The 60,948-nt window shown below is 23.7% G+C and overlaps 9 protein-coding genes across 13 annotated transcripts in view; 4 read left to right on the plus strand and 5 right to left on the minus strand.

The window, feature by feature from the left end:
* The window catches only part of LOC129615792 (succinate dehydrogenase assembly factor 4, mitochondrial-like), a 2,595-nt gene extending 487 nt beyond the window's left edge, over positions 1-2,108 (plus strand). Inside the window, exon 2 of the mRNA XM_055531163.1 lies at positions 1,396-2,108. Coding sequence (XP_055387138.1) covers positions 1,396-1,679 — 284 coding nt within the window. The 3' untranslated portion in view covers positions 1,680-2,108. The remainder of the gene's footprint in view (positions 1-1,395) is intronic.
* Positions 2,109-6,177: 4,069 nt separating this feature from the next.
* Positions 6,178-7,440, plus strand: LOC129614920 (succinate dehydrogenase assembly factor 4, mitochondrial-like). The gene is made up of 3 exons (XM_055529883.1): positions 6,178-6,378; positions 6,886-7,104; positions 7,170-7,440. Exons 1-3 carry the CDS (start codon positions 6,315-6,317, stop codon positions 7,247-7,249), a joined length of 363 nt encoding a protein of 120 aa, XP_055385858.1. The 5' UTR covers positions 6,178-6,314; the 3' UTR covers positions 7,250-7,440.
* LOC129614909 (WW domain-containing oxidoreductase) lies at positions 7,261-21,671 on the minus strand. The gene is made up of 8 exons (XM_055529879.1): positions 21,531-21,671; positions 21,407-21,467; positions 21,040-21,341; positions 20,716-20,923; positions 20,413-20,592; positions 8,647-8,776; positions 7,701-7,829; positions 7,261-7,606 (listed from the first exon to the last, which is right to left on the minus strand). The coding sequence occupies exons 1-8, from the start codon at positions 21,562-21,564 to the stop codon at positions 7,406-7,408; spliced, it is 1,245 nt and encodes a 414-aa protein (XP_055385854.1). The 5' UTR covers positions 21,565-21,671; the 3' UTR covers positions 7,261-7,405.
* A 418-nt stretch (positions 21,672-22,089) lies between these two features.
* Positions 22,090-24,839, minus strand: LOC129616017 (2-oxoglutarate and iron-dependent oxygenase JMJD4 homolog). Its single transcript, XM_055531443.1, has 4 exons — positions 24,705-24,839; positions 23,575-23,712; positions 23,097-23,514; positions 22,090-22,958 (listed from the first exon to the last, which is right to left on the minus strand). The coding sequence occupies exons 2-4, from the start codon at positions 23,699-23,701 to the stop codon at positions 22,277-22,279; spliced, it is 1,227 nt and encodes a 408-aa protein (XP_055387418.1). The 5' UTR covers positions 23,702-23,712; positions 24,705-24,839; the 3' UTR covers positions 22,090-22,276.
* A 1,026-nt stretch (positions 24,840-25,865) lies between these two features.
* LOC129615035 (ribosomal protein S6 kinase 2 beta) lies at positions 25,866-29,410 on the plus strand. The gene is made up of 3 exons (XM_055530086.1): positions 25,866-26,848; positions 27,434-28,386; positions 28,457-29,410. Exons 1-3 carry the CDS (start codon positions 26,075-26,077, stop codon positions 29,076-29,078), a joined length of 2,349 nt encoding a protein of 782 aa, XP_055386061.1. The 5' UTR covers positions 25,866-26,074; the 3' UTR covers positions 29,079-29,410.
* A 1,079-nt stretch (positions 29,411-30,489) lies between these two features.
* LOC129615702 (uncharacterized) lies at positions 30,490-37,074 on the minus strand. 4 transcript variants are annotated; one of them, XM_055531063.1, is made up of 12 exons: positions 36,960-37,074; positions 36,205-36,714; positions 34,639-35,309; positions 33,723-34,483; positions 32,708-33,023; positions 32,379-32,614; positions 32,166-32,320; positions 31,880-32,098; positions 31,580-31,814; positions 31,352-31,493; positions 31,082-31,278; positions 30,490-31,006 (listed from the first exon to the last, which is right to left on the minus strand). In XM_055531063.1, the coding sequence occupies exons 2-12, from the start codon at positions 36,670-36,672 to the stop codon at positions 30,813-30,815; spliced, it is 3,594 nt and encodes a 1,197-aa protein (XP_055387038.1). In that variant the 5' UTR covers positions 36,673-36,714; positions 36,960-37,074; the 3' UTR covers positions 30,490-30,812. The 4 variants fall into 4 exon arrangements, with proteins under 4 accessions (XP_055387038.1, XP_055387062.1, XP_055387055.1 ...); XM_055531087.1 differs by having other exon boundaries at positions 36,970-36,987; XM_055531080.1 differs by lacking the exon at positions 36,960-37,074 and adding an exon at positions 36,787-36,873.
* Positions 37,075-37,735: 661 nt separating this feature from the next.
* On the minus strand, positions 37,736-39,110 carry LOC129615728 (mitochondrial import inner membrane translocase subunit Tim23). The gene is made up of 4 exons (XM_055531098.1): positions 38,908-39,110; positions 38,555-38,834; positions 38,084-38,253; positions 37,736-38,017 (listed from the first exon to the last, which is right to left on the minus strand). Exons 1-4 carry the CDS (start codon positions 38,966-38,968, stop codon positions 37,899-37,901), a joined length of 630 nt encoding a protein of 209 aa, XP_055387073.1. The 5' UTR covers positions 38,969-39,110; the 3' UTR covers positions 37,736-37,898.
* Positions 39,111-39,842: 732 nt separating this feature from the next.
* Positions 39,843-41,967, plus strand: LOC129615874 (alpha-(1,3)-fucosyltransferase B). Of its 2 annotated transcripts, none has more exons than XM_055531277.1 (6): positions 39,843-39,992; positions 40,072-40,142; positions 40,203-40,275; positions 40,484-40,887; positions 40,947-41,124; positions 41,193-41,967. In XM_055531277.1, exons 1-6 carry the CDS (start codon positions 39,903-39,905, stop codon positions 41,664-41,666), a joined length of 1,290 nt encoding a protein of 429 aa, XP_055387252.1. In that variant the 5' UTR covers positions 39,843-39,902; the 3' UTR covers positions 41,667-41,967. The 2 variants fall into 2 exon arrangements, with proteins under 2 accessions (XP_055387252.1, XP_055387261.1); XM_055531286.1 differs by having other exon boundaries at positions 39,861-39,992; positions 40,089-40,142; positions 41,193-41,965.
* Positions 41,968-42,579: 612 nt separating this feature from the next.
* On the minus strand, positions 42,580-60,464 carry LOC129614808 (uncharacterized). Its single transcript, XM_055529702.1, has 8 exons — positions 60,355-60,464; positions 51,836-51,980; positions 45,702-45,868; positions 45,219-45,574; positions 44,779-45,105; positions 44,563-44,705; positions 43,165-44,495; positions 42,580-43,070 (listed from the first exon to the last, which is right to left on the minus strand). Exons 2-8 carry the CDS (start codon positions 51,909-51,911, stop codon positions 42,678-42,680), a joined length of 2,793 nt encoding a protein of 930 aa, XP_055385677.1. The 5' UTR covers positions 51,912-51,980; positions 60,355-60,464; the 3' UTR covers positions 42,580-42,677.
* Between the last annotated feature and the right edge of the window lie 484 nt (positions 60,465-60,948).

Below are 60,948 nucleotides of genomic sequence, written 5' to 3' on the forward strand. Positions count from 1 at the left end.
TTTAAAATTAATTTCTTAAATATTAAAATATTTAATTGATTTCTAATTGAAAACAAATTTATTATTTTAAAATATTAAATAAATTTATTAAAATATTAGAAAAAAATTTAAAAATGAAATTCATAAAAATATGAATTTTGCAAAAAATTCATAAAATATTTTATTTAAATTTTTAAAGGCCTCTATTTTTCTTAAATTTAATTATTTTAAATTCATAAAATACTTTTAAATGTGAATTTCCCAAAACACACCTTCTATAATATTATAAAAAAATTTTTGATTAATTAATTAATAAATAATAATAATAAATTAAAATATATACAAAAAAAAATTTCCTTTTCAAATTTTCTCAAAAATTTTTCTTTCAAAATAGAGGAGGAAATCAAAAATTTTAATTAAATTAAATATAATAAACATATACATAGTTATTTTATTCCAAACAGGATTGAATTAAAATTCAAGTACCGTTATTTCAGTATTGATAAATTTGATAGCTTTACATACATATGTACATTCAGATACCTGTTCATTTTGGAAATTTTCTCTTTTTAAAATTAAAATATTAAAATTAATAATTCAATTTTACAACTAGTTTACATTTTTTTTACAAAATTTTATTTACAAATCAATATTACAATTTTATACGACAAATTTATAGTTATTTAAAAAAACTATTTTCTATACCTAGTTTTAATTATTTTTCAATATCGTGTAAATGCATACATACATACATAATTATATTTAGAAATTCATATGTATGTAAGAAGCGTAATAAAATTTTAATTACAAAATCAATTCAAATCAAAAACTCAATTTAAATTGAAATCAACGCAGATAATAAGTATAACAAATTTCATATAAAAATGACAAATGAAATGGGTACAAGTATGTGTGTATGTATGTTTCATACATGTAAATATATACATATGTATGTACATATGAACGTACTTAATACAAAAAATTCTTATTATTATTAATTATATTTTTTTTTGTTTTTGTTTTTTCGTAATCATATTATTGACCTCTTTTACCACGATCAACTGTTATACACCGCATATTTTGTATTTAGTTTGATATTGCATACTTTTTTAATTTTATCAATTTCAATTTGTTATACATAATATATAAGTATGTTGAATGTATGTATGTTATATGCGAGTGTTTATATTAGGAAAGAAAGAAAAAAATTCTTGATTTAAAAAAATTTATTTTTTTAAATTAAATTTGTAATAAATTTTTGATGTCAAATATAGGAGTTATAGTAGTATACAAGTTTTAAATTTTAATTCAATTTGCTTTACATACATATATACAAAAGTATATTGTATATATACACATATATAATTTCTCTTTTTTCATATATTTTTATTATTTTATTTTTCTTATTTTTTACAGCATCTACTTGTTATGCTACAACAGCTAATTTTGATGTTACAGCTAAAAATAAATATGATCCAGCTGCATTTACATCATTACATTTAAATTATTCTGTAAATGAAAAGAGTCTATTAACTAGATTTAAAAATTATATGTCATCACAACGTAATAAAGATAATGATCCATTTAAACCATGGCCAAAAAGTTTAAATCCATATACTGGTGAATGTGGTGGACCAACTGGACCAGAACCAACTAGATATGGTGATTGGGAAAGAAAGGGTAGATGTTCCGATTTTTAAAAATTAATATATATATATATGTATGTAGTTATATATAATATGTATATACTATAATATATAAATAGTATTATATAATATTATTATAAATTTATTTAATAATTTAAAAAAAAAAATTATTTAAAAAAAAATTTTTTTTTTTTTTGATTTTATTAATATTTTGCACTTTTATTATCCAGTTTTTATTTTTGATTGATTTATAATTTAAAATTATAATCAAAAATGTATAATAAAATTATATAAGGATAGTGTTATTATTACAAATTTTTTGAATTCTAGATATTATTTTATAAGATTGTGCACTATGTGCACACCTAACCTTTGAAAAAATGTAGAAAAGAAAAAAAGAGAAAATTTCGTAGTCTTACAAATTTAGTACATATGTAGTTTGTAGTTTATATAACGAAAAATAAAAATTATTTACTGTTAAAATGTTCTTTTATGTTAGTATTAATCAAAAACAAAAATTAAAAAAAAAAATAAAAAAAAAATAAAAATACATTTAAAAATTAAAAAAAAAAACTTGTTTTTCTTTTCCTATACCATAAAAAATTTTAAGAGCTTAGAAGAAAATTTTAATAAGAAAATATTATCAACTAATCGTGAATAGTGAAACCTAGCAAATTTGCAGATTAAGACTCAATCAAAGAGAATTTGGCAATCAGAGACACTTATTCTTAATATAACATGCTTACTAACTCTAGAAAACTTCCATTTTTGGTAGCATAAATACCGTAACTAGTAGTATGTTACAGCAACTCATAAGAATTTTTCAACCAAAGACATGTTATACAAACGTGAATAGACTGCAAAACACTACTTTGAACAAATTCAACTGTAAATTCTAGAATTTCAATTTGAGAAAAGTAAAATTATTTTGGTAACTAATTGTTTAACCATTCTGTACTAATTTCTAAACTAACTTGATATCTCAATGAAAAAAGTTTTTGTTGAACCCTTCAAATTTTAAATGAGTAATTGCAAATTTTGCAATATTTTATGTAGACTTTGAAACTAACTTATGAGTTATTGAGTTTCATGAGTTATGAAACTAACTTATGAGTCCATGTACTTGCGGAAATTTTTATTATGTACAAATGGATATAACATTTATTTTTACATTTATTTATACCGTTATTTTTAAAAAATTTTAATTTTCTAAAATAAAAAATTTTTTATTAAAGAATATTATTGAATTGCAAAAATAAGTATAACCCCTTGCTTCTTTTTAATTACATGTACTCGTATACGTGAAAAGGCACGTGATCGTATTTATTTTAATTATTTTAATTGTTTTTCTTCTCGTTTTTCTGTACATACATACATATTATATTTAGTGATTTTAAATAAAGAGTGGGTGAGATGCATATGATTTCATTATAAGCTTTCATTTAAATAAAGTAAAATATTTACTTTGGTTTAGTTGGAAAAATTAAATAAATTTATAATTCTCGCTCATATTCAAATCCATCCACTTAACGTAAATTTATTTGTCAGAGTTTTGTTATTTTAAATGCATATAAAATTATTGAAATAAATTGTGATTTATTCGTAAGAAAATACGTTGTCCCGTGTTTATAATAAAATGTAGTCAAAACAGTGTTTCTATATGTTAATAAGTTAAATTGCATTAATCACTGTTTAACGTCGGCAATATTCATTTTAGAAAAAGTTAATTACACAAAATTTGATAAAATATACTGCAGTATATTAGTAAAAATTATTGTGACGATGCCTATAAATTTATAGCATTTTCAAATATTCGAAGCTTTCTTTGGCAAATTAATTGCAGTTGATCAAGTTTTGGATTCCACTGTATGTGCGTTTAAATTCGATACGTATAAGTAGGAAAAATAATTTCTTGTTTTCCTATTGCAATTTTTAAAAATTCAAGAAATACGTATGTACCTGTTATGATATACATATGTATGTAAGTATGTATAAATTTTATAGACAAAATAATTTTATATAACAATGTATGTAAGTAAATATAAATATAATATAGGGAAAGCGAAAATTTGTGTAAATAAAATATGGGCTTATTGCAATATTTGAATATATATGTATATACACTATATAATAATATTTTATTGAATAAAATATTGTGTTACAATAATAATGGTGTAAAAAGTTGAATTCTACAAAGGTAGAAAAATATGCCTATACACACACTCATATACATATGTACATATTTATTAAACAAGAATCACGTGCAAAAAGTATGATATTATTTTTTACATATTGAAATTTTTTGCTCTTTGTACAGTCTTCTTCATGCATAACAAATAAAACAACAAAACTATAATAAACCTACATAAAAAACTTCATAATACGGGGTCTAAAATATATCTGAACATTTATACATACTTACATATATGTATGAAAGCAAATGATATTGTAAATAAGAAAAATGTTGACCGGAAAAATGCAACACACATACTTATGTAAATAATATAGAAAAAAAAAACCTATTTGAAAAAATGTTATTTTTAGATTTTTAACATTTTTTGATTTCTTTTTGCTTTTTTTTATGTTCCCTCTTATAGGAATTATATAAAAAAAATTATAGCGAAAAATATTATTAATATAAATTTATTCCATTACAATTTTTAGGTAACAGTGTTTTTATTTAGTATTTTTTAACCTTTTTTACTGCTACATAATCTACGACTTAATCTAAATCTAATGAAAGTCGTATACTTACATATACATATAAACCTTGTTTGACATCCAATTTTGTCTGACAGAAAATAATAGAAATTACTCGATTCTTAATTCTAATCAGATTTTTTTAAAAAGTACAATTGCGACAATTAATTTCGGGTACATATAAATTACATACATACATAAGTACAGTTTGGAGCAGCGAGCAGCTGACTTTTGTGATGTAAGAAGTGATTGTGAAAATTTTACCGCATTGATCGGTATAAATTTGGAGAGTTGTTAGAAAAATTAAATTTTTTTGTGAGAATTATTAATATTTTAATAGTTCCATTAAGTTTTTAAATTATTTAGTCGGCGATTTTTAATTTTATCTTACAAACGCCACAAGAATTTTATAATGTTCAACGTGTAAACTATCAACAAAAATATAATACGATAAAATACTATAAAAATGCATATTATTAACATAAATATTATGTTATTTTGTAAATTTAAAAGAGAATTTATACATGTATAAAAACTATGTATATGCAAAAATTTAACTATTTATAAATGAGTTTACATACATACTCACATATAATACAAAAAAATATAACCCCGGCATTATTTTAATAATATTTTATTAGGTTATTGAACTTATGATTTAAAAATATAAACAAAACAAAAAGCGGCAAATTAATACTTACATACATGCATACATACAATATGTATTTGCAAAATACAAAATTTTTCTATACAAGTTTTGATAATTTGTTAACCAGCATTTTATTAGTGTACATACATACATACATACATACATTCTATACTTATAAGAAAAAATATCACAATTATCGCAATTATTGTAAACAACACTGCTTACTAGCATTCAATAATTAAAGCTTTTTTTTTGTTTTGAGTAGCACTAGCAGGTTTACTACAATTTTTGTAAACAAAATTTTTTTGTAGCAATTTAAATTCAAAACATAATAAAAAACAAATCACTTTTAAGCGCCTATGTGTTTATAAATGCAATGTTATAATTTGCAAATTATACCTGTTTAAAAATAATACAAAGAATATTCTTAATACATATGTACATACACATTTTTGTTTTTAATTTTTTTTTGCAACATATAATTCTAACCATAAGATTATGTTACACGCAACTTAGAACCACTACAACACAATGCGGTTGGTTGCATAATACTGCAATTTAGACATCATTTAACTTAAAATGCAGGTATTATGTCAGTCCCTATATACTTATGTAGATGAGCTTGCGAAATTATAATATTGTAATTATGTAATTTATTTTTTGACCTTGACCTTCTAAAAATTGTTGATAATCATATGTATAATATATTATATGTAAATGCTAAAGTATCTTTAATATAAAAAATTAAGAAAGTTTTGTAATTTAATCCAATTTTAAGTGTATATATGTACATATAATATATGTTTGTATGTACATAATGTTGCTTAAAAATGTATAATATACCCAAGTAATTTATTGAAACGTGTTTACGTATGTGCAACGCAATAAACACGTCTCTGTACAGTACATGTACATACTGCTTTGTTTTTTTTTATTAGAAATTTTATATAAACTTATCATAAAATAATATTAGCCGTTAAAATGTATAACGGTTACAAACAAACTACGTACATATATATTTATATACATAATATTAAATAGCATACCTACATAATTTTCATAAACAGTAATTGTAGCTTAGTAGTATTGTTGCTCTATTATGTTATTAAATTTTTTAAGCTACATAACAGCGTAGTTATAACCTCAAAAATGTCAGCTGATTTTTGTTTTCATTTTAAATGAAATGTCATATACTAATTTCATATCATAATAAAAATAAATATTTTGTTATAAAATTAAAAACTTAAGAGTTTGCAACTTCAAGTCGAATTTGCTTAATTTACAATTATTTAAATTCAAAAAAAGTTATTTGAGAGAATAAAAAGTTTGAATATTTTAAAATGAATAACTTACGATTAATTTTGTATCAACAAATAAAATTGTTACCTTCCATTAAAATACAGGGTAAATATTTACTTACATTACTTATAATAATATGTACTTAGAAATTATTTGGGACTTAGAAATTAATTAAAATTCTATAACGATAAGTTAATAGGTAATTAAAATGGAATAATTAGCTAAAAGGCTGAGAATAATGTGTTTTTTTTTCTGCATACACTTATAGTGAATAGCGGGGGAAAATAAGAAAATAACATAATATCCTACCCTTGCATTCTACTTATGCATATAATATACGTATAAATGAATATGAAAATAATTGTACATGTACATATGCATTCGTAAATGAATGTCAAGGTAAATTACTTCCAAATGACTATTGCAAATCGGAAAAATACAAAATTATCCCAAAAATTTTAATGTAAATAGTAAATAGCTTCTTACCGGCAATTTTTAAGCATTTGTATGTAGTAACTATTAGGCTAATAAACTACCATGTAAATTCAATAACATGTTCAGATTATTCATGTATACCAAAACTTAAAAAAATATTTATTAATTTCATGACAGCGACTTATTGTACAAAAAAAGGAAGCAATGAAAAATCATCAACAGAAAAGGAACCAAAGGCCAAGGCTGATAAACCATTAAGTCCCAGAATGATTGAATTTCAAAAGAAAATTAGAGAAAAAACTCCTATAGGAAAATTAGATGAATTAGAAGGCAAGCATCCATATCAAGAAAAAGAACCTTTAAAGCCTTGGCCAAATAATACAAATCCAAACACTGGTAAATTATTCTATATCTATTATTAAAAAAAATCATTTTGTACAAAATTTTTTGTCTTCCAATAGGCGAAAAAGGAGGACCTGCAGGACCTGAACCTACAAGATATGGCGATTGGGAAAGAAAAGGTAGAGTGTCTGATTTTTAATAAAACGCTAAATTGTTGGAAAAACTTAGAAATTATTAATTCAATATTAAAGTACACGACACCAGAATTTAAATAACAAAAGTTATTTTAAAATATATTGAAAGCAAATAAAAGTACATACATATATGTATAAATAATTATTAGAAGTATCAAAAATTAAAAAGTGCCTTCATTAACTTTTTCATTTATAATTCTATTACAAATTGTTTCACTTAATGTCCACAATTGTTCTGCTAAATTATCGTTTTGTGCTAATTTACTTGGTTCACAGAAAAAGCAATTATTAAAATATAATCCAGTTAAACCAAATAATTCAGTAGCTGTTGCGCAATATACAGTTGTACTTGAGGCTTGTTCCTGTTAAGAATAATAATAAAATTGAAATTTTGGTTAATATTAAAAAAATGAATACTGCATTAAAGAATCAATATTTTTTTCAAATTCTACTTACTAAAGATTTTGTGAACGGGCGAACAATAGCAAATAAAATTCGCATTAACCACCAATTTCTTGCTAAATCACTTGAAACCATATTACCAGGATGTAAGACAAAAACTGAAATAAATCGATTTTGTAATCTCTGAAATTAAAAGAAAGGAAAAACATTATTTAGTGCTATAAATAACGAAGATGGATACATTTCCGGAAAAGAACATCTTCGATTGTATGATAACTATTCTTATCATATAATCGAAGAGCTATGAAAATAAGTAACTGACCAGGGGTCTGCATAATCAGTGAGTGTGTACTCTTTCAATTTTGTGGAATTTTGAATCACAAATGAAGATATTGAATCATAAAGGAAATTAAATTGATCGATTTTTTTATAACATCGATTTTACTCAATTTTGAACATTTTTGCTATTTTTGAAGTCAGAGGAAAATGCAAAAATAGAAAAATTATTAATTTTTTTTAATATAGTTTATAGAGTTGCATTCCGTTTCTAGGTTTTTATAGTGATTGTTATACGTATGAATTTATAAATATTTATTAAATGATAGGAGAATTATTATTTATCATTTGTCTTTCTCATTTTTTAATAAATTTTCAGAAGTGGTAGTGGCAGTTTTAAACGCAATGAATAATAGGCATAATAATATAAAGATAAATATCTGTAATATGTATACATGTATATATATAGGAATACATAATGTATATTACACTGGTGCGCATTTAATTTAACAAATTTCTTAAACGTGTTCTGGTTGTAAAATAAATATTTTTACTTCAAAGAATATAATTTTTATATTCTATTTTGCATTTAATGAATATGTACCAATGCACAACATATAGCCATGTAGATAAATAACCATTTATTTTATAAATGAAAATATAATTTGCTGCTACAAATTAAATCTGAAAAAAAAGTAATGTACATACATATATTAAATCTCACCTTTGCTAATTCTCGAGCAAAAAGTACATTGCATAATTTCACATTATTATATGCCATCATCCAATTATATTTGTTTTGTGGTGGTGATAAAATTTGTTCAGTTAGATTATCGGTAGGCAAATTGGCGAATCTAAATAGAAAATTATTATTTTTTTTTCCATATAAGAAAATAATTTATATATTACACACATATATTTATATGTGTGTATTATATGTATATTTCCTAATCTAATTAGTTCATATTAAATACAAAATTCAAGGTATTTTTGTAGTCCATCATAAAAAAACATTATTAAAATTTTGTACTTGAGTTTTATTTAGGACTAAAGACTAAACTATTGAACAATTTTTATTTGCTATTTCAATTAATTAGTTAAATTATCAGAGAGTTCTATTTTATTTTTAAGACCTTTTTCAAATTGATAACGCATAAAAATTTCTTTTTCTTTTTTCATACATCACTTTATAAATTTTGAATTTCCTGAGACGCAATTACCCCAAGTATCTTTAAATAAATCATGTTGATTAAATAAGGAATATATGTACATATATATTTTAATTTTAATACATAAAAGAGAGTGCAAGAAAATAATTACATAAATATATGTACATAGAGAATGTTCAATAAATTACTCTACTTGTTTCAACTTTAAAGCGATTTTAATTACGTTGGTTAATTTCAAGTCTGCTTTATTCGATATATTACTAGAATAGATTAAAACAGTACTGGAATAGACATACATCTGATATAGGAAATATTATAAAATATCATAATTAAATTGGTCAAGAAAGGATTATTTAAGATTAAGTGATTTGGAATAAAATAAAACTTAATGAGCCTAGCCGATCAGTAAATTTCATAAGTATTTCCATATTATTCATAAATTTTATGTGAACTTCATATACGTATTGTTCAAATTTTTTATAACACTAGAATTAGATGCATACTTAAAACTTGTTGGTTAAGGCGAGAACAGGTTCCTTACAAAGACGTGATTTATATGAACGCACAATGACATCATATCTGCATTTATTAAGGCCGTCTAGTTTGAGTCACATTATCCATACCTAAACTAATCAACTCGCTCCGTATTTTAAAAAAAATTAATTATTACAAAATTAGCTCTATATAATTAATAAATTATTTTCATATCACATAATCTTGATTCTTATGAATGCACTATGAATGCAAAATATTTCAATTGAATTTTATTTTTCATTTTCTATTTTCGTTATTATTTATTTGCCACCCCTTCCCGCATGTTGTGTTATTATCAATTTTCTTGTCTTTAATATTAAACACATTGAATTTGTATTAAAATCTTATTAGTTTTATAGGTTCATTGTAATTTTCTGATCAAAGTTCAATTTCATTCTTGAAAAATATATGTATGTATGTGTGTATGTACTCATGAAAATAATGTGATAAGTAAATAAACAAGCGCGTTTATTTACAAAAACAAAAAAATAAATGTATAAAATTGTAAATATGTGTGTAGATATTTTGTATATTTTCACTTTTAGAAATCGGTTGAATTTCATATCACAAATTGTTATAACCATACATTTTTTTTTATTATAAAAAGTACGTAAGCGTAACAGGAAAAAAAAGTTTTTTCAATTAAGTACATAATGAATTTAAAAGCAGACCAGTCATAATAAATGATAAAAGAAATTATAATAAAGAATTTAATCTCAAGTATGTCAGAGAATTTTATGTATTGTATGTGGGGTGAAGAAGAATACGCGCAGTTAGCATATGTATATGAGAACAAAGTAGTATCTGGAATACCAAAAAAAGAAATACAATATTGCAAATGCAAAATTATGATTCATGTATGAGGTTCTTATTGTTTTATGAACTTAAATTGATTAAATACAGATTAATAACCTTGAAAATGAATATTTATTTGTAGTATTACTGTGATTACATTATTCTTGTATCTAGAGGCTTATATTGCAATAAGGAATTCAATGTAGCGCAAGAAGCACATTCAATCAAAATTATTAAGATTTTCCCCTATATTCTGCTAGTCGAATCACTTGAGGTGAGTATAATGAAAATTCAAAATAATTTTATTCCAAAAATTAGAAGATTTTTTAATAACAACCCATAACGTCAAGTGATGCAACAAAGAAAATAAATATATGCGTTAACATCCAGTTTTTGATCATCATGCTTTTCATTACTGAAATAAATTCATAATTATGTACAAAAAAATTTTCAAAATGAAATTTAATCTTTTTTATAATTCTGAATATTCTAAATTGTAACAAATTTTAAAAACAGTTCATTTGTATAACAGTTAATAAAATTTTTAAATATTCTTTAATATTTTATTACAAAGACACGAAAATTTAATTGATAGATTGACAGAAATGAACAGAGAATACTGATAAGAATGTCTAAAATTAAATATAATAAACGTTAAATTAAATATAGAAAATATATTTTAATTATAGTAAGCAAATTTAAAAATAGAAATAAATAATTGAAGATAATTTTTATATTTGTCGCAAAAGCAATCTTAATTCTCTTAGTTTATTTTCTTTGTAAAAACCAATACCGGGTTTTTATCAATGTTAAAAATCAATCAATGATAATTATTTATAATATTTTAATTAAAATACAATTACACAACATTTTGTTATACTATTTTAGAACATTAAAATCAAGTATAATAAGTAATCAAGTGTGTTGTGTTTAAGTATAAAAATATTAACAAAAGGGCACTTATATAATTTTTGAACTTTATTAATTTAAATATTATTAATTTATTGTGAAGACAATTTAAAATAAAAATAAAGCTGAAAATTAACATAAAGCAAAAAAACGCAATTCGTATAAAGGAGTTTTGCTTATGTGCGTGTTACAAACTCTTATATTGAATAAGTCTAGGAGATCTTTCTTCAAAATTCCGAAGAACAATGTACAAATTTAGAAAGCAGAATGTTACCCTAAAAATACATAATTTTGTCTACATGACTGACAGACGTCAAATTTTAATTAAAATATAATTTTTAATCGTAGCAATTTTTCAAATAACATGAATGAAAATACTGAATAACTCTGATTTTATAAAATACTTTAAAATATACAAGAAGATTTTAATTTGAAACCACTTTTAAAAAATTAAAATATATTTTTGTTTTTATTGTGAAATCAAGTTAGGAAAAATAAACAAATTCTAATTGAAAATCATTATTTTTGACGTATGAATGTACGTAATCTCACAATGATTGATTAGCAATTAGCAATATTTTCATTTTCTTACAATACATAGTATTGACATGGTTGATAAGGTCAAAACGGTTTATTGTTTGACGACTGTTTTTAGAAATTATTTGTTACACTTACATTTTATAAAAATTGAAAATAATGTACATACGTACATAATTATGTATATTTAATATATAATTACAAAATTAAAATTGAAAATTTAATTAGAAAATAATTTTTATAATACTCTGAATATTTTATTAATGAATTAAAATTTTGAATATTTATTACATTTAATTGACTAAATGTAAAGAATATTTTAGTAATTTAAATGAACTCGTAATCTATCAAAAAAAAATTTTTTTGACAACATATATTTTAATTTTTGAAGTTTGTGTTGTCGTTTTGGACTTTTTATATGTGTATTTCCATTAAGCGTATTGCACAGTACTTCTTTTATGCTTCTTACATCCTACCTTCCTAGAAAATGAAACGGTGTAAGAATCATAAAAGAATTGTTGGACATACGCTTAATGCATGTAAGTGTAAACAGGCTCATTAAATTGATTTCATTATTTTGTAATTTACAAGATTTGAGAATAATTACTCTCATAGTAAACGATCTATAATTAAAGAACTGAAAAGTACAAAGCTATCTTAATGTTAGCAGAGTTTAAATATTTTTTTAAATGACAATTTTTTTGCAACAATTTTAAGTTTATTATAAAATTAATCATTTTTGTTTTGAAGTGAAAGTTTCTATTTTGAATATTATTTATTTTTTTTTTAATAGTTTTACTTACTTTACATTCTTTTATTCTAAAAAATATTATTAAAAACAAAAATATTGTTTTGCATAATATTTACGTTGTAAAACATGTGCTTAGGTATTTAATAATCGCATTTAAAGAGACGAGACCTTATAACGCGCATTTAAGATCTTTGTTTTTAAATATCTACATAGAACCTACACGTAGTATATTATTAATAATATTTATTAGTTTAATTAATTGTTTATTATTATATCGTGACAAATAAATTCTAGTATGTATATAATTTTGATTAAGAATAATTTTAATAATTTTGAACAGAGCTATAATTATTATAGTTATGAAATGAATTTTATTATAAATTATTTAAATTATTTAAAACCTGTACAATTTGAATATGATATAGAAAAATTTTATATGTATGTATGTATGTATGTATAAATGTAGTAATGTAGTATTTTAACTCTGTGATGAAGGTAATCTTTATTTTGATGACTCAGCCAAATCTTCTCAAATTTGAATTTCGAACAAAAACTATCAAATAATTATTGAATAAAAAATGTATTCAAAATATCTTAAGTGTCTCACAATTTGGAATACTGACAGAAATACGGACAGATTTTTTGTAATGTCAAGATGTAAATACATGATATAGGATTAAGTACAAATTTAATCATGAAATTATGCCAACCAATTGGACTAACAAAAAATTTCCATTCAGCCTATTTTATTTTTATTTGTCTATTGTGTTAACCACGCATAACAATAAGTATGTGTGTCGCCGATATTGCGGTGTGTGCAATTGTAATTAATATGGCGTTAAAGAAAATTACAAATTTTGTTGTAAGTATGTAGCATTAATCAATTTTATAAAATAAAAAATATAAAAATAAAAAATTTAAAGATACGAAAAATCGGATCAAAACAAAAAGAATAAAAAATTTTTTTTTGCATGCTACCAGCACGTGATTTTAAATTTAAAATCAAAATCTATAAAAAGAAAAAAAAATAAATAAATAACTCGCCATAAAAGACAGAAAAATAAAGGCGCAAGAGGGTGAAATTTATAAAATATAAGATGCACACATGTATTGGAAATTTAAAAATCTAATACAATTAATGAAAACAAGAAGAAGAACAACAAAATTGAATTGGTAAACAAAAAGAATATTTTTTATTTTAATTTTTATATAGGCATGAAAAGTAGGAGGCACTCTGCATACACCTATATTCAACCAGTTCATCACTTATATTACAAATATGTGTGTAACGTAAAAATATATCGTAAGAAAGTAAGTATGACAACAATGCATTTTATGAATTAAGACTGCGGAAAAAAAAAATTAAAATTTTATGAATTTTTTTGTTATTTATTTGGGAAGAAATGTTTTGACTTAAGCATACCATAGGTACGTTTTGTGAGTTACCAGTAAAAAAATTTAACAGGTCTGTTATATACTATTTTTATTACGACCTTTATTACAAATAAATTCCGAAATTAATAAAAAGAGAAAATAAAATCAAAAATCAAATAATTTCGACGACTTTATCCATTTAACCGTAAAATTTTTACAAATTTCCTTTGTTTTGAATGAAAAAAACTCAACAACATTTTGTTTTACAAACTCAAAACGACATCTTAAATGAGATTAAAAACAAGAATTCAATTAATAATCATATAAGATGCATCATTTTGTTTTATTTTTTTACGGACCTGACCTTTAGCATTTACCCTTTGTTTGTATTCTATACTTACTTGCATGAATGCAAATATAAAATAAAAAAAAACTAAAAAAAACATATGGAAAAAATTTTAATACTTTCAACAAAATAATAAATATATGAGGAAAACAACAGGTTTACTATAACTACCATCTTCGACATCTAAAAATGGAAATTCTTTAATAACATATGTGCAATTTATTGATTCATCTTCATAAAATTTATTAAAAAATGTTTACAAAAATAGTTGGAATTGCGATCAAAAATAAGGCATTTTTTATTTAGATATTAAAGAATTTTTATGAACACGACTCAAATTGCTGTGTAAGCAATATTCAAATTTTTCAGATTGAAGAAAACGTAAATCTTCAGAATTATTAATTAGTTAAATTAAAAATTTCATTCCAACAATGGTTGACATCATAGTTACTACAATAAACTTTGCGTAATTGAGCCGGATTAAGTGGAGTTTTTTTTTAATTGATCATGAATATTGGTAAATTTCAAATTTGTATATAATTATATTAGTTTTATGCCATGTACATTTATTATCACTTAATTAATTCACCTGTTTAATATGATTAAAACGTCATATTAAGAAAATGCATTATATGTTCACGAATTAATGAAATTTTAGTTTTATTACCGTATTTAATTTTAATTATTATATTATAATTGTACTCTCTTTATGCACATACAGTCAAAATTTTAAATTTTTTGTCGTAATTCCTCTTGAAAACAAATTACATAATTCAAATTGCTAAGATACTATAATATGAATTATATGAAAAGAAATATTTATATAATCCGAGTTGTTTAACAGTACATTATATACTATTAAATTAATTAGATATTGTTAAATTAACAAATAAATTTATGAATAATGCAGTTTATTTTTATAAGGTGCTTTAATTTTAAACCTTACGTATTTCTTTACTTAATAAATTTTAATTAACTTTTGTATACATTTACATAAGATTTCCAAAATAAATATAGAATTATTAATTCGGACCGTAATCAGAACATATTATAACCGTTATCTTATCTTTTGATCCTTCGAATGTTTTCTTTTGTAGTTTATGTAACAGTATAGAAAACTGTGTATCAAATCAAAAACGTTAAAATAATCAATGGACCATACCAAGGAACACGATTTTCTACAATAAATTTTGGAATTCACTGTATTTTAAAACACCGTATTAAATTTAAAAATCCTAATCTATTGAGAAGCATAACATTTTTATAATACTAAACAACAAATCTTACAAACTAGAAACATAATTATAATTCCATTTCATTCATGTGCGTAAGCTCAACACAAAAGCTTTAATTTCACGTGATAAATTCAAATAAATTGAAGAATAATGATTTTCTTTCTTATTTTGACTAAAAACACGTTCTTCTTGACAATTTTGTTTTTCTATTTTTAATTTTGAATGATCAATTGTTATTATTCAGAGTAGAGAAGTATTTTGAGGAAAAATGTACAATTTTCAAATTATCAATGGAGCTTTTTAAATTATCAATTTAGTAATATTCTTGAATTTAATTCAGAAATAATCTTAAAAACATAAAAAATATTATACAAAAGTTCAAAATTTATGAATTGATTCTATTGTAATAAATTTCTATTATAATTAAAATTTAATTCAATAAAATTTTACAAAATTTCCATATACAATGTAAAATATGCTCTTCGCCCGAAAATTAATTAAAAAATAATGAAGCTAAAGCGAAAAAATATACTCTAATTTTTTTATTTTTGCAAATAAATTGAACAAAAAAATAAAATAATTTAAATAAAAATTATTATATTTGTAAGATGATTCATTATTCCAACAAAAAAAATTTATTTAATTTGAAATAATTTAAATTTTTAAATTCTTGATTTATTTTTGAAGCTTTTACTATGGCGCCATCATATTTTTAATATGAATTTAGCATCAATTTTAAAAACTTTTCATATTTAATTAAAAAAGCACAAAAATCTCATGAAGGAATACATACATAATAATAAAATAAGCTCGTAACATGATTTTATTAATTAATAATTCAAATAAATAAATAAAATTCTCAAACTCTTATTATTCAAAACAATAAATATTCGATTAAACAATAAAAAATTTTAATTTGAACGGATTTAAACAAAAATTTAAGTAGAAGATTATTGTAAATTAATTTTATTCTAATAGAGCCTTAAAACTTTTTCGTATAATTTAATTAATTCTAATTGAAAAGTTCTTCTTTGAATATTATAATATTCAATGTTCCCGAACGATTCGGCATTACAATATTTGCATTGTTTATAGTTAATAAAGCCGATATTTGCATTTGCATGAGTTGTAGTTAATAAAAGTTCCCGAACGATTCCGCATAACGATATTTGCATTGCCAGGATTTTTTCGAATACATAGTTGCAAGTGTTTTAAGTCTGTAATTCTTTCCGGTACTAAAATTGCTGTGTCAACAACAGACGCACGAGCAGAAGAACAAACGAAGCGAACATATAGCTAAATTAAGAGTTTATAGGTGTACAACATACTTTATGGATTTGGAAATGATTTCTTATTGCTATTATTCTTCCTCTCTTATCAAACTTGTTTCTCCTCCGTACCGTGTTTATCAAAATTGTATCTTCTTCTCCGTAAATGAGATTTTTCTTCTATTATTCTATTCTTTATTTAAATAAAAGTTCGATAACAATATTCCATTTTTACTAAAAATTAAAAAAAAAATAAGCTTGTTTTGAAAATAAATGCTATTTTTTTTTTATTTATTATCCTATAATTTAAAATTATAATAAAATACGCATAAATATTTCTTCTAACTATTAATTAATTAATAAAATTAATAAATTCTAAAACAAAAAATATTTTTCATATTACAAATATTGTTGTATAAATTTTTTATAGCCAATTGAAAGTCACTTTATTTGCACTCTAGAACGCTTGTTTTTCTTAAACGATTTGGAGTTTATGCAAATTGTATGCAAATAAGTTAGGTACATGCAAATTAAAAGCAAAAGCTTTACGACTTGTTTTTTTTTTTTTGAAATTCTTTCTGATCATTTTAATTTTTTTTTATTCTTATATGTATTTAATGAAATATAACGAAAAAACAGAAATAATTGCGTCGCAATTAAGAAACAACGCGCGGTTTTCAACAAAAAATGTGTGTTCTACTTTTCTAAATCAATCCATTGTATGTGGTTATATTTTGAAATCTGTTATACAATTTGTACTATTCTATTCTATAGTTATGATTTTTGATATTGATTTAAGTGGTTTGATTTTATAATACGGCTTTTTGGTTAACAGGAATTTGTTATAGAGTCAAGTATTTTATTACATTTTCGAATAGATAGGCACACAAAATACTGTAAGCCTTAACTGGTATTGTTAAATATTTAAATTAAATGAGAATAGTCAAATCTCATCTTGTTAACTCTGCAGTACCTGTACGAATTAATGATCTAAAATTTTGATAATAATTGTAATTACTTAATTGCTTCATACAACTTTATCTTTTAAAAACACATTGGCTTTATTATTACTGTAGTCCAGGCTCAACTTTAGATCTGTAACTTAAATATTATATTCTTAATACAATCTACAAACTTTTGAAATTGCATGACAGCTAACAAAAAGGACTCATGAAATCATCAACAACTTCATTATGTTTTACTACTTTATCCTGTTATTATCATATTTAATTGTATGATTATTAAGAATAAGTTGTCAAGTAGATAATACAAACGATTTACATTTGATAATATATTGCAGATTTTCATAATCAATAACCCAAATATCTAAAAATAGGTACTTATTAAATTTTAATTGTAATAAAAATTAATTGTTTATTACTTTACAAAATTTTACAATAGAGTAATAATTCTAAAGTTTCAAGTATTTTGTATTTCTGAATTGGAAATTAATTAAGAACTCAATGTAGATATAAATAGCTCTTAACCCCAATAATTATTGTAAAATAAGAATAGTTTTATTTGTTTGAATAAAAACAGATAAACTTAATTTAAAAAAAATCTAATCAATATAATAAGAGCTCTTTACATTTTATCCCCCAGACTATCTAAAACTATAAAAAGAAACATAAATTATTAATTATTGTAATAAGTACAATTTTTATCAATATTTTTTGTAACACCAAAATATTCTTAGACCACTTCGACTACTATGATTTCTTGAGTGTATGCAAGATAATAAAATTATTTGAGACCAACATATAGAACTTTCAACCTTGATTTTATATTATTTATAAATAGAAATTAATCATAATTATTAATTACAAAAAAAAAAATATTTTAATGCGAACTATAATAAGGATTTTCAAACTGGTATGAATTTTAATGATAACCCAAAGATCATTTTTTATTTTATTGGAAGTTATAACTACAATATAAATAATAATTGATAAGTTTTTATAATTTTCAATTCGATTGCATACAAAATTTTGTGCATAAGATGTTCCAGTAGAAAACATTCGCAATAATCAGTTATCCAACGAACCACCCAACCATCGTAGAGTATCATTCAAATCATACTCTTTACTGAAACACTTTATTTGTTTGCCCGCCATATGGTTTTTATTGTAATAGGTACTGTACATATTTTTATTATTGATATTTAAAGTTCATCAAACAAAAAAATTGAAGAACGTAATGTTTTTTTTAAATATAAAATAATCTTGTCCTATTTTTTTTATATTTTGCAAATTTTTTTAACATTATTAATTGATAACCTCATTAAATTTTTTTTTTGTTTGAAAATTTAAATAATTTCCTTCAACTAACGTCATTATCTGTTTTAGCTAAATTCGACAGTACTATTTTTTTAATGAAATAATTATAAATATTGTATATAAATTGCGTTTCAGATAATTGGTATACTTTCACTATAAATTTACTTTCTTTTTTTTCAAAATAAAAATTTTTTTAAGAGAGTAGACTTGCTTTAATTACTTGCTTTTTTGATAAGATTAAATATCAAGCTTATGCAAGTACCCCCCCCCAATTATAAAATTGATTATATTTTCTGAGAAAATGAATACTGATTCATTAAGCTGCTTGAACGCAATGTTTTCGAAGGGGTCAATAGGATTTTGTGATGGTCTAAATAATTTGATAATGTTTAAAATATCTAATCAAGCCCTTATTCCTAACTGCCATAGTAGATATAAGTTCAACATTTTAGCTATCCCAATTTTTAACTCGCAAAATTTACATTTAATTGTTGCAGTTAATGTACATGATTTAACAAATAACTTAAAGAGAATAATTGAGTCATTTATAAATTGATCATTGATAACTAAGTAAGTACAATTAAACTTATTCCTGAATTATAAAAGCGTAATCTCTTTTATACATAAATTCTTTAATTTATCAAAACGTTCTTTATTTACGCATTTAGCAAATGAATAAAAAATTTTGGTGTGTAAGCTTTAAAAAGCGATGAAAAAAAAAACTTAATATTATTCATAATGGAAACTTATATATATATGTATATTAAACTATACATATATACATATTTATTGTATCTAGTATCTATAAAAACAGAAATTTTATTTATTTTATGAATGTTTGGTTACTTTATTTTTTTCATCATTTAATCAAATAAAAATATTGGAATTCCAAAGTCCAACTCTTTTTGTTTTATCGTTAGTTTTTTTTTATTTCATTAAAACTAATTCTAGTTTATATTGTAGTTTGTCTACTTAAAATCCTACAATGGAAAAGTTAACTTGGTAATCATTATGATAATTTATGATTAAAATACAAGAATTTTAATATGAAATTTTGTTCTATTCTATTATACTTAACATTGTTAATATTGTTTTACGTTGCTGTAGTTTACAATTACCATTTCGTGTACCAAAAGCTTAAGAAGATGCATAATATAAAAATGATATACAACGCGTATGTTATTGTTTTTCGATAAACTACTAAGTTTAGAGCATACTCGTAAATTTTATCATAAACTGCATTTCAATTGCATATGTACATATGTTATGGTAATCTATAGTTCAATTTATACTTACCTATGGGATTCAGATGATACTACTATTACTCGTGATGCATGATCCAAAAGTGATTCAACCTCTTGTGTTAAAAAGTAATGGCTAATATGACATATTTGGAATGTTGCTTCTAAACCATCCTCGGTAACAGTATAAGGTAAAGCAAAAACTCCTGCATTTAATATTAAATAGCTCACGTGTCTGTAAACACAAAAGTATAAAATACCTCTTAGTTCTTTGGATAAAAAAAAAAACAAGTCACTTTCGGAAGGTTAATGAGTAAAAACAATCATAAAAGATTAAAATATGACAATAAAAATTTACCTAAAGGTTTCTTTTAACTCCCGGGCAAAATTTCTGACTGATTTAAGAGATGATAAATCTAATCTAACAAACCGACATTTTCGCCCTGCTGATGGCTTTTCTTCAGAAATTTTTAAAATTGCATCTTCTGCACTTTGCTGGTTTCTACAAGCAAATACTACATCTGCGCCATGTAAAGCAAATGCTCTAGCAGTTTGGAATCCAATACCTAACATGAATGAATTGTTTAGCAAAAAATTCAGAAAGCAAAATAGTCTCTTTATAAATGCATTCATTTAAAATTCAAGATTTTTGAATTTGTTTTTCTATTAAGTTCTTATTTACCTACATTAGCTCCAGTTATAACAGCAACTTTTCCGTTTAAATCTTTGCCATGTAATACTTGTAATGCGGTTGAACTGGAATCATATCTTTGTCTTACTTCACTAATATTTGTTGGATGGCCTTCAACAGCAAAAGCTAATCTTGGATCATTATATGTTACCTGGTTAGTTTTCTTATTAAAAAAAATCGTTTTCTTAGATTCTTGATCTATTTGTTTTTCCCAATCTATCGGTAAATCTCCGGTAACTCGTTTAGATTTTCCAGTTCTTGGATGCGTCCATTGGGAACGTTTTTCATAATGACTAAAATAATTTTGATTTAAAATCTTCTGTTTATCTTTTATTAACACATATGTATATTTACATACCTAACATAAAAAACAAAACCATCATCAGTAGCCCTTTCTTCCCAATCTGGTGGAAGCTCATCTTCAATATATTTATTTACAATTAACACATTTTGGAAAAATAAAAAATCAATTATTTTGTTACCTTCACTGTCTGAATCTGCAAGATAAGTAGGCATCTTATTTCTAATAAATATGTAATTTGATTTTTATCAAAAAACAATAGATTCAAAAAAAATTTTTGATAAAAACAATTTTATTACTGAACTACTGTATGAACTTTTACATTGACAGTTACGTACTTCAAATTCAAAAAGCCTCAGCCACATACCACACCCAAACTACAAATTTTATAAGCCACTGTTGTTGAAAAAAAACACCACCAGATGTCGTATATTTATGAAATTTTGAATTTCTGAGTTTTGATGTTACAGATTAAGAGATTCTATTTCAAAAGGTCTATTTTCTTTTTATAAATTGCAATTGTAGAAAGGGATTCAAAAATGTGCTGCATTTAATCATGCAATACCGAAGCACTAACATCCATAATTTGCCATAAATTCAAAATGATCAAAAATTTCTGTATTATTTAACAAAGGTAAGCCCACATACATAGTTTTTACTTTTTCGCAATATTTGTTGAAATAGAGAAAGAAATTCTATATTAATTCTGCAATAAACTTCATAATTTCTTTAATCGAATATTTATTTTGCATTATAATATTGTACAACAAAGGATGTTTTGAGATAGTATTCATTATCTTAATAATAATAATAATAATAAAAAAATTAATAATATTCATCACATTGTCTAACAAAATAATTTTAAAATACGAACTCAAAAATCATCCAAACTAAATATAATTTCACTTTATAAAATGTAAAATATTTTTATTCAACAACACCATCGAATAAATGTGTTTCATTTTCTAAATGTAAACATCTGTTTAAAAATTCCATGTCTTCACGTATTATAGGATCTAATTTCATTAATTTTACTACATGTCTAATAGACCTTAAATCAATATAGAAATGTTGTGAATTTAATTTATATGAATCAAATGTAATTGCATTGTGGTTATTTTCATCACGAAAGAATACAGCATTTAAGCTTTTCTTTTCAATATATTCTAATAAGTCTAAAAAATCAAAATAATTCATTCCAAATGATGCTTGCAGCATTAATTGGCAGTGTTCTTTAAAGTCATCCATAGTGACACAGTCTTGTATTTCTTTAATTACCTTTTTCATATTCTCTGATAAACTGAACCATATTTTTTCTATATTACTTGAATTAAACCAATTATGATTAATGGATATCGTATCAGTTATATTCCAAACTTGATGATACCAACCAGAAGGTACAAATATTGCCTCATTTTCATTTTGTATTATTGTAAAATATTTACAATTTCGTTGTGTTAATAAATTTTCATCAATTTCAAATGGTAAATTTCCCAATCCATCTTGTAATTTTAATTCTTCACCAGGTGGTAAAAGTATCCATTTTTTCATACCAAAAATATTTGTTGACCAGCTATATGATTGAAAGACATCAGAATGAAATGGTGTCCTAAAATATAATTACGAATTAATTACATAGTTTTTTTTTGCCATTATATGTAAAATATTTTTTTTTATACATTACATTATGCGTAAACTTAATTATTTTAATTAGACTCTAAACTGTTATTTAAAATTATATACTAACCATGAACCCTGTGGACCTATATAAACAAATCTATAATCATCTTTCTCTTTATCAATAAGATATTGATTTAACCAATCAGATGCAAAATATTCTGGTGTTCTATAAAAATTATAATATGGCATTTGAGATTTAAGATGCCAATCTTTTAAATAAAGACATTTTATATTTAAAGAATTAGTACGAGAGGACCAGTATTCTAAATATTCAAAAAAATCCATTTCAAATTTTTCATGTGAATTAAAATATTTTTTCGAGCAATCGACAACAGGGACTCGTACCCTGCCAATATGTTGCTTTAAATAATCAATATTTAAATCATATTTATTTTCTAAATTAATTGCTATCCAATTTCTTCGGCATTCCCATTCATTAGATACATTTGTAAATATAACTGGTATATTATTTTGCATATAATTACCTAAAATCAAAAACATTAATTAACTTTATATTATTAATAATTATTTTTAAGAAAATTTACTGTAAAATTCTGAATAGCTGATTGATTCATTTGGTAATCTTGAAATTTCAACAATATCTTTTGGATTAATGACACTTTGTTTAAAATTTGTAACAGTTTGGTTCAATTCCAAAAGATTTTTTCCCATTCTACTATAAACTGAAATTGAAAATGAATCGATTTTTAATAATAAATAGTAAAAATATATAAAATTATAATACATATGTAATAACCTGTAAATATAGTATACGATAAAAAATAACAATAAATTATGATTCTTTATTTCATTTATAACTTTATTAACTGCTCTTAGATAATCAAAATGTTAATGGAGTTACATACATATATTTAAGTGGAAATTTGGAAGTAGAATTTTTTAATTTTTTAGCTAGAATATTTTTCCAAATGGAACTTTAATAGAAATCAAGTAAATATGTACATTATGTATGTAGTAAAATTATTTATTAGCAATTACTTTTCTAAAAAAAAAAAATGTGCGGTAGGAAATTTGTAAACAAAAAATTTTTCGAAAACAACAAGGATGAATTGCTGTTCATTGTTTATTTATATTTATCCACATACCTACCTAATATAAGTGCCTACACATAATATACACAATGTTATACACATTATAGTTAGTTAGTTAGGTAGGTTGTTATATTATTATCTTATGTTTGTGTAACATTTAGCACAGGTATACATACAAAAATTTTAACCTAACTTAAAATTAATTTTATTTACTATTTTATTTTCGATGTTTATAAAAGTTTACAGAAGACAGAAAGTCTAACTCATTCCCAAAATAATAAAAAAAAAACAAATTTCTTGTGTATATTTATTATTCGAGTTCAAAATAGAATTAAATTTGGATAAGATAAAATATATTTATATTTTGCCCATTATTTTTCCTAAAAATAAATTTTTAAATACAAGTAATAAATAAATAATAAAAAAAAAATAAAATATCTAAATGAAATTTTTTAAAAACAAATTGTTCTGATAAAAATTAACAAAAAGAATAAAAAAAAAAACAAAAAAAGTTATAAAAATATTTTGTAATTTATAAGTTATTTTTAATATCTACTTTATTTTATATAATAAAAGTTCTTATATTTTGAATATTTTTCTGAATTAAATAAATATAAAATTACCTTGATATACTTTTTTAAGTTTTCTTGACTTTTTCTTTTTTTTTTGTCAGCTTGGGTACGAAAAAAAATGATTTTTGATTTTTTTTCAAAAATAGACTTTTTAATAAACAAATCAGCTGCCAGCCTTTACAAAAAAAAAATAAATAAAGAAGCTTTGTTTGGCATATTGTGAATTCAGCAAATATTCAGCAGTTGAAATTTTATGCAATTTAGTGTTAGCGTTGTGTTGCATATTAACATTTATTTAAAAAAGATTTCGACCCGTTTATAATGGCAATCTAGACAGATTCTAAGAGCCCAGAAAGACATGCAATTTTCAATTTTGCAATTACTGCTTAATTTTAGAATCTTTGCGAACAAATCTGACTAACTAAGCTATTGAATTAATTCAAATCGAATGTGTTAAATAAAAATTGTAATTTGTTTGTAATAAATTGCAAACTGTATTGGTGTTTAATTGCATGCGATCATACAGTTACATGTATGAGCGTTTGAATATAAACCTATGAAATACAAATAAACAATTTTTGATCTAAAATTTTTAATGCAAACTAAAAACTTCACGTCTATTTAAGTCCTAAATCTAATTAAATGGAAACTTTAAATTAAAAACGTTTCGACCGTCATTTAAAACGACGACACTATTTGTTTTTCATACAATCTTCACATTCTTTTTTTTTTTTTGTTTAGTCGTATAATCTCCAAATACAAAAATAATGCTCTAGGTTTAAAATCTGATGTAGAACTATCCCAATTTGTAGATGCAAATACAAAAATATTAAATTAATCTACGTTTAAATACTCTGATTATGTACAAATTAAAATGATTGAAATTACAAATTTTCTTTTATAACAACTCTTTTCGTCTTTTATTCTCGTAAGAATAGAATTAGAAAAAGAAAAACTTGATTGAATTTACTAAATCAAATGGTCTTTAAAAGAATTTTTTAATAAAGCAAATCAAGCAATTCCATAATGATAGCGGGTGTATGTAATTCGTTGTATATGGGTTATTTTTTACAAAAACCCTCAGTTTTTAATCTACGGCAATACATGAGAATCAACAAGAGGAGTGCATCTAAAAAACTAAAAATGAACATTGAAAACTTTTTCAGCTAGTTTAAAAAAGCTTTAGTCTTCTTTCATTGGAAGAATGACAGCAGAGTTAAAAAAGAAATTAAGTGGAATTTATTTTTTGATATATTTTTTTAGTAATTATATTAAATATAAACAATATAATTTATAATTATTAATAATAATTGAAGGAAAAATCAGTTAGTTTTTTAATGATTTGGAAATGTTTACATAATTCTTATGTTTTTTCAAAATTAAAATCAATTTAAAGTATATTAGACACCGCCTAAACAAAAATGCCTTTGGCTAATCCAAATGAACCATGGAGAGGCCAAGCTGGTGGGCAAGTTGATCAAGATGTAGAAATGATGGTCGATGACGATAAAAAACCATCAGAAGCTAGTTTTTGTGGTAGTGGCGGAGGAAATGGTACTAATGGCGATGATACCCATATGAGTGAAAGTGAAATTGAACTTAAGGATTATGGTACCGAAAAAGCAGATCCATCACAATTTGAATTGTTAAAAGTTTTAGGGGAAGGATCATTTGGTAAAGTTTTTCTTGTACGAAAAATAGTTGGAAAGGATGCCGGAACTTTATATGCAATGAAAGTATTAAAAAAGGCAACATTAAAAGTAAAGGATCGAGTACGTAGTACAAATGAAAGAAATATTTTAGCAGAAGTTGGGCATGCATTTATTGTTAAACTACATTATGCCTTTCAAACACCTGGAAAATTGTATCTTATATTAGATTTTTTGAGAGGCGGAGATTTATTTACACGTCTAAGTAAAGAAGTAATGTTTACAGAAGAAGATGTTAAATTTTATTTAGCAGAATTAGCATTAGCATTAAATCATTTACATAGTTTAGGAATTATTTATCGTGATTTAAAACCCGAAAATATATTATTAGATCAAGATGGTCATATTGCATTAACTGATTTTGGTTTATCGAAACAACCATTAGATGGATCGAAGACATTTAGTTTTTGCGGCACTGTTGAATATATGGCACCAGAGGTTGTTAATCGTAAAGGACATCATTTTGATGCTGATTGGTGGTCGTTTGTAAGTATATATTTTGTAGTGTTGATGATTTTAATAGTTATTTTTTGTGTTATTAAAAATTTTCGTTAGAAAAATTTTATTTAATAGGTGTGGCAATTTATAATATGCCCTACCCAAAGGAAAAAAAAAGAAAAACATAAAAAAATCGTTATCAAAATAATCGATAACAAACATTTTATTTGTAAGTTTTAATTTTGGAAAACATTTTATCAATAATTTACCGGTTTCATGTAAAAAAAATAAGTTTTAAAAACTTTGGAAATCTCAAATGTTTTGAACGTGAATGGCATATATTGTTAAAAAAAAACCTTATTAGAATACTATAGTCAAGTATGTACACACTTACTCCCACACATTTTGTGTGATTGATACGACGTCGAAGAAAACAAGGTATAGACAAATGCATTCGTTGTTTTTATTTTTAGATTTTGAATGTTTAGGATCCCAAAAAGGTTTTTCTTTTCGTTTTCAATTAATGCGTTAATTACTATTTTCTAATTGGATGTTAATTTTTTTTTATAGAATTCTTTTTATTCCAAATTGTTTTATTTCCCTTACCTTTTGTAAAATTTAATATTTTTTTAGGGTGTTTTAATGTACGAAATGTTAACTGGCAACTTACCATTTCACGGAGCTAATAGGCAAGAAACCATGAATCAAATTTTGCGAACAAAATTGGGAATGCCAGAAAATTTAAGTCCTGAAGCGCAGTCTTTGTTGAGGGCTTTATTTAAAAGGAATCCTCAGAATAGATTAGGTGCAGGTCCTGGTGGTATAGAAGATTTAAAAAAACATGAGTTTTTTGCTACTATAGATTGGGAAAAATTGGAAAAGAAAGAAATAAGGCCCCCATTTATTCCAGCTGTTTCAAGAGATGATGCATTTTATTTTGATTCGGAATATACAAGTAAATCACCTAAAGATTCTCCAGGAGGTTGTGTCAGTGCTAGTGCACATGAAATATTTCGTGGATTTAGTTTCGTTGCACCATGTCTTCTTGACGATGATGGAAGCGGTATTTGTGGTGGATCTACGCAAACAACAGAGTCCCCATTATTTTTAACAAACAACGATGAAACCATGACTAATGCTGGAGCGACAAATCCAGCACCGGTAGCGTCAAGAATTCCCATTTGTTATAACAATGTTCTTCCCGGTGTTGTTAAAGCTGGTAATTTAGGAGATGAATATAATATTATGCAGGAACTGGGACGTGGAACATTCTCTGTTTGTCATTTATGTGAGCATAAATCAAGTAAAAAACAATTCGCAACTAAAATTATTAACAAAAGTAAACATGATTGTCGTGAAGAAATTGAAATTTTATTGCGTTATGGCAATCACCCTAATATAGTCTCGTTATTTAGCGTGTATGAAGATTCAACTTATGTTTATTTAGTTATGGAGCTTTTAAAAGGTGGCGAACTTTTAGATAGAATTTTAGCGATTCAAAGAATGTGTGAAGGTGAAGCGAGCGCTGTTATGAGAACTGTTGTTTCAGCTGTAGCATATTTGCATGAACATGGTGTTGTACACAGGTAATTATTTTTTTAATGTTGTATGATTTTTGTTTTGAAAGCAATATTTAAAAATTTTTTTTACTCGTAGGGATTTAAAACCTTCAAATTTATTATACGCATCTATTCATCAAACCCCAGAATCTTTAAAACTTTGTGATTTAGGATTCGCAAAACAGCTTCGAGCTGATAACGGCCTTTTAATGACCCCCTGTTATACAGCAAATTTTGTTGCTCCAGAAGTTTTAAAACGACAAGGTTATGATTTAGCGTGCGATATATGGTCATTAGGTGTTTTATTATATATTATGCTTGATGGTAAAACACCATTTGCTTCAACACCAAATGATTCACCATCAATGATTTTATCACGTATCGGATCTGGGTATGTTGATCTTGAAACAGGTCAATGGCACCATATATCACCAAAAGCTAAAGAATTAATAAGACAAATGTTACATATTGTACCGCAATCGAGGCCAACAGCAACCCAAATTCTTAATTATCCATGGTTGTGGCAACAGACCCCAATTACAATACGATCAACGATTAATGAAAATATTGGTTTTTCGGAAGCAGCTGCTCTAAAAGGTGCAGTACATGCGACATACCGTGCTTTAATATCAGCACCACAATCAGCTAATGTCGGACCAGTTGGCTTATCGGAATTAGCACAACGTAGAGCAAAAGACAAAGTCAATCTAAATTCATAACTTATTTTTATAAAATCATATTATAAATTATAAATTAATATATACATTATATCAAATTAATTTAATTATTTAAAAACAAAACATACAAAATAAATCTACAAAATAAAAAAAAAAATTAAATGAAATAAAAATTTTTAAACGTGAAAAAAAAAAAAAGAATAATATAAATTTTTTCCAAAAAAAAATCTTAATTCTTCCCCAAAAAACAAAAAAAATGAAAAAAATTAAAAAAATATCTTTTTTTAGAAAAATATTTAAACATAAATTATACATTTAAATATAATTATACAAATCTTACATATTCCATAAAGCGTAAATGTGTGTTTATTGTTTAATTTCTTTTATTATAAAAGTGTTTTGCCTTGTACATTTGTAGTTAAGAAATAAATAAAAAAGAAAAACTGCTTAAAGTATTTTTTTTTTTATTATTTTACTAATTTAAAATAATTAGTTAAAACTTTTATACTCAAATTAAGTCATAATAATAATGAAGGAATCAAACATGTTCTTACATATGCATAATGTTTTTCAAAACTTCATTTAATAAAAAAAAAAAAGAGATTTTTTAAAATTCAGGAAATCACATAGAAAAATGTAAGATATTAAAGATCTGAAAAATGTAAACTAGTTAGATCATGCAAATCTGTGATGACGCAAAAAAAATTCTTATCATTTATGTCAGGACTTAAAGTCCTAACATAATCTGAATTATCAAAAATCCCCATAACTTAATTCGCATTCTTATTACAATATTAGATAATTTGCTGTTTGGACCGAGTAGAATAGTCTTTTTATTGTTTTTATAAACAGTTCTAATTTGAAATCAACAAATATAATATATTTTTGCATTTTTCTTTAAGGTTGAAATAAGACACTATTTAAAAAAATTGGCTTATGTTAAGGCAATTTGTTTTGAGTGAAAAATTTTGAAACAGAATATAAATTTAATGATTTTTTATTAAAACTTCAATGTTAGTATCTTTTTAAAAGAATTTTATTGTAGTTTTATTAATTATTACTCTAAAAAGTAAATTATTAAGGTTTTTTTTTTTTTTTGAAATTTTATTTAACAGGTAAGATGTAGAAACCTATTTTTTTAAAAAATAGTTCAGTGTTTTTTTTATTTTTTCACTTCTCAATTTTATAATATCCAAACATATCTATTAATTTTGGTATTGTATTGCCTTCCTTACAATAATTAAAGACAAATTAAATTCATGATATGATATTACATAGTTTTTTTTTTTTTTAAATCAAATTAATTTTTTTTTTAATTTTCCATTAATATATACGAAAATAGTTTTGTTCATTTTTTTTTTTTGTTTTACTCTAAGCAAAATATTAAATTCATCATAACTCCAGAATAAATGGATAAATATTTTTTTTTTGTTTTAACATATATGTAAGCATATAATAGAATATAATATAATATAATTAATATATTACAATATAATATAATATAATATAATAAAATACAATTGAAAGTATTCCTTTTTTAATCCCATTTCATTCTTTAAAGTAATAATAAAATACTACGTAAATATATGAATATACTTATAATTTTTTTTTTCTTTAACAAAAGTTTAATTAAACAAAAAAACCGATAAATAATTTTTTTTATTTTTTCTTTTTTTTTTTATAGATTTTTTTTTCCTTTTTTTTTTAAAATAATACATTAAATATTTTTCCAAATTTCTTTTTACCATTTAGATTTCAAAAAATATATAATCAAATCTATCGATACATCATTACATCTGTACTTTGATACATGCACATATATGCATCACAAAGAAGTCTTTTTGCAAGTTCTGGTAGCATTTTATCATTTGCAGCTGCCTCATTTATTGTACGTGCACCTTCTTCAGATAGCCATTGAGGTAAATCTGGTACAGTAACCAATTCAGGAATATTATATCCATTTTGTTCCCCTAAAATACCATATTAATAAATATTCTTTATAAAGTTTTCAATCAAATATTAAATTTTGTTTCATTTTAATATACCTTTTCTATCAGCCATTGAATCAAAAAAACACCATGGTGCATCTAAACCAGAACCAGCTTTAACAAATGCAACATAATGTGATGTTTCAATACAAACTACAGCAAATAATTCCATAAATAAACGTGGAACATTTAAATGTTCTGCCATTATTTTAAAATCTTGTGGCACAGATATTTCTTTTGGGGTATGATTTGCCCTAAAAAACAAAAAAAAAAAAAACATGATTGAAAAAAATAAATAAATTTATCAATTTGAATAATTTATTTTACCTTTTAGCATGGGAATGAACGGTTTCCAAACATTTTTTACAAAAAGCTGTACTTTCTAATCCAACACCACACTGTAACATACCAAAACATTCACGACATTCATACTCTGCTAATTTTCCACACACAGAACATTGTCTTGGAGCTAAAATTACATATTTATGAATAAGTAATAAAATATAAAAATAATATTTTTAATAAATCTTAATAAATTTTAATTATTAAAATTACAATCTTCTATAATATCAGTAACATCAAGCACTTGGGATGGTAAAATTCTTGGATACATTTTAAAATTTTTTCCAAAACGTGGCATTTGTATTATAAGACACGATGGTACTTCTTTCAGTTTAATATCTGATGCTAAAAAACTTTGTTCAAAAAGCTGTTGTACTGATGGAAATGATAAACGTTCATCTTTTTCAACAAATAATTGATAAAAAAATGTATCTTGCCCGGAACTTAACTGAAATTTTAAGAGTTCCATTTTTGAGTCTTTTTCTCATTAAAGTTTTATTACTATTATCTTACTTTAAGAAATGGGTCTGCTCTTAATATTTGTGCTAACAAGCTATTTAAAAATTCTTCAGGATCTTTTTCTTCACATGTTAAACCAGTTACGGAACTTAGTTTTTCTAATAGTTGCCTCAGTTTCATAACTCTGTCAGCTCTTACAAAAACATTTTTACGTAATGGATTTACAATTTCTTCCCTTAAAACTTTTTGGACTTCTTCGTAATGTGAAATATCCTTTCAATTCACAAAATAAATTTTTAAAGCATGAAACTTATTTGTATTTGTAAAAAATTACACATACCTCTGGTTCTGGTGGTCTAAATAATAAGGAATCAAAAACACTAGTGAATGTAAACATTGCAAATAGTGTGGCATCTAAATAGCATGAATTGTGATGACCCTGAATTCCTTTAAATTTCCCACATATTTCTTCCAATTCATCAAGATTTAAAATTTCTGCAATAAAATCAAATCGATAAGACGCAATTAACTAGTGACAATCATTTTTATTTACTTAAGGGAGCAACCGAGCCCACAACTGGTGGACATTCTACTTGACCAAACATTTTTGCATCTAAAGCTTTTGCATTTTTTCCACTAATATTAATAGGTAAATTATTTGATATACCAGTTGCTCCAATGACTGAAGACGCTTGTGAAGAAGGAACTTCAATTTCTAAAAATCTTCGATCGATAGAACATTGACTTGGGTGAATGAATATTGCTCTTCCTTCAGGACATTTAAAATATCTAATATGAAATTAAAGAATTCAAGTAGAATCAAAATTTTTGAACACAAGCTAATTAAAATTATAGAATAATATAAAATTTATTTTTATATACCTTACTCCATTATGTACACCATCAGTTAAATTTAATGGTCTTTCACCTGGATCATCTTCCAATTCAACTCCAACCATGACATTTTTCGATCCTTGTGGGACACCAATCCATTTAATTACACCATATAAATCCTCACAAACATCCGTAGAAACTTCAACCATTGATCCTACACCTAAACCTGTATCATCTGGAATTTCACTTAATGGTGATGGCGGTACAAAAATATCTTCAGGCTCATTATGCATTACATTTTGTGCTTGTACTTGTGATGAAATTAAATTTGTATTGTCATATAATGGCTCAATATTTTTCAACTCTGTAATATTAAAAAAATATCCAAAGAATTAGTAATTGAAATTCTGAGTAAAAGTAAATAAAATAGAATAAATTGAATTTCAGCACAAAGTGAATAACCTGCAAAATTATAATATTCATCATCATCACTCCATTCAAAGTGCTCCAATACTGTTAAGGGTATTTCACTAAAACTACAGCGGTCTAAATCCATTTTTCCCCCAATTGAACCAGAATAAATTTTTAAAACAATAATCTTATCTTTAATTTATAAATCCTATTTTCTAACTCTATTACTCTATGTTCTGTAAGCCCTTAATTAATATTTCTTGTTATAACTTTGATTATATTTTTTTTTTACTTAAGAAATTCAGGAAGTCTTTTAATGTTCGAAATATTACAGTGAAATTATTTTCGGAAAATCAAAAACTAAAAATAGAAATTATATGCACTAAAAAAATGTTATTTTGAAATCTGCCAGATGGAGTAAGTTGTTGTTTGTTTTTCTTTCATTTTTCAGTTTTTTAAATTTATTTTTAGAAGTTTCAGAGACTAAGGGAATATTGATATTCAAAGTAAGTACCGTTAGTTGTTCTTTTTAAATTGAAAGTTTTACATTAGTTATTCAATTATTATTTTTTAATTGCCGCAATGACCTTTTTTATAAATTCGATTTTAAATGATATTTAAATAATTTGAATAGTTGATGAATATTACTTACTTTTTTCTTTATTTCCTCTTCCAATATTTGAATTTCTTAAACCCCCTATAATTGAAGAATCATCAAATGAACTATTATTACTTATTGCTTCATTTACATGCTTCATATTCTCTTTATTACGCTTATTATCTATATTTGATTTGGAACTCATAATATGTGAAATTGGATTTGCTGATTTATTTCTTTCACTTTTCCCAAAACTGCTAACACTACTATTGCTACTACTACTTATATGCACAGAACTACTTTTATCAGTATTTAATACTAATGCTGCATCACCAGCTGTAGAAGGCCAATTTGTACCCAATAAATCAGCCAAATCAACTTCATTTCTTGGATTATCTAGAACAATAACCTTACTTTCATTCATAGTTGATTCTTTAATATCCGCTGTATCGATCACAACAATATCACGATCTTCAAGGCTCAATATGGTATTTGGTTTAACAGTCGTCGTTCCAGAAGCCAATGGCTTTTTTTTATTACTTAAATTTGAATTACTTGTATTAATATTTCCACTATTATTTAAGTTAGATTTTGGTTGCTTTAATATGCTAACCGGTGGAATGTTTTTATTTGTTGGTGTTTTAATTGATGATTTTATAATTGATTGTTGTTGTTGCTGTAGCTGTTGTTGTTGCTGATGAAGCTGTTTTTGTTCTAAATTTTTTTCATAATTTTCAACACATCTAACGTATTCCTCATTTGTTAACGTTATTAAATTTTCGTCGTCTCTTTGATGCGAACTTTCTTTTGAATCACTACAAAATATTAATTTTTAAAATAATATGTAAGAAATATTGAATTTAAACAAAAAAATTAAATTAAAAATAACATTTTCTAAGAGATATTAATTTTGAAATTATGATTAATAGCATGATTTATTAAAAAACAATTAAATGAAATATTAATATACCAATTCCCTGGCAAGTTGAATGTAATATGGTGGCCATTTTCTTTTGAGTTAGTTGAATTAGCGCTCGATAAATCAGGAAAATTAGTATTTGTCGCTTTATTTCTTTTATATGATGGAGTATTTGTTGATGTACTTGATGTAGATCTCGTTGTTGTACAGGTATTTGGAATATGGGAAGAATTTACAACTCTTGAAGCATTACAACTATTAAAATTTTTTTTAAAATTCTTTTGTTCCATTACGGGGTTTTCATCATCACTAGGTATATTTAAATCATTCTCTTTATTCTGTTTGTCATTTAAGCAATTATTATTATCAATTGCTGCTAATAAACTAAATCTATTAGAATCTACATAACTGTTCCTGTTAGTAGAGGACGAATTTTGTCTTAATGAGTGCCGTTTGGGTGATTGTCTATTAAAGGTTTTTATATTGCTGTAAAAATTATCGTTAGCGGTGGTTGTAGAAGTGAAACCTAAAGCTGATCTAGCACGATCTAATGTTCCACACAATAGATCACGTGTTGAAAACTTAGGTTTGGAAAGCGTTTCTGTATCCTGTTCAATATAATTTGCAGTTACAATAAGAGATAGATGAGCATCACATTTTGTATATTTTTCAGCAAAATCTATTATTTCATCGGCTTGAGGAGAATATCCATTCCCCAAAGTCTATATGGTCAAATAATAAAATCAATATCTTTATCTTAATTTTACAAAAAAAAACAATATTTAATGAAAGTGTAATTATTGAAAACAGATAACTAACACCGCATTAAAATTAATTTAAAACTACATTTAATACAAATAATATTTACACATTCAATTCATTCTATATCATAAATAATATAATAAGCAGTAAGTACAAGTATCGTGCAAATACATACTTTTCATTATTAGGTGAATCTTCAACTTTCCAAATGTATTGGCTTAATTTTGGTGTATATATTTTAAAGGTTTATCACTTTGGAAAATGAAATTTCGATTAAAGTTTTTTTTTAATATTATATTCGGCTATCCTACTTAACTACATTTATTCATTTTTCTTTAAATTTAACAAGATTTGGCACATTTTGTTAATACCATCTATACGTTTATATAGATTACTCTATACATATGTAAGGGGATTAAACATAAATTAAATGTTGGCAAATATTAGTTAGCTTAATGAATTTCGAGGTAGTGTTAAATTTTTCTCTAATTAGGTAAATAATCTCATATATATGTACCTACCTATACCTACCTACGTACATAAATAAAATGTATAACAACCTGTATTTTACAATATTTCAATACACAAATTATTTTATCATTAATCATTTTGGAAAAACGTTAAGATAGGCCAATCTTTAATCTTTATTCATATCTATTTATTTTTTCATATCTGTTCTAATTTAATTACCTACTGGTAGATAAAGTTAATTTTTACAAAAAATTTCATATTAATTAATAATAATACTACGACTTTTTTTCATACAATGATGAATGCAATGACTCACTATACAAAATTACACAATGAACAATGATTTAGATAAAAAAAAATTGGATAGAGAAATGTTTTATTTACCAATATTTCAATTGCAAAATAATATCCGGGGCCAATTTCAGGCACAAGACCAATATGCCTTATTATACCACAATAGGATTCTGTTTTTTTAAATTTCCTTCCGGAAATTAATAATATATCTTTGACTTTTTTAAATAAACAATATTTTATTAATTCATTATCCTGAGCAAATCTTAATCTTTCTTTGGCATCTTTAATAGCAATCAAAAATGGCCAACAATCTTCAGAAACTTCTTTTAAATCAGAGCATTTGCATTTATATAAATTATCATAAGCTGGGTTCTTATTAAAATAATCTATAATTTGAATTAAAACATTTTTGAAATTATTCACTTTTTCACTTGTACGAACTAAAGTTCCACTGTCCAAAGGATAGGATTGTACATCATCTTGTAAATCTTTCAATGGTATTTGAACAATAACTTCTGTCCTACGAATTGTAATAGCAAAACCTCTTTTTGATCCCATTTCACAGCCAGCATTATATAATTTAATATTCTAATTCTAATTCTACAACATCAAGAAAAAAAAAACAACTCAATAAAATTAATAAAAAAGAGAAATGAATGCAAAATGATTTACAATTCCGATTCTATTGCAATTAGTACTAGGTATTTTGATCACTTTATTGAAAAATATATTTTGTATATAACAAAAACTTTTCCATGTTTTTTATCGGTAATTGCTTATTAAAAGAAATTGTCTAATGTTAAAATATAACATGCATTCCTTTAAATTTAAACTATTAAACTTACAACTTATTACCAGTATTAATTAACAAGTTTTATTTTATTTTTAGAAAATAGTTATATATTTTGTCAGAAAAATTACTTTGCGTAAAATCTTTCAAAACTTTCAATGACAGTCATTATAGGTCTTTGACATTTATTTAATTTGTAATGAATTATAAGGGTCGTATTCGAAAAAATAAGGGATGGCAATCACAGTAATTATTATAATACTAGCATTTTTGAAAAAAAAACTTGAAATAACGATTTCTTATACTTAACGGAACTTAAAGAGATATGGTTGAATTAAAATTATGCTCTAGTTTCGAAGTTATTTAGTTTTTGTTAAAACAAAAAGGTAGGATATAAATAAATAGGACTCATAACAAAAATAGATTAATAGTATTCAGAGACGGTGCCCAACTTAAAGAAATTTTAATTTTTAATTTCGTATTAGGATCGTGTAATAAGAAAATAATTTGCAATGTTTTTAAATTAGATTTAGAACTGAAAAACTTTCTTGGTAAATAAATTCATTTAAAATAATGAACGACGTACAAGAATAAAAAGAAACATTTTTTAATTATTATGTATACCTTTGAGTTTGGATATCTTGATATTTTTACAGGTTTTTAGTAGGTTTTAGTTTTATATGAAAATTAGTCAAAAATTTAGGTGATTAAAAATAAGTTTGCGAGTTCTTTCAACGAATTAAAGAACAAATATCTTCACAATTTTGTCATCAGTTTAAACCTATTTTCCTAATGCACATTCCAAATTTATTGTATTTACAAAAAAGCTGATTCCAATAAACAAATGCATATACGTATATTTTTGATCTTCTGTTTTTTTATTTTTTTGTTCTACAAGATTTTCAATCCTCAAATTTGATTCGTGTTGTAAACCGTTCTTTAAATAACAAAACAAAATCTAAACTAAAAATAAACCAATTATTCTACGTTTCACTTATAAAAATGAGTTCCTTGAAAATGTATTCGAATCTTTTCGAAGTAATTGATATAAACAATATAATCCAGTTACGCCTAATCCTATTCCACCTCCAAGAGCACATTTTTTAAGACCAGCTAAAATTAAATAAACAAATAATTCAAATTTGTTAATATTTGCAAACAAATATTTAATTAACAAACCTGTTGACTTATACAGCAAACCAGTTGCTGTGCCGGCTATAACTGTGTTAATTTCATCTTCTTCTTCTCTGATCCATTGTAAAAATACGCCGAATGCGGAATACATAACAGTTATTGTCCCTAAAGTACTGGCAGTTGCAGAACCTTGTTTCATAACATGATTTAACAATCTAAAATACCACCAAGGGTTAAGTTTTTTTTAAAAAGGTACTAAAATTATATAAATGAACAAACAAATAAAACTAATCATAAGATGTAATAGGAAAAATAAATAGAATAGACAAATCAAAGGTGTACAAATCGAAATGTTAAAATTTTGACTTGAAAACGAAAAATCTTCATTCAATTATTGCTTTAAAAACCTAACTGATTTTAGTAAAAAAAATTTTCTTGTAAAAATATTAGAATGTTTAAAATACTTAAGAAATTGGAAAATTTGATTAGGCATTTTTTATATAAATTGTTTCTTACTGAGTTCTTCTTAGTTTTCCAGTTTGTTGTAATGCAGCGGTTGCTTTTATTCCATTATAAAAGCCTGCTAAACCTCCTATACCTGCTCCGGCCATAGCAGCTGTACCAATTTGAGAAAATGCTAACTCGAATCTACCTCGCTGTCGAGAGGCACCTTCTGGAAAAATAAATTCGGGTTGTGCTTGTTGTAAAAATCTTGTGTCATAATTTAAATAAGGTGAGAGTGGAGCAATTTTTTTTGTTTCATTTGTTATTGATGGCGAAGATGGTGCAGAAAAATCTAAAAACAAACAAAATTTTGTTTAGAATTCTTATTTGTTCCAAAATTGCATAAGCATATTCGCGACTCTTACCAGATGATGAACCAATGCTACCACCTAGGGACAAAGGTTTACTAAGATAATCATCACTCATTATTTATTCTTTGGAAAATGCTAATTAATTCTAGGTTCTTTATATTTTTTCAAATCCAAATTTTTTATTGAATTATTTAGTAAGACTTTTTTTACAAACTTAATTTAATTTTGGATCACAACATGACAATACGGGAAAAAAATGAAACTGGTAAAAGATAATGACAGTATTATGTTTGACAAATGTCAAAATTTCACGTGTTGTTTTATTACTACAAGTACAGTGTTCTTCCAAAGTTTTTGTCATTGCAAAAAAAGTTTCTTGAAAAGTTACGCTTCAGTTATCATATAAATTATTTTTAGGTCCTTTTTCGAGTTATCAATTGTGTTAACTTAGTAAAATTAATTAACTTTTTTAACTGAGCGTGTTTTTTCTAAAATATACTATATAACTTGGTTGTATTTGAAATTTGTCAAAATTACAATCACGATATAAAATTTTCATTTAAAGACTACATTTTGTTTTGAAAAAAGTATTTTTTGCTCAAGAAGAACATAAAATTAATATCAAACCAGAATTTGTTTAAAACAGAGTGCGAATAAAAAATTTGGAAATTTTTTCTAGAACAGAGTTTTGACTTTATTATTTTCTACCACGTCTCTAATTTTACATATACAACAAATAAAAAAATTAAAAAGTTATAACCAAAACTTTATCAACCCCATTGTAATACATAATCGACATTGAAAGAAAATCAAAAATAAATTAAATCTCAATCATGCGCAACTGATTGTATTAAATGTGTGAAATGATTGTGTAGCTGAATAATATTCTTCTGACATTGCGAAGTTCATTAATCACTTGTTAAGTGTTGATAAGATTGTTTTGAAAATATTTAAATGATAATAAACTCGCTCAGAAGTTTTTATTTCAATTTAGTTGTTTTGACATTATTAATACAAAATGTTTTAGCTAGAGAAAAAAATATTTAATAATGCGCTATAAAAAATTATTTATATATATTTTGTTGTCTTCATTAGGTGTATTGCTTTTATTTTATTTAAATCGAAAATCGACTGAAAATGTAAGTAAGCATTTAATTCATATTTACTTTATAGATATTTAAAATATGTCCAGATATTTATAAAAATATTTTAATTTAGCATTCCAAAAATTTTAGCAATAAAATTCCAATTATACTATGGTGGACAAGTATTATTCCCAATTATGATAGGTAAGTGAATACTAGAAAAAGATTGCATAAATCTTTATTATTCAATAATTAAAATTTTAGATCAATGGAATGTGGTTTCGCATCTTGTCGATTTACTGTGGATAGGAGCCTTTTAAATAATGAAAATACAAAGGTTAAAATTTTTTAAATTTTAGTTTGCATGCTAAATAAGTCTTTTAATAGTGCCAATTTTATCTATTGATAAAATATCGTTTGCACATAAAGGTTCTTTTTTATCATGTTTACAATATACATACATACATAGTTTTAATTATTTTTTATTATTAATACTTACTCACTCCGGAATCAATCGTTTTAATCTCATATTTTCTGTTTGATAGGCAATAGCATTTTATGGATCCAATTTAAGTGTAACAGACTTACCTTTACCCCGATCAAAAGATCATCTATGGGCCTTGTACCACGAAGAATCACCAAAAAATGTTCCATTTTTATATAGCAAAAATATTTTTAAACATTTTAATATAACTTCAACTTTTAGTAGATATAGCAGTATGCCTTTAACCGTGCAGTATTTAAACAATTATGATTCATTAAGAACTCGAAAATATTTAGTTCCAATTGGAGAAAAAAGTAAATTACGAAATAAATTGGCACCAGTTGTATTTCTACAATCCATTTGCGATACAATGTCAGGAAGGAATGAATATGTTAAAGAACTTATGAAATATATTGATGTTGATTCATATGGCAAATGTTTAAATAATCGAGAAATGCCGGATTCGTATGTTATAGAAAATAAAATCCTAAAATTACATTTGAAAAAAATATTTTTTTTTATAGCTTAACGAATGAATATTTACAAACGCTGAATACGGATGAACTTTATACATTTTTAGCTCGTTATAAATTTGTTATATCGTATGAAAATGGAGTATGTAATGATTATATAACTGAAAAATTTTGGAGGCCTTTGATTATAGGTTCAATTCCCATTTATTTCGGTTCACCGACAATCAAGGTATATACTTGCATCAGAACACTAATTGAACTAAGTTAAATATATCCAATTTATCTTTTTTTATTTAGGATTGGATGCCAAATCCAAAATCTGTGATTTTAATTGAAGATTATAAAAGCCCTAAGGATTTAGCAAATTTTCTAAAAAAATTAGATAAAGATGATATTGAATATAATCAATATTTAAACCATAAATACTCACAGGAAGATCCAATCTCAAATAATTTATTAAAAAAAACATTGCTTGAAAAAGAATATGATACTAGCGATGATATTTTCAATTCTTTTGAATGTTTTATTTGTAAGAAAATTCATAGTTATTTTGAAGCCATTGCAACTTCAAATCATTATGATTGTGAAAATGGTACAAAATATCCTAAAATGAAGACTGAGTTTAAAGAATGGAACTCCTGGGAAAGTATTATAAAATCTGGAAAATGTGAAGGAGATGTTCTTGATAAATTTTTGATAAGAAATAAACCATTTACGGAAAAAGATTTTCATTTGGAAATAGAAAAAATGTTTATACAAGGACAATGTTAATTTTGTTTTTTTTTTAGAATATTAACATTTTAAAATTATTTAATTAATATAAAATATTATACCACCATTTAAAATTATTCTCATTATTTTTGTTAAAAAAGTTTCCATATTCAAAATATAATTAGTAAAATGTATAAAGTCATTATTCATTATTTTTGTTAGAAAAATAGAAAGTATTTTAATAAAATAAAAAAATATGTGATAAAATTAGAACATTGTAATCATGATGATTCATTAAGGTTTTCTGTATCATTTAATATATTCACTTTTTTCTTTTGGTTTTTTCTTTATTTTTTGCGATGATATTTTCTTGAGTTCATATGAAAGATGTAAAATCGTATAAGTTTATAAAAATATATTTTTATAATAAGTTAATGAATATATGCAACATATGTATACATACATTATTATATTCTTTAATAAATCATAATTTTTAATATTAAAATTGTTATCTTTTGATTTCGTTTAATTTTATTGCCGTTGAAATGTGTAATTGTAAGGTCTTCATAATAACGATTTTGTTTTGAATAATTGCTAATTTATTAATAACAATGTATGATAACAAAATGAAATACTAAAAACAAATACGATGTTAAAATTTCGCCTTGTTGTAAGAACGACAACTCAAAAGAATTGAAATCGATTTTAGATTCCTTAATTTTAATGCCCTACTTCTTACCCTTTTATCTTCTTTTTCAAGAAAATTTTTTAGATAGTGAAATTTTATTAATAAAATGGGCTTAAAAACTTAATTCGAATGTATTTTTGTTTTAAAAATGTTTTTAAAAATTGTTCATTATATTTTTAATGAAATTCAATCATATTCAAATGAAAAAATCATGGTGGCTAACTAGAAATCAATGCTATATTTTGTTCTTAAAATAGAAATAAAACTACCATAATTAAAAAATATCTTAAATATTATTTTTAAATAATTCTCCCTAAATAAATAAAATACATACTGGTATATATCTACATATACATATATATACAAACATATAAGTATAACATTTAAAAAATAATACTATGACTTGATATAACTAAGGCTAAAATTATCACAATACTGTTTGTCAATGATAAATGAATTTGTTTTAAAGCTATACTTTTGTTTTGCTCATCTTCAATGATACTTCCATCAATTTCATTAACTTTTGGAATATAATCAAAACATGATGGGAAATTATTTGGGACTGGTGTCATTTGGTTATGATCACCTATTTTTAAAATGAGTGCCATACCAATTTCAGCATGAAATTCTATATGACAATGGAAAAGCCAATATCCAGGATTATTAGCTTGAAAACGTATTATAGTATAACCACCATCAGGTACTGTTACTGTATCTTTACATATAGCTTTACTTGTTTTCCTTTTTAATAAACCTTGTCGATCCATTTCTTTGATCTGTATAAGATAATGTAAAATATAACAACAAAAAAATAAATAGAATAATTGGAAATATTCAAAAATTGAATTATAATTTTTTTTTAGTGCTCACCTGTTCAATTGTAACATTTTTGCCAACTCGTTCTAATCCGACAACTTTAAAACCATAACCATGAAGATGGAATGGATGATTGGCATCATAAGCAATACCTTCATCTACTAAAATTATTTCAACGGTAGCATTAAGAGTCACTTGTAAGACATGATAGCATTCACAGAATTCTTGTCTGCAATCTATTCCTTTTTCAGAAAATGTTGTTTCATTGCAGAACATAGAGTCATTTAATTTATTTCTATCGGGCATTAATGTTAAAGACGGCATTTTTAAGCTTATATGGTTTAATTGTGGCGTAAATAAATTATTTTTTGTTGGATTAGACACATTACCAAATCCATAAAGATCTTTCTTATGAAAATGAGGATTATCTTTTGGATAAAAATCATAATAAACATAAAATTTGTAATCTGGTTCTTTATGGAGAATCCAATCGTCATCGGTGTGTTCATCTAAACAATCGATTTCGGCTAAAGTTAAGCTATTATTTTCTCCCGAGCCTTTATTTAAAGGGTTTAATTGAATACCATCTGGTGTATGATCATAAGATGGTTCTTCACCTTTTGGATCTGATTCTTCTGCACCTTCATATTTTAAAATAGCTACTTGAAAAGCTTTTGTGAATCTTTCATCACAATCCATTAAACCTTTGAATCTTATCCAATAATTACCAACTGGTTGGTTTGCAACAACAATAAAATCAAATCTTTCCCCAGCATATGACACTATTGATTTTACTTCAACAGCTTTAAAATCATACCCATCAGAATTGATTGCTATTAAAGTATGATTATCAATCGAAACTGCCATAGGACAGTTTAGATATTCTGCATTTATCAAGCGAAAGCGATAACTGAAACCCTCAACGACGGTAAAAGTTTCTAGTGGCGTCTCTGATTCTGAAGTAAGAATTGATCTTTTTTCACGTTTTACTAAAGGCTGTAATATAACTTCATGTAATTTCATATTACGTCCTGGGTTTGATTGAAATAACATAAAATCATCTTCGGGATTACGATTTTCAATTGAGTTATTTGAAATAGTAATCTCTGTAGTTGTCAAAGTTTCATAAATTTCCTTATCATCACCATTATAAACTTTAACTGCTTTTAGCTGCGGCTCCTTCGTACTTTTAATAGTTTCACCTTCTGTTTCGTTATTGTTTATTTGACTTATAATCGAGTCCTCTTTTGATAAAGCTGGGAAATATCTACCCTTTCCATTTACCAAAATATTTGGAGGTTTATTATCACCTACTGAATGATGATGAGATGCAAACATAGAAGCTCCAGTTACATGAGCCCAATCTTGAAGTGTAATTATATGTTCTAAAAAACAAAAATAAATTAAATTACACGATACTTTTTGAAAAGTCAGTTAACTATTGATTCTTACCGTCAAAATCATATAATTTACCATGAGGATCAAGAGCTTTTGGTTGCCTCACTATTAATGGTCCAAAAGTGCCATCCCCTCTTTGCATTCCAACATGAGAATGCCAAAAATGTGTTCCAATATTTTCTGCTTTAAAAACGTATCTATAATTACAAAAGAAAAATTAATATGTATAAGATAAATAAATAATATATCTATGAAATAATCCTATTTTACCTAAATGTTCCATGTGGAAGAATTGGGCATTGTGAAATATGTGGAACACCATCCATATATGGATTACTTTTTTGATGTAATCCATGCCAATGTATCGTTGTACTTTCACCTAACATTGAATTTTTCACATCTACAACAATTGTATCGTTTATACAAACTTCAATAGATGGTCCAGGCATCATACGATTTACTACGGTAATACTACGTCGAATTCCATCCGCGAAAATACAATGAGGTCTAAAGCAATCTGTTCTGTTATGTGGACAATCGAAACAAGCTTTACTTAAAGTTTCATACCATTCTATTTCGAATTCATAATGACAAACCCTATAAAAAAATTATAAAAAATTGTAAATTTATTCCGGTTTACAAATTATCACGTAAATTAATAATTATAATAAACATATGTAATTATACATGATTACACAAATTGTATTTACTTTGGCTCTGCTTCAACTTGGCATTCTCTATTGCATGGATGATTTTTATAATAGTTTTCATTAAAAATATTGTCTTCTACAATTGATTTTTTGATTTCACGGATTTGTTTTTTGCAATAAAGGCAACAATCTTCTTCATAAATTGCATATTTTGGACAATGTTCTGGAAATTTCGGACAAGATTTTTGATAAGCTGATATTAATGGTGTATTATTGTGTTCTTCACATTGAAGAATTGTACAATTATCATCACTTCTCCATGTCGAACCAATAGGATAAATTTTATTTTCATATTTACATTTTCTTTGAATACATTTACCACAACAAGTTCCCAGCTCTTCCATTAATTCGAAATCCTAAAATTAATTATTTTTTTTTGTAAATATGTATTATATTGTATTTAAAATATAAATTAAATTTTATTTTTTTTTATAAGTATGTAATTATATTATTAATATCAAATCCCCAATAATGTTAACTTACCTCTTCACAAATTGGACAAACTTCGTGAATACTTTTTTCAATAGGTCTTCCATCTTCATCTAAATCGCACATCATTTTAATACAAGGATCATTTGTACTCCATGTTTCACCCAAATTTTTTGTAACTCTCAATTCATTATAATTAATAATGCATCTTGCTTTTGAGACTGCAATTATAATAAAATTTTTAAAAAGATGTACATATACAGTATTATTTTATTATTAAATTAGTTTTAAAAAATAAAAGAATTTATTCAGCAATTTGGATTAAAATTTATAAATAAAGTTTTACATTTTAGTTTAAAGTTTAATTTAGCAAAAAATTTTTCATCCATTTGCCTTTTTATGTCATCTATATATGTAAGTGGAAATACCATTCATTTACTGTTAGTTAGTACTGTTATTTTTAGTATTATATTCCTAGGGGCACCTACTGTCTTAACAAATGCATTTAATTTAATTTTAACTAAACTTTTTTATGTCTAGTTTTTTTTTTCTTTAATAACAATTATAATTTTATTAAAATAATTCCTGAGTTTAAAATTTTAATTAACATAATGTGAATTTTTATTACATGTCGTATACACTAGTATGGTTTTATTTTATTACCACCGCTCTAACACTTTTTTAATTGAATTGCAGAAATTAAAAATTTGTTTTATATACCTAAATACCCAATAAATTAATATTCCTACTAGTTTTTCGAGTAGATTTAAAAAAAACTCATTGAAAATGCATGAATACATATACTTATGTATGTTTGTATAGTTATACAGGTATTTTACTTTTTATAATAATTTTCATAAGTGCCTCTACCTACCTCAATTAAACGCATCGTGATATGATTATGTTAAATTGCTGATATTTAGTAAATTATAGTCTAGGTAGTATTTAACAGATTTAAAACGCACACTTTATAAAAACATAAAAATAAAATTATATGCATATATGTAAGTATGTACATACTATCTAAGTACGTGCTTTAATAATTTTAATTTATAATTTAGATCTGATGAGATATGGTTTTGTACATAATGCGTTTATATACCCGGACGAACGTAAATATGTTCGAATGTTTTTTTTATGTTTAATTTATTTAATTAAAATTTTGTGTAAAAAATTTTAGCATTTTAAAGTTATTTTTTCAAAATTATATCACCGGTTGAGATTTAAAGTGAAATTAAAATTAAATATGGTAAGTACAGTATCCTTGACCACTTTTTTAATTGTTTGTTTATAAAATAAAAATGATTTATGTATGTGTTTATAGAGTTGGTTGAAGAAAAATAAAACCACCAAACCCAACCGTATATGTATGAAATAAGGAAGATTTTTTTATTATTTTATAACAAAATTTATGTAATTTTTTAACAATGAAGAATTCAGACTACAATTTGAGAAAAACGAATGGTTCAAATGATACTGCAATTTCAGGGCAAATTTATTTTGACATAATAAATGCAAATATAGCGAATAATTTTTTAGCTATATTTATAAATATTTTCAAAGGTCAGAGGCAAAAGATTTTTATTTTAACATTATTTCGGATATTGAAAGCTTTCCTTTTAAAGAGTTCTTAAACAACAATTGTACATACATATGTGGGTGCTATATACAAACATATACATATGTATGTATGAATATGTATTTATACAGGGTGCTTCGCATAAGGCTGCAAATCATTTCAGAGTATTTTTTGATCAATTTTCAGCAAAAGTCGTAAAGGGGAAGGGAGGGGCATACTCGTTTCCAAGCTACAACCTGTTGAATAAAAACCGGACCCAGATTTTGCCTTCATATAAATAAACGTAAATATCTTCGGAACATAGACCATTAAACACTTGTTTTAAAGATTATTAATAGATTTTTATTTTTGTTTTTAAAATTAATTATATCTGACCTTTAGTCTTCGAGAAAAAGTTACCAGAAATGCAAATATTGATTTTTTTTTAAAGTTTAAGAAAAAAAAAAACACGATAAATTTTTGTTATTATTTTTTTTCGCCACATTTCAATGAGAGGTAAGTTTTCCTCATACAATATTTACTTCAGCCTCTCATACACAGTTTTGCTTACTTTAACCTTATGTGACTCACGCTGTTAAGCTACAAAATTTTAATTTTTTTATTACTTATAATTAATATCAAATTAATTTTTACATTAAGAAATGATCTCTCATTAATTGAATTGTACAAGATGTTAAAATCACTTATTTACATACATACATATACACACATATGCACACAGGTATAAGATATTCAAAAATCTAGTTGCTATCTACGTACATACATACATACATGTATTTCCATTAATTCAATTCATAAGTACATATGTATGTATGTCTAAATCTATTTTCTTTATTGATGAAGAGGAAAAAAACAGCATATCACATTTATTATATCTAAATTAATTTAACATCCTATTAAATCATCAATTTATTTGATTTTTAAATTACATATTTACTATTCCACATACATATATGTATATGTGTATGTAGACAGATGACAGCAAATTTGTTTTAATTGACACCTGTCTGTCATTCTGAATGATAGAAATTAAATTCTTACATTCCACAAAAAAAGATAATTTCTAAAGAAATTGGAAACAAGAACAAAAAAAATTTATATCCGCTTGGAATTCAATAACTGATGCATCCGTTTTAATTTAAATAAATTATTATTAAGGATGCAATTATAGTGATCTAAGAATATTTTGAAATGAAGAGAAAATTTAGGAAAATGGAGCTCAAATTCAAAATTCAAATGATCTACATATATACAAATATATACATATATACATATGTATATATACAATGTATGTTATGTAGTCCTCAAAACTGAAAATAGAGAATTTGCAAGAACTTAAAGAAGTATCCTATTCTGGTCGTATTTTATAATATATTATCCTACATGCCAACTGGATTTGCGAATTGATTCAAAACAACTTACATACATACTTATAGTCAAAAATATGGAAAATTAAGGAACAATTTACAGTCCGTTAAGAGGAGCAAGGATAAGTCTAAACTGGATATAGTTATTGGATTCGTTGTACCTACACATAAATAGTTGCGCTAAACATTTCAAAGCAATAAGTATTTACATATACTGGTCTTCGAGCAAACATGCTCGAAATTATTAAAGCATTTTATAAAAATTCTTGTACCCTGGAGAACATCAAGTTTCTATTTTAAAATACATATGTACATATGTAAGTATGGTTATACATATATGTATACATATAACTATTCTAAATCTTTAACCACTTTCGTATGTACATTATTAACGATGACTTGCTTTGTTTTCGCTTTTAATTTAATCGTGACTAGTCAAATTACGAAAAAAAAAAAGAAATTATTTTATCACAAAATTTTTCAACGAATTTTTAAAATCAGACCACTAGAGTCTTAACAACTATTGTACAGCATTATCAAATTAATTACTTTTCGCTACTGCCATAAATTATTGGCTATAAATAAATTTTAAATTAAATTGATTTTTATTTATTTGAGTTATAATACGCATATTATCTAATCGGATTTTAAACACTTTAAAGCTTAATTATAATGAAATTTTTAATTATAAAACTCAATTTACCGCTTATCTACACTTATGGTGCATGATGCCACCTTCAAGTTCCAAGTACAGTTAAGTAATTGTACTCAGATTAATTTTATTTTAAATATGATTTTCTGATATTATCAGATTTTTGTTTTTTATGAAAATGAAGAAATGTGGTTTTTAGTTTAGAATCAAAAAGTGATTCGTTGTTCTAAAGTTATTAATACTGTATGTGTAATAGAGGTTTAAAAAAAGACAAAGAAGAATGGTGTCAAAATTTCTGAACTATTAAGGGATAGTTGTAAAGTAAACTCTTAAAAATACAAAGGGAATGAATGTGTAAATAAGAATAGAACCACTTTAATTAGAAAAAGATGCACATTAAATAGGTTTCAAAAATGATCTACTCTGCAGTTTAAACTATTTCAGATTTTTGTGCAATATTATTTCAAGTAATTCTTTTTAATAGTTTACTGGATTAGAAATTTGTACAACCAGGGTAACAGTGCACTGGGGTTACTTATAAGGGTCTATTGTGTTGCCCACTGATTTCAGGACATACCCATACCACTCGAAGAATGGTGGTTCTTCATGTGTATGGGGCCCGCGCAAGCGCTTGAGGAATTTTAATTCTTCAAGTGTATGGGGTTAATTATTGAGATGACTTTTTTTATAATTTAGAATTTAAATTTGTGTACAGGGATATAAAATAATTAACTTTTAGCAAAGGTATATGGAAAGTCATTGCATTGTTTGCAAGAAAAAAGCTTTTTAATTTAGTTTTCCGTTTCAAAATAAGAGATTGCTATTAAACCGATTTTTCTATATAAAAATTCAAATTGTACTTTTACTTAACTCTCTTACTTTAAGTATATTTAATTTCATTATTATTAAAACCACTATTTCATTAAGATTTTAACTTCTACTAAAATCTCCAATAAAGATTCACGATAATTAAATTCTAGTAGATTAATTTTCATTCTAGAAAATGAAAGTAAAAGTGAAAAAAAATAGTAAAAAGCTTAGAGACAGACTTAAGTGAATAGATATCTTTTAAACAGACTATAAAACAATTATCTACATAAAACACGTGATGTTGTGCGTCTTACCAGGTGTTTAATTGAATAATCGTTAAGTGCTAAATATGGTGAGAATATTTTATGAACTATACTATTATAAAAACACAATTAATCTGATAAAAATAATTAACTTTTATTGCTATTATTTAGAACTTATATGGTTTAAAAGCTTTTTTTTTAAATTATAGACTTTTTGTAATGAGCTATAATAGCATCTAGTATTCAAAATGAATGAATGAATTAAAATAAAACATTGAATATTATTTATACAAATGATTTATATCCGGAGATAAACGAGTTATCGACAGAATTTTTACAATCGTTGAAATGTTATTATGTTTTGTAATATGTACAATAGTAAGTGGATTGGAGGTGATGTTTGTTATTTTTTTTTTCATATTTTAATTTTATTTAAACTTTTAAGTGAGCAGAAATAATGAATAATAAAAAATTAAAATAATTAAGATGATTAGATGGTGGTTAATATAAAATTATTACAAGAAAAGTTGTAGCTGTGAAAATTGAATTGAGTTTTATCAATAATAATAATTCGAGATTACTTATAGGCATACTGTTATTGTTACTTTCAATCGTTATTATTTTAATTTATGTAGGCAGCTACTATTTCAAGCTCTGAATAATTGTTTTAATTTTCAACTTACATTATGATGACAGATTCTTTTATGTAATTAGTTTTACTAGTCAATTAGAAATTTCAATTATTTTATACAGAGGATCTCTAATAGAAAATTTTGAGTATATTGGCAAATGAAACGATTATTAGCGACAAATTTACCTCTTAAAGTTGTGCTAGTGTTTCACTAAAACACTAGCAACTAATGGTCAATGTTAAGACATTTGAATTTTGATATAATGTCAAAAATTCTTATTTGCTATAATCCATTTACAATAAACTTGAATTTTATTGTATTGCAACAATAAAACATTTAAATTTTCACAATTTAATACTTAAATATTAAAAATAAAAAAAAATATAAAACAATTTTTTGTTTTTTACGTAATAGCAAGTAATTAACTCATTTTTAATGACTTATTAGATTTAGATTTAAATTTAAAATTTTATGACTTGTAATATCAAATTAATTAATAAAAAAAAATTAATTTGAACACTATTAAAATTGATTAATTGAATTGCAATATATCTAAAATTTATACTAAGTATGTGCAAGCTGTATGACTAAGTAAATTTAAAAGAGTAACATATGTATATATATATATGAAAAGCTTGTGCTATTACAAAGTATAGCATATAGACCATTATTATATATCTATAATATTTCTAATTTAAAAAATAGTCATAATGTAATCCTACACTTTATCAACACTATAACAATTTTAAATTAAATTTACTTTTATGTATATTAAAAAAGATCCGGGTCTTATGAAAATTTTTATATTTTGAAAATTTGATTTATGTGCATATCTATGTATATATTTTTTGTTTAATTTCTATTTAATTTTACTTTGATACTCACCTTCTCTTAAAGAAGAACCAGCAGCAAATGGTATAATAAACACAAAAAGGATATATTTATTAATGTTTCTCTTCATTTTTAGTAAATTTTTATATAAATGTATGTAGATTTCATAAATTTTTTTTTTGTACTTTCCAAAGGGGCTCTGTAAAGAGAAAAAAAAAATTATATAAAAATATTTTTGAAGTAAAAGTAGAGTGTAGATTCAAAATTTTAGTTTAAGTCAATGACCTTTATGTATTCAATTAGCTTCTAATTATTAAACAATTATTAGTTAAATAAAATTCCTTTAGATTTAGTTTCTTTAAAAATTGAAGAGATTCAGGTGAATTTTTTTTTACTTATACAAGTATTTTTCAGGTTTTATTTACCAAACAAAAAAAAACAAAGGAAACGAAAAAAATTAAGAATTACCGAAAATTCAAATGTACATTCATGTATACATTTGTATGCAAAAATAATTACTTTTGAGCTTTATGCAGAATTTTGGACTTGTTTTTTGGTAACAATTATAATAAACATTAACCTTGATTATAAAATAAAGGTTGGATGCACATTAAATAAGTTTTTTTTTATATTTTTTTTTTCATTTTCTAAAATTATTATTTTGATATTATAATTGAAATATGTACATATATTTTATCATGTAAACTGGTATATATTTATAAATTTGTGGATTGACTTCAAAATCCAGAAAAAAAATATAATAAATTCCGGTTTCAAACAGTGATTATTATTAAAATTATACAAAAATTTTGTACATTCAAGTACACTCAAAAAATTTTTAATAACATTACAATATAAGAATTATTATTTTTCCATTATTCCGCTCACCTCACAGGATATTAAACTAAAACAAAAATTATATATTATCGTACCAAAGTTTTGGTATGTATAGGTACTTATTTTATATTCCAGTAGGCTAAATTGGTACATACATATATAGAATTTTAGAGTTAGTTAAAGTTTATTATAAAATGGGAAAAATAATTGTATTATTTCATTTTTTAAACTAAAGTTTGCATAATTGTGAGGAAAATTTTTACTTGTTATCTGACGTTGTTTGGTACCATGCCCTATTTAATGTTACTATATGCTACAAAATATATATTTAAAATGAAATCTTTATTGAGACAATTGAATTTTTCAAATAATTATTAATTTCTTATTTTATAGGACATTATGGATTATATTATTAAAATTACATATTAAAATTTCATAATAATATGAAAATATTATAATATTATGATAATAAAAAATGTACATCACGTATACATACGAAAAAAATTGGAGTAAAACAAGTTTTAATGAATATTGTTTCATTATCATTGTTATATTGGAAAGCAAAAATTTTATTGAAATATGTTTAAGAATTAAATTTATCATTTACTTAAAGTACTTAAAGTATTTTGAATTTATTTTGCAAAATTTTCAATATTACAATAGTCTAGATTAAAAAATTAAAATAAATTATGATTTGAACGTACAATATAATTAAAAATTTAAATATTCTTAAATTTTAAAAGCAATTTTATTTATTTTTTTAAATAATCATTCATTATAAATTAAAATAAAACTTGAAGTTAATATTATTAAAAAAAAATAATAATAATGAACAATTATTATTGTTGCTTGTTACTGAAAAAAAACAAAAAATTAATTTTAACAAAACTTTATTGTTGCTGGTGTAAACTCGACCCTAAATTATAGCTGTTCCTGCTATATGTATTATTGTTGCGTTATATGAGAGCATTAATCTTCATCAATGCAAATATTTTAGAACAGGGCTTTTTTATAGTAATGTCACGCATTAATATTATTACTATTATTGTTGTTATTACGTTTGTATAAAATGTGATTGTATTAATAATTATTAATTAATAATATATATTTAATTATAAAAATATGTGTGTAATAAAACTAGCTATATAAATAAAAAATTAATTTTACTATAGGAAGAAGGTATTTGTAAAGAAGATAATAATGTATGACATAGCTATCTATGTAATTATTATGTAATTTATTTGTAACTCTTCTTGAATTTATATATTTATGTGTACAAATTTATTGATATGTAATTAAAGAATTCTTTTTTTTGTTGTTTGATAGCTTGAATAGCTTTTAATTGAAAATTTTTACATGAAATTTGTCCTTCATTTTGAAGAAGTAGCTATTTGATGGAGTGTAATCATTTTAATACTTAACTTTTTTTTTATCAAGTCATTCTTTAAGAATTATTATTATTGAAAAAAAAATATAAGACTTAATTACATTTTAACTTCCTATATTATATTTTCTAATGTTTTTCGATTAAATAATTGAGTATCTGAAGTATTCATCCAAATATTTGAAAAAAAAATTCGTAAAAACATAAAAACATGTTGTACACATAAGTGAAAAAATATGAGAAAATTAAAAATTTTAGTAATGATTTGCATATCATAAAATTATAATTTTAATAAATTAAATATGCAAATCATTAAATTTTTGAATAGAAGCATAATAATTCTTAATAAATGAACTTTGTATGCAATTGTTATTGTCCTCAAAATTTGATATTCTTAAAATTACAAAATGTTTAAAGAATCATACATAGGTATCTTTTCATTTATCACCCTGTTTAGGGAATATTGACGGTATTAGGAATTCTAGTGTAGTGAAATAATAGTATAAACATAATAAAATAAGTAATTTTCAATATTGTCCAATTAATAATTTAATTTAAATTCTTTATTAATTCTAATTTGTTAACATTATGATCATGTATATAGGTGTACCTATGCTACACACAGACATTTTTTTTGTAATTTGAGCAGAAATTCCAGAAAAATTGTGTTCCAGACAGACATTTTTTCATATTTTTATGAATTTTTAAATAAATTACGTTTCAGATTTTTAAAAAAAAAGAAAAACCATATTTTATTCCAGAACCTTTTATTACAGAAATTGCATCTGTTATAACAAATTTCATTAAAGTTATTAATAAAATGCTATCATTATTTTGACGTATAAAAAAAACTTAATTTTTCAATATTTATATAAAACAGCAGTTTTATTATTTCAAAAATAAAATGTAGGGTAACTTTAAAACTAATTAGATTTCGAGGGTACGTTATATTTCAATTTTTTATTGAGATTTTAGGATCATCATTTACGTCGCTCGTATATAACAGAAGTATTTACGTAAATTGAGATTTGCCACAGAGAGCAATATCGTATAATAAAGAAACAGTTGTGATATTTAAAAATTTTGAGTAATTACAATTGTTTTTACTAAATAATTTTTTTTTTATTTAATTTTTGAAATAAATTTTCTACCTTTAATGAATTAAATTGATGGTCATTTAAAAAATAGTATTCGAGTATATATTTTTTAAAATGAAGTAAAGCGGAAGAGTAGTGGCATCGCATATAAACTGTTTAAAAATATTCCAGGGGTAACAAACCATTTTAATTTAATAGTATTTAATTATTTAGGTATTTTATATTTTAAACATGTTTTACTATTATAATTAAACAATTAAGAAAAAATTTGTTATAATATGGGAAAACCATTAAGTTTGAGTTCAATAAATTTAACAATAAGCTTCAACTCATTCAATCAGAGTCAACTCATTGCTTGTATTTGCTTTGAAATATCATATATAGTATCATATATAATATCACATTTTATACATACTTATGTATAATATTAACTTTGAATATCTCAATCTTGTGCATAGAATATGATTATTTCTGATTTTTTTATCATGAATGGTTAGAGCTTAAGAAAAATTTTGGTTTTGGTATTTTTATTATTTCGAAATAAAAATGGGTTTTTTTTACATTATTAAAATATATTATATTATAAAGAATTTATAATTCAAAATTATATGAAATTTTGTTATACCAAATATTGGAAATAAATTTAGTATTACGGTTGTAATAAAAATTTCCCGAATAATTTTTAAGCTTGCGTTCATTCAACCATTACCATTTATGTATAGCTATAATTGAAGAATTATGGGAAGTTATATCATTTATTCTAAAGCAAATATTCCAATATATTGAGTCACATTAGATTTTATTGCTTTCAATTATATAGAATTTGGAATAAGAATATTTAATTATAAGAGCTAAAATTACTATCTGAAATTTATATTAAAAATTCTGTATTTCATAAAAATTTCTGATATTTTAGAGTAAAATTTGAATAAAAAATTTTGAATTTCAACATTATGCGTAATCCTAATTTTGAAAAATGATAAATTTATTTGTATATGCATGTATACTTTGTGTAAAATTCTGATAATTATTTTGAAATTCAAATGACAATTAGTAGATTACATTAAAAAAGATAACCTTCTTACATATATGTGTGCTAATACAAATTATAGATAAAATTTGATAAGACTAATTTGCGAACTTTAACCCATATAAAATATTTAATTATATATTGTTTTTTATTTTAGATAAAAATGAAAATCTCAATGGGAGCGACTCATAAAATTTTGGCAAAATAAAGTAAAATTTCTGGATAAATAGATAATTTTAAAATTTTAAAAAGCTCTTTTATATAACTACTTGTATTTGCAACTTTTTATGTAATTATATCTACATAGATATACATATATAAAAAGTAATCCATATTTTTAAGATAAGAAACTATAGCTAATATTAGACTAACAGATAATATTAAATTAATAATAAAATATGTAATATAATAATAAACTTATATAAGAATATTAAAATTAAAATGTAAATATGAATTGCTTTTAATATTAGCAATGCTTATCGCGAAAATCTCAATAAAATAAATATGTAAATAATGTAAACAATGTCGCGCGAACATGTGAACCACATCATTTTTTAAAATATTTTAAAATTTACAATGTTCGGATAAATATAGTTTTATTTATGCTTGTAATTAAAAAACGATCTTACATTCTAATATATTATAACTTACCTACCATTTGTAATTTGCAATAATCCCGAGTAATATCTTTTCATAGGTCTATTGTGCTTATATCTAATAATTTTTTAAGTAAATTATTTTCTAAATAATTATATTGTTCTTTTGATAAGATATTTTGCATATGCAATTTTATTTAATTTAATAACCGACCATGACCCAAAATTTTTTATATATATCGTGTATGAAATTGTGTACGTGAATATATATATGTGTACATATTAGCAAATAATACCCGACCGATATAACCCGACTTAAAATAAATAAATTTTTAATGAGCAAGATTAAAATTTCTATTTACTAATATAAAGTCTAATTTTTGCGTCAGTTCTGTTAATACAACAACTTAATTTGTAATGTTTATTAAAATTAAAGTTTTGATAATATTCTTATATGCTGAAAAGAAATGGTTACCATTTAAAATAATATCAAATTATGTTTAATAATTATGAATGTGAGATTTAAATTCCGTTCTTATACAATTATAACTTATTTAAAATGAATAAAAGAAGAGCTCACGTTGTAAAATAAAAGTAAATATTTACATCAATATCAAATTTTTATAGTAACATTATAATATATAAACATATAAAAAGAGATCAAGAATATTTTTAGCACACGTTGTTTTAACAAGGTTTTATAGTCATACGTACATTAGTTGTGTGTCTCTTAAGATTGTATAACATTCTGCAGGCAACATTCCAATCACAGAATCCTTCGAGCTGTAATAGCCTATATAAATGAATAGTTGTAAAAAGTATTTACATATAAATACATTTTTCCTGATAGATGGCTTTAAAATTAATAAAATTTGTATTATTGGGAATAACAGGATTTCAAATTCAAAACAGGGCTTTATTTCGACAGCGTAGTTTAGACTTTAGAGTATTACACACCTTTAAAAGGAACTCAGTCATTAATAAATCTTAGACGAAATAGTATATATGTATTTAAATCTTAAAAGATAAGACTTTATTATCAAACTTGTATTTTTTTTTATTGTGTATGCACTGTAATATTCATAACTTAGTTATTAATTTCAAGTTTATTATTTCTCTAAGCTAGTTAATTATAAATATTTAAATAAAAATGCACGACAATAGTGAATGAAATAAAAAAAAATTTTACTTTAGCACAATTTTTAGTACTATACACGTCATTGGTATGTGTAACCTATGCGGATTTTGTACTCATAGTTTAAATATACAAGAAAAATATAATAAAAATAAAAATTAAAATTTTATTAGCACATTTAATAAAACTGGAAATATATTATGTATATTTATATTTGACTTGTGAAATTGGGGAAAAGTTTTTTTTTTAAATTTAAATAAAATTTTTTATATTTATATAAGATTTTTTAAATGCAACTTAAACTTAATTAAAATTTTCCTTCCAAAACGCATTTTAAAGCTTAATTTGTTGCTAAATAGAAGATTACCAAATAAAGCTATTTAAGAAAATCAAACTGGTTCTTAAAAGTTATTTTTGCAATTTTTAAGAAAATTAAAGAAAAACAACTTTAATTTTTTATTTTTTAATATTTTGTGTATTAAATGAGGAAAGTACATAAATTGATTGCAATAATGATTTGGTTTTAAATTTTTTTAATAATTTAAAAAAAAATATTTACAGTCGGACCTTCATAACACCAATGATCATTTTACAGCAAAATTAGTTCGTGTTATAGAATGAATTAGAGTTTAGGGTAGTAAAATAAAAATAAATATAATGCAAAATGCAGTAAAGCACTTCGTGTTATAGAATATTTCGTCTTACGCGAGTTTATATTATGAGGGTTTGACTGTTGTATATTAATTGTTTTACATAATATATAACAAAGTAAGAAAGTTCTGCATTTGCAAAATTAAAATATATTAAAATGAAAACAAAAATTCTTAAAACTGTTATATAAAAGAATTTATTCAGTGTATATACCACATGTCTTTCTTGAGAAAAATTTCAAACGCGCTCAGCTTGTAATTATAATTTTAAATCGGTTTTAAAAAAATTTCAATTAAATTTTATTAAAATTCTCCATACAAAATCGTTTTTCTTTTATTCTTTCAGTACTCTAATGAATTTGTCATCATCATAATGAAATTAAGTTTTCTTTTTCTTTAATGTTTCAAATTAACCATAGGGTTTCGGTTAATTATTATTGTAATACAGGTATAATTAACACGTATATAAACCAATGCATACTTATAATAAATTCTATATTTGTATTTTATTGTGATTGCGAAGTTATTATTTTTTGTTTTTGGCTATTAAAGTGCGAAAGTTCAAGATCAGTTAATGAACTTTTTAAAATTATATTTTTTTTTGTTAATTTTTACCATCTTAACAGATTGAAAGGATTTGTTAAGAACAATAAAACTAAGAAACAAATTAAAAGTGTTATATTTTGTGTTTAGATTTTCAAAGATAAATATTATGTCTGTTGATCGTACATTGGTCAGAGCTGGTTGAGGCTGGCACTATATGACATTCAAAATATATAATACATTTAAAAATTTTTTGCTGAAATTAAAACTTAGTGCAATGCACACGTTGTAGCTCAAACAAATTTTAAATATTTACTAATCCAATATTTATATTTAATATAGCAATTTGTTTATTGTAGTATTTTGAATATACTGAACACCTTACTAACGAAAAACAATTTTATATTTGTACATATTAATTATTATTTATTCAGAATTGTTATTTTTCTCCCAATATTTATATATTAAAATATTCTAATTAATTTAAAAAATTTTGTTTAAATTATTTTTTAAATAAATAATTATACATAAGTTCTTTGAAAAACAATAGTAAATTTGAATAATTGTTGATAATATTTAATTATTATTATTTCTGTACATTTTAAAAATGAATTTTATATTTTAATATAGCCTACAATTATAGTTCATATTTAGAAAGTATTTTTATTTTTGTGATATAGTTATAGAATCTAATTGTTATTAAACATTTTTTTTAGGTAAATACACGCGTACATTTGTAAATTGTATAAAATGGTCCTGTAAATTTAGATATTAAAAATTAATATTAGAAATTCTTTAATTTTGTATAACAATTTCCAACACTTTGAAAACAAAATTATGATTAATGTACTATGTATATCAAAATTATATAGCCTGAAAATTATTCATGGTTAATTTTTAAAATTTAATTTAATTTTGAATCTAATTTTTAATTATAATTTAATTGTGTTTATTTAGAATAGTCAATATAACAATCATCAGAATGAGAGATAGAAGGCAATAATTGAAAAAACAATCCTTTTCCTAACAGTATTTTCATAATTATTACTATATTTAATAATTACCTAATAAATGATCTTTCCTGTTATACTGATTTTCTATATTGTATAAGTTCTACGATATTTAAAAATTTCTTTAAAATTAAAAACTAAGTATGTTAGCCTTATTTGAGTGCTAAATTTAAAAAAAAAAACACTAAGTATAATCAATTGAATTTCTTTATAGTAAAAAAATCATACTTAAATTAAAATTAAACAAATAATTGAAATCACAATATTACATAAAATTTTTAATCAACTAACCTTAATTTGTTTTTTGTAATTATAATAATTACACAATTTTCTTGTATGTTTTTGGAATATTTAAATACAGCAAATCACTTCAACCAAAAATGAAGTTGCCTCTAAATATATTCAATTTTTTTTGTCAAATTTTTTACAATTATCACAATATTTTCAATTCTTAAACCCAAAAATAATTTAAAATTTTATAATTTATGTGTATACGAAGAAATATTTCACATTTTTAATATTCAAAAAAATTGAAAAAATTATTTATGGTACACGTTTCTTTAATATTAATTTATTTTTACACTATTTGATATAGATTCTTAAAATATTTTATTAATAACTATTTATTTAAAACAATTAAAAAATTCTTTCAATTATTATTTAAAACAAAAGTGCCAGCTAATTAGCAAAATAGTTATTTTTTATTTATTAATTTCTAATTTCACTAATTATTATCTAAGAATTCTTTGTTTTGTACACATATAAAAATTCTTTTATATCCTTTTAATAGTTCCAATTGTACAAATATTTGTTTTTATTAAAAATTTAATTATTAAATAGTAATTTTTTTTTCATAAACAATTTCATATATGCAAATTTTTTTTC

This window comes from Condylostylus longicornis, unplaced genomic scaffold (assembly GCF_029603195.1).
Source record: "Condylostylus longicornis isolate FDR11 unplaced genomic scaffold, ASM2960319v2 ptg000005l, whole genome shotgun sequence".
In the NCBI taxonomy this organism is placed as follows: domain Eukaryota; kingdom Metazoa; phylum Arthropoda; class Insecta; order Diptera; family Dolichopodidae; genus Condylostylus; species Condylostylus longicornis.

Bases quoted from the DNA above. Each gene is read 5' to 3' on its own strand.
- LOC129614920 (XM_055529883.1), top strand. From the start codon at position 6,315: ATGAATAACTTACGATTAATTTTGTATCAACAAATAAAATTGTTACCT. The intron at 6,379-6,885 runs GTAAATATTTAC...ATTTCATGACAG, and splicing joins ACCTTCCATTAAAATACAGG to CGACTTATTGTACAAAAAAA. The intron at 7,105-7,169 runs GTAAATTATTCT...GTCTTCCAATAG, and splicing joins TAATACAAATCCAAACACTG to GCGAAAAAGGAGGACCTGCA.
- LOC129614909 (XM_055529879.1), bottom strand. From the start codon at position 21,564: ATGCCTACTTATCTTGCAGATTCAGACAGTGAAG. The intron at 20,593-20,715 runs GTAAATTTTTAT...TTGTGTTTACAG, and splicing joins GAGTTAAAAGAAACCTTTAG to ACACGTGAGCTATTTAATAT. The intron at 7,607-7,700 runs GTAAGTAGAATT...TATTCTTAACAG, and splicing joins GCCCGTTCACAAAATCTTTA to GAACAAGCCTCAAGTACAAC.
- LOC129616017 (XM_055531443.1), bottom strand. From the start codon at position 23,701: ATGGGAAAAAATCTTTTGGAATTGAACCAAACTGTTACAAATTTTAAA. The intron at 23,515-23,574 runs GTAAATTTTCTT...TTTTGATTTTAG, and splicing joins CAGCTATTCAGAATTTTACA to GTAATTATATGCAAAATAAT. The intron at 22,959-23,096 runs GTTAGTATATAA...ATTATATTTTAG, and splicing joins ATAGGTCCACAGGGTTCATG to GACACCATTTCATTCTGATG.
- LOC129615035 (XM_055530086.1), top strand. From the start codon at position 26,075: ATGCCTTTGGCTAATCCAAATGAACCATGGAGAGGCCAAGCTGGTGGG. The intron at 26,849-27,433 runs GTAAGTATATAT...ATATTTTTTTAG, and splicing joins ATGCTGATTGGTGGTCGTTT to GGTGTTTTAATGTACGAAAT. The intron at 28,387-28,456 runs GTAATTATTTTT...TTTTACTCGTAG, and splicing joins GAACATGGTGTTGTACACAG to GGATTTAAAACCTTCAAATT.
- LOC129615702 (XM_055531063.1), bottom strand. From the start codon at position 36,672: ATGGGATCAAAAAGAGGTTTTGCTATTACAATTCGTAGGACAGAAGTT. The intron at 35,310-36,204 runs GTAAATAAAACA...TTGACCATATAG, and splicing joins ATTTTGCAATTGAAATATTG to ACTTTGGGGAATGGATATTC. The intron at 32,615-32,707 runs GTATATAAAAAT...ATTTCATATTAG, and splicing joins GGTGTACATAATGGAGTAAG to ATATTTTAAATGTCCTGAAG.
- LOC129615728 (XM_055531098.1), bottom strand. From the start codon at position 38,968: ATGAGTGATGATTATCTTAGTAAACCTTTGTCCCTAGGTGGTAGCATT. The intron at 38,835-38,907 runs GTAAGAGTCGCG...GTTTGTTTTTAG, and splicing joins TAGCATTGGTTCATCATCTG to ATTTTTCTGCACCATCTTCG. The intron at 38,254-38,554 runs GTAAGAAACAAT...GTGGTATTTTAG, and splicing joins GGAAAACTAAGAAGAACTCA to ATTGTTAAATCATGTTATGA.
- LOC129615874 (XM_055531277.1), top strand. From the start codon at position 39,903: ATGCGCTATAAAAAATTATTTATATATATTTTGTTGTCTTCATTAGGT. The intron at 40,276-40,483 runs GTTAAAATTTTT...TCTGTTTGATAG, and splicing joins TAAATAATGAAAATACAAAG to GCAATAGCATTTTATGGATC. The intron at 41,125-41,192 runs GTATATACTTGC...TTTTTTATTTAG, and splicing joins TCGGTTCACCGACAATCAAG to GATTGGATGCCAAATCCAAA.
- LOC129614808 (XM_055529702.1), bottom strand. From the start codon at position 51,911: ATGAAGAGAAACATTAATAAATATATCCTTTTTGTGTTTATTATACCA. The intron at 45,869-51,835 runs GTGAGTATCAAA...TTATAATTGCAG, and splicing joins TGGTTCTTCTTTAAGAGAAG to TCTCAAAAGCAAGATGCATT. The intron at 44,496-44,562 runs GTAAGAATCAAT...TTTGTTTTTTAG, and splicing joins TAAATTATATGATTTTGACG to AACATATAATTACACTTCAA.